This window comes from Xenopus laevis, chromosome 7L (assembly GCF_017654675.1).
Source record: "Xenopus laevis strain J_2021 chromosome 7L, Xenopus_laevis_v10.1, whole genome shotgun sequence".
NCBI lineage: Eukaryota > Metazoa > Chordata > Amphibia > Anura > Pipidae > Xenopus > Xenopus laevis.
Window position 1 is genome coordinate 59,994,324 of NC_054383.1, and position 72,089 is coordinate 60,066,412.

Consider the following 72,089-nt stretch of genomic DNA (forward strand, 5'->3'; position numbering starts at 1 on the left):
AAAAGCAAAAATTTCCCTTTATAAGTTAAGAGCTTCAGGTAAATTTGGAGGTTTAAGCCTTCCTGATTTCAGAACTTTTAATTTATCAGCTCTCACTAGATATCTTATTGAGTGGATCTCTCAAGGCAATAAATTCACAAATCCTGACATTGAGATCTTTCAAGAACCTTTCTATGATATTTTTTTTTATATTTAAAATTTTTATTTTCAAAGATCAGCATATAGCAAGAATAGATACATAGCAAAACTCAGAATCTGCAGGCTGCAGCAGTATAGTGTCACATTGGTACATAAAATGTATTCCTGAGTCAAGACGTAGCCTCAGTAGCAGGCAAAGAAATTATATAAAAAAGAAAAGAGAGTAAAAGTAAAAGAAATGATCAAAAGGAAACCGTTAAACTAAATAAACATTTGCCTTTAACACTTGTGAGTACTGTCATCATTTCTGCTTTTACAGGTTCAGCATTGGGTCAAGAAAATTTAGGGTATCCATTGGGTCAGAGTGGGAGAGCATTAAAGAACATTTGGGTTAAAGAAATATTTTGGTATGATAACCAAGGGGACCAGACTTTGTGGAAAGATTTCTGCACACCATTTATGTAGCTAGTTAGTTTCTCAAGAATGAGTACATTGTCTAACCTCCTTTTAACCTCAAGATAACCAAGGGGACCAGACTTTGTGGAAAGATTTCTGCACACCATTTATGTAGCTAGTTAGTTTCTCAAGAATGAGTACATTGTCTAACCTCCTTTTAACCTCAAGACAGTCTAAGATGGGGGCCTTCCAGGCTGCTACTATGACCTGTTTGGAGGCAGAGAAAATATGCATTATTAATTTCCGGGTGAATTTGTTAATTCCTGGGATCCGCTTGTTGATCAATGCTTCCCCTGGATCCTTTTTTAGTGAGAGTCCCGTCACATTTGTAATTAGGGATGGGCGAATTTTTCGCCTTGTTTCGACGAAAAAACGTCGCCCATAGAGTTGTATGGCAGTGTGTGTCAAAAAAAAAGACGCGCGTCAAAACAATTTCGCTGTGCGACAACATTTTTTTGATGCCCATAGACTTTAATGGGCATTTGCAACATTTCACTGGCGGCGAATTTTTGGCAAAGCAAAACAGGTCAAATTCACCCATCCCTAGTTGTAATCAGTGTGTATATTCGAATCCAAAATCAGACTGCCTTGGGGCATTCCCACCATATATGTAAGAACGAACCGTGGTGGCCACAGCTCCGAAAGTATAGGGGGGAGCATGTAAGGTACCATTTTGCCAATTTAGAGGGGACCATGTACCACTGGTGTAGTACTTTCTGAGAGGTTTCCTGGATGGATGGAGCAGTGTACATTGTCTTTAATAATATCAGACCATTGATCTGTCTCCATACAAACATGCAAGTCTTTTTCCCATAGTTGAATAAACCTTAATAGGAGTCAGGTGGATTAAGTGATCATATATTGTTGATATAGCATTCTCCCGAGGGAGTATTTGCAAGCACATCTTTTCAAACATGGTTGGGTTAGGACATTCTTAGGAAGATATATAGCTTCTGATTTGCAAGTATCTATAATATTCGCTCTGTGGGGCATTGTAAGAGTCTTGTAGCTGTTGCCACAACAGCCACAAGCCTGTTTCTTTCTAGTAATTTTGAGAAGTAATGCGAGTTCCTGGGTCTAGTAGTTTGTGAAGTAGCTTTAGTTTGTCTGTCATTAATAACTGTACAAACATCAACATAACACTGTACAAAAGGCACTTTGGTTTGAAGTGCCGACATTAGTAAACAGGGCTTACTGGTTAGCCAGTAAAGGTGACAAGAAGACCTGTTTGTGGGGGGGGGGCACCGACCGGACGGTCCCAACATTGTATAATAGATGAAAGATATTACCCATAATGTAAGTCACTCAATTGTCATGGGTAGGACTGACATTCCACAGAGGGGCAATTGGGTGATCACTGGCGCTTTTAGATGGGGTTGAAGACTTCCGAGAAGTGGGCAGGGGGTCTGCCAATTGCAAGTGGTTGAGAAGCTGCATGCCATCTTGTGGGTTGGTTATGGTATTTTGTAGGGTAAAAGTTAGTTTAAATGGGTATCCCCATCTGATCCGGTGTGTAATCAAGAGGGTTGTAATAGGTTTCATCAATTTCCTTCGCTGGATCGTGGTAGCGGCTAGATCCATGTAGATGGAATATTTGTAGCCTTTGTATTCCTAATTCGTATCAGCTCTGGAGGCCATCATGACTGCCTCTTTGGAAGTGAAATAATGCATCCTGGCGATGATATCCTTTGGTGGGGCTCCTTGTTGCCTGGGTCCTAGGGCTCTATGAACCCTATCCAGGAAGAGGTGGTTCGTAGAAGTATCTGGGAGAAGCTCCATTAGAAGCTGTAGGATTTTAAGGTGCAGGTCCTGAACGGTGTCTGGGAGGCCCCTGATCCTAATATTATTCCTCCGTGACCTATTTTCAGAGTCCTCCATTTGATCTTGAAGATCTAGCAGTTGTTGTTGGAGTTTAGCGATTTGTAGGTCATGGGTGTTGACTTTGTTAGGACCTCGTCAACCTTGTCTTCCACTTGGCTCGCTGCCTCGGTGTCTGCGTGAGCGGTTCTTTGCTCTTGGTTTACCTCCTCTTGTCATAATCAGGAGAGCTAAATTGTGTATTTCAGTCAAAAGTTCTGCGGGCAAATGCTCAACTTTTAGCTATAAGGGACCACCGGTAACAGAGCACTGGGAATCTGCGTCTCCTCAGGTCAACATCATGGCCACGCCCCCTTTCTATGATATTTTATCTGTTTTACATAACAAATTGGGAAATGTTCCTTGTGATTTTAAGAGGAATTCTGTATATTGTGATTCTATTTTTGTGTGGAAACATTTATTTTCTCAACATAGTTATACAGAAACCCCTTTCATGCCAGCTAAACTCTTTCTCAAACCCTCAGATTATCAAAAGTCTGACTCCGTTTTATTTTCTATTAAGAGAAACTTATTATTCTTAGTAAAAGACATATTTGATCCACTTACAAAAACCTTAATGTCTTAGTCAAAGCTCAAGAAAGATTATAAGCTTCATGATGCTGATAGATATTATTATTTAACTTGTCAATTAGGTCTTTCTCTGCTACATAATAACAAAAATCTGCTTTTAGCTGATCACAAACTAACAGACGAATTGGCAGAATTGTTGGAACTCCCTTGTTCAATTTCTATTAGCTCTCTATCTAAAATATTTTGGAATATTTATGGTACAGGCTCACACCCATATTCAAAATCTTCCATTAAATGGTCTGAGTTTTTGCAAACTCAAGTATCTCCCTTAGCCTTGGGGGCTGATTCACTAAGGGTCGAATATCGAGGGTTAATTAACCCTCGATATTCGACTGGGAATTGAAATCCTTCGACTTCGAATATCGAAGTCAAAGGATTTAGTGCAAATAGTGCGATCGTACGATCAAAGGATTATTCCTTCGATCGAACGATTAAATCCTTCGAATCGAACGATTCGAAGGATTTAAATCCAATGATCGAAGGAATATCCTTCGATCAAAAAAACTTAGGAAAGCCTATGGGGACCTTCCCCATAGGCTAACATTGACTTCGGTAGCTTTTAGCTGCCGAAGTAGGGGGTCGAAGTTTTTTTTTAAAGAGACAGTACTTCGACTATCGAATGGTCGAATAGTCGAACGATTTTTACTTCGAATCCTTCGATTCAAAGTCGTAGTCATAGTCGAAGGTCGAAGTAGCCCATTCGATGGTCGAAGTAGCCCAAAAAATACTTCGAAATTCGAAGTTTTTTTACTTCGAATCCTTCACTCGAATTTAGTGAATTGGCCCCTTGGTGAAATCTATCTATAATTATAATAAATTAATTCTAGCACAGAGTTGGAGGATACAGCTTTTTAAGCGTATCCATTTAGGTTATGGGAAGATGTTTTCTAAAAGTATCTCTAATTCTCCTATATCATATTGCCCTAAATGTGATGAGACTAATGTATCACTTTTTCATTATTTATGGTCCTGTCCAAAGACTAAATTATTTTGGAGGCAAGTCGCTAGTTTTTTGAATTCTAGATTGAAGATAAAAATTAAATTGTCTCCGGGTTTTGCTTTACTGCATTTAGATAATATGATTTCTTCAACTTCTAAGTCAAAGTTTAACTCCCATGAAAGTGAATTACTGACTACTTATTTTCTAGCTGCTTCCAGGAAAGCTTTACTTAACTTCTGGCTACAAAAGGAACCCCCTTCACTATCGGACACCATTTCTTATATGAATCAGCTTGGCTGGCAAGAAGCCTTAATAATTAAATCTCAAGGAAGTAATCCTAAAGATTTTTTTAGGCTGATTTGGTCTCTTTACTTTGAAATATGCAACTCTAATACTGGTGACCAGTCTTGCAGATTTTTGAATATTTTTACTCCTAAGTATGTTAGTACGTTTGTTGTCCATGTATACGGTAAATAAGGTCTCAGCTGTGTTAATACTTCTTATGGCAATGAGATATTCAGTGCTATAGATTTGTTGTGATTGGTTTTTAGATTACTTAGTCTCCCAAAGTCCTCTAGTGCTTTGTTAAGACGGGGTACAGATTCAATTGGATTGGTAATGGGGAATAATATATCGTCAGCATATGCTAAGATTTTGTGTTGTCTGTGTATGTTCGGTTTTGCCTGATTGTGTTTAAGAGAGGTTCAAGTGTTAGTGTTATGTTACACACAACTTGTCTTTTATTATTGTTTTCGTTGTGTAATGCATCTTGTTATATTTGTGCTTCTCCTCCCCATGTAGTCCAGGAAGATGCTGTGACCCTTAACCCCCATCCCCTCTTCAACTGTTCCCAGTTACAGTTAGCAGCCATCTTAGGTGCTCTTTCACTGACTATCCAACCCTGGTTAAGAAAATATTTTCTGACATGCTGGTCTGGGAGATTTCCATCTGTTTTGGAATAAATTACAACAAATCTGTCTACTTGTGTCAGTCCGGTTGAGTTCAGCTGTCTGTGGAGATCTGCTAATAACTGTAAGGAATCCTTACCCTGGTGGTCTAGTGGTGGTGCGGCGGGGCCGCCCGCCGCACCACTGGCGGGGACGCCCACCGCACCATCCTTCTACTTCACTGCCAGCTTCCTAATGCGCGCCATGCGCGCGCTTCCGGTTTATATAGGCGCATGCACGCTGGCGTGATTACGTCAGCGCGCAATGGCGCGAAATTCAAATGGATTTAAAGAGCCATTTTCTTCTATGTCATTGCCCGTGATAGGATTTGTTCCTGGTGCTATTAGCTATTGCTATTCTGTTTGAATCTGTTTTGACCCCTGCCTGGCTGTTGACTACTCTGATCTCTGGAACCTGACCCTTGCCTGAAACTGACCTTGATTCTGCTTAACCCTTCTGTTCAACATTCTGGTTTGACCTCTGCCTGTTATTCGACTCCGATTCTGCCTCGTCCCATCTGATTGATTACCCGGTTTTGACCCTTGCCTGCCTGACGACTGTAGCTATCTGCCTGCCTCGACCCGGCCAGTCTGTCTTACGTTGTTGTACCACGACCTTCGGCCTAACTGACTTTTACACTGTCGTGCCCCTATACTTGCCAGAACTCCTCGCCTTGCTCCTCTCAATAAGTCCAGGTGGCATCTGAGTACGCTGAGGGCTCCTCTTGAAGCCAAAGGCGGTCACACTACTGGCAAAGCCGAGCCGAGACAGGGAGCTTGGCACTAGTTCTGGTTTAGGGTGCCGACCGTGACAATAACAGTGAGTTGTGTCCTGTAAAGGTCCTGGCCCAGATCTAAGGGAACTATTACTAAGGACAGTGGGTTGAAACAGAACAGTTAGGATAAAGACAGAGACAGAGGGGGACAGCAGGCAATCCTGCCTTGTGCCATTTTTAATGTGTATTGGAAGTGAGAGTGTAAGGGGATAAAGGGTCAATGCTCCGCATTCACCATGGAAACCAGTCTTTACTCCAAGGATGGGAATCCACACCGATGGTTAATAAAACAAAGAATATTTATTGGAACACATCAACAATATCCGTTAACTTTTGTACAGTCCAAGCACATTCCAAGGTGTCAATCACTCCCTTTCTTGCAGAGCAATAACTTCTTTGTATAGTGAACCCCTCACACAGAGTCACTGGGTCACTTACCACCTCTCTGCTTCAGTCGGGCTGACACCACTCCAGTGCACCACTGACCTTTCAGGGTAGGACTTTTCTTCCACCTTCTGGTCCTACCAGTCCTGCATACGTCCTATGCCCCTCTGGCCCACTGCAGATAGGATTTTCTTTCGCCCCTCCTTCAGGATGTTCGTGTTCCCCCTTACACTCCGGCCCTCACTGGCAAAGCCTTGGCTCGTAAGCCACTAACTCTTCGTTGGGGTCTTGGCTACCCATTCTAGTGTTCAACTAACTATCTATAGTACCTAGTACTTGTACTTGTAGCCTTACCACTATCTACTTTTCAGATGCATCCATTAACCACCCATGAATGTGTTTTCCCTTTATATACTTTCCTTAATTAACCATCCCTTTAAAAATCTACTGTACATGTGCTGTTCTTACTTCAGTGCATGTGCCTTTCTCCAGTGTTCAACTAACTATCTATAGTACCTAGTACTTGTACTTGTAGCCTTACCACTATCTACTTTTCAGATGCATCCATTAACCACCCATGAATGTGTTTTCCCTTTATATACTTTCCTTAATTAACCATCCCTTTAAAAATCTACTGTACATGTGCTGTTCTTACTTCAGTGCATGTGCCTTTCTCCAGGTCACCACATGAAACCTTCAAGATTCACTTGCTTGACACCACTGCCACCTTGTGGTGATTTTTACACATTACAGTCTCAACCATTTAACACTTTCAACCATTTCAACATTTTTACAGCATTCAACATACACTTAACACATACAATATACACATTTTCATACACATAAACCCAATCAGCTTCTTACAAGAGGGTGCCATTTATTCTGGCTATAGGGTTGGTATATAGTGATTGTATCCAAGTTAAGATATTCGGTCCTAACCCATAATACTTTAAGCATTCCATCATATAGAACCAATTGACTCTATCAAATGCCTTTTCGGTATCTGTAGAGAGGAGTAGCATTTTAATTTGTCTCTGTTTGGCTATATAAAGGTTTAATAGTCGCATAGTATTGTCGCGTGCTTCCCTGCCTGGTACAAACCCTACGTGTTCTGGATCTACAAGGTAAGGGATAAAATTCTCTATTATCTTGGCAAGAAACTTAAGCGTCTCTGATGTATTGTGGAGTATGCTAAATCCTGGTAGAGCTCCAATTTGTCTTCTTCTAGTAGCACCTCTCCGACTTCTCTTGCACAACAAAGGATTTTTTGCTTTGTTGTGAAGTGGTGTAGGTAGCACAAGACATCCCTCGGTTTCCCTTCATGGGCCCGTGCAACTCTGTGTAGCCTATCAATGGGGATATCTGTGTCCTGGTCCTGTTCTAATTGCTCGTTGAACAGTTGCATTAGCGTTGGGCACAGCTCAGCATCTCCCAGGTCCTCTGGTATCTTCCGTATGCGGATATTGCACCTTCTGTTCCGGTTTTCAGCGTCTTCCACCATGCGTCTCAACGACACTATCTGTACCAAGTGCAGGTCTATGCAGCGTGTGTTGGCCTGTGTCTTGGTAGTTAAAGTGGCTTGTGTCCAAGCACATAGCTAAAGTTTGAAGGTCCTTTTTAAGTTCCGCTGTCTTGTGTCTTTGTGCTTCCTTTATATCCAACAGCAATTGTAAAAGGTATCATTTTTGCGGTAAGGCTGGGATCAGTGTCTGTATATCCGTTGAGGGAATTGTAGGTGCTCGGTTTGGGGTAGAGTTGTCTGGGGAGTCACTCTGTTGGTGTGCTTCCTCGTCCTCCGCCATCATGGGACTTTGTTGCACAGAGAGAGATGCTTGGCTGCCCTCAAAGAAAGTTGATATTTCTTTGGTTTTTCTGGTTGTTGCAAGTCTCTGGGTGCTGGCTGGGGTAATTCCTTTAGTCAGTTTCCCCGTTTTAAGGCAGAGGACCCTGTGTTTTAAAGAGCGGAAGCCTCTGTAAAGTACACGTGTCTAGCTTGGCATACAAACCACGCCCCCCGATAATTGTAATTTTATGCCCTGCATCACCAACGCTACACAGCTTTTAATCTGTAAATATGCAAAGACGTGGCTATTGGGGGCCCTATTTTGACTGTAGTTCTGGGAATTTGTACATTGTGCTCATATTGGGGTTAAGAAGTTATCCAATAATCTATTTGTCCTTTAGAGTACCACAATTTAAAGGAGAACTAAACCCTAAAAATTAATATGACAACAAATACCATATTTTATAAACTGAGTTTATTGCACCAGCCTAAAGTTTCAGCTTCTCAATAGCAGCAATGATCCAGGACTTCAAACTTGTCACAGGGGGTCACCATCTTAGAAAGTGCCTGTGACACTCACATGCTCAGTGGGCTCTAAGCAGCTGTTGAGAAGCTAAGCTTAGGGGTCATCACAAATTATCAAGCAGAAAATGAAGTTGGCCTGTAATACAAGCTGATGCTACAGGGCTGATTATTGAATTCTGATGCTAATTGCACTGGTTTCTGTGCTACTATGTAGTTACATAGTTACATAGTTAAATTGGGTTGAAAAAAGAGTCCATCAAGTGCAACCCCTCCAAATGAAAACCCAGCATACATATACACACCCCTCCCTACTTTTAATTAAATTCTATATACCATACTATACTAACTATACAGTTTAGTATCACAATAGCCTTTGATATTATGTCTGTCCAAAAAATCATCCAAGCCATTCTTAAAGGCATTAACCGAATCAGCCTTCACAACATCACCCGGCAGTGCATTCCACAACCTCACTGTCCTGACTGTGAAGAATCACCTCAAATGAAAAGTTCTTTTCTTCTAGGCTAAAGGGGTGGCCTCTGGTATGGTGATCCACTTTATGGGTAAAAATGTCCCCTGCTATTTGTCTATAATGTCCTCTAATGTACTTGTAAAGTGTAATCATGTCCCCTCGCAAGCGCCTTTTTTCCAGAGAAAACAACCCCAACCTTGACTGTCTACCTCATAATTTAAGCCTTCCATCCCTCTAACCAATTTAGTTGCACGTCTCTGCATGCTCTCCAGCTCATTTATATCCCTCTTAAGGACTGGAGTCCAAAGCTGCACTGCATACTCCAGATGTGGCCTTACCAGGGACCTATAAAGAGGCATGATTATGTTTTCATCCCTTGAGTTAATGCCCTTTTTTATGCAAGACAGAACTTTATTTGCTTTAGTAGCCACAGAAAGACACTGCCCAGAATTAGACAACGTGTTAGCTACAAAGACCCCTAGATCCTTCTCATTTAAGGAAACTCCCAACACACTGCCATTTAGTGTATAACTTGCATTTATATTATTTTTGCCAAAGTGCATAACCTTGCATTTATCAACATTGAACCTCATTTTCCAGTTTGCTGCCCAGTTTTCCAATTTAGACAAATCACTCTGCAAAGTGATTTGCATTCTGCATGGAACCTATAGTTCTGTACAATTTAGTATCATCTGCAAAAATAGAAACAGTACTTTCAATGCCCACCTCCATGTCATTAATAAACAAGTTGAAAAGCAAGGGACCTAGTACAGAGCCCTACGGTACTCCACTAACAACAATGGTCCAATTAGAAAATGTTCCATTTGCCACCACTCTTTGTAGTCTATCTTTTAGCCAGTTCCCTATCCAGGTACAAATACTATGTCCCAGGCCAACATTCCTTAATTTAACGAGTAATCTTTTGTGTGGCACTGTATCAAATGCTTTAGCAAAGTCTAAGTAAATCACATCCACTGCCATCCCAGAATCGAGGTCTCTACTTACTGTCACGGCCGGCACTCAATACCAGAACAGGTGCTAAGTACCCTGGTCTCGGCTCGGCTTCACCAGTAGTGTGATCACTGTTGGGCTTCGGGAGGAGCCCTCAGCTTACTTGGGTGCCACCTGGACTTAACGAGGGGTACAAAGCGAGATGTTCTGGCTAGCAGAGGGGCACGGCAGGTAGAGAGTCTTTTGGGCCGAAGGTCACGGTACAAATGGAGCAGGCAAGAGAATCGTCAGACAAGTAGAGTCGAGGCAGGCGGATATCGGAATCGTCAGGCAGGCAAGGGTCAAACCGGGTTGTCAATCAAGGGGTTAAGCAGGAAGAGTTGTCGTAGGCAGGCAAGGGTCAGGATACAGATTTCAGAATAGTCAGGATACAGGCAAGGTCAAACACGGATAATCAGACAGACAAGATTCAGATCAGATGCACAAGGCTCAGGAAACCACTAGAAACAAGTTCTATCGCCACTTCCGCTAGAGGTTAGAGATAAAATGCTTGGCCCCACTATACATACACTTACCCTCTGGCGGAAGACATTGAAAAAATGGAAGTGGGATAGCCACCCAGCACACCTGACTCCTCTGGTCAGGAACCCAGACTTTCCCCCAGGTTTTTCAGAGAATTTTATGGCCTTGGCGACAGATGGGAACTTATTTCATCTGGGTAGACTGTTCCATCCCCTTTCGGGGAAACTTAAACAGTTCCAGGAGTTGAGAGAGGAGGTGAACTTGGGCAATCTTACTAAAATGCAGTATCTCCAATTAAGGCACTTTGCACTCTCCCACTGCCCGCGGGGTCAAGCCCCAGAAGTCACCGCGGTAGTGAGAATCTGCAAGGCAGGGTTCTCCCAGAGGAAGCTGATATCCCAGTGGTATGGTCTCCTCAATGACAGGGATCTCGTTTCCGCTCCCCATGTGTATATGAAAAAATGGGAAGAGGCCTTGGGTCAACCCATAAACTTGGATACTTGGTATAATATATGGGAAAATGCTACAAAAACACCTATATGTGTCACCCTGAAGGAAAACATCTACAAAATATTAATGGGATGGTATCATACTCCTTCTTTATTGCATAAATGGTTCCCACAGTCTGTTTCATCTCAATGTTGGAGGGGATGTGGTCAGGAAGGCACATTACTACATATATTCTGGACTTGTCCAGTTATCAAGCCATTTTGGGAGGGAGTGACACAATGTTTGCTTAAAGTGTTATTGATTGATATTCCACTAGACCCTTTGATATTGATACTGGGGAAGAGAATTCCTACTATAAATACTCCAACCCAAAAGCTAGCCAACTCCATCTTAACAGCGGCCAGATGTACTATAGCGGGGAAATGGAAAAATACCCTCCCTCCGACGGAGGCGGACCTCCTGGAGAGAGTTCGGTATATTAGGAGGATGGAACAGCTGACTGCACTTCGAAATGATACTATTGATAACTTTAACAAAATTTGGTGTAGCTGGGACACCGCCCAACTGGGGGGACCACTGCGGGTGACTTAGTCCGGAGTGCCGGGCGGCTACTATATCTTGTATCCAGACCATTGGACTGATCTCCTATGGTAGGAGAATTGGTGGGGCTGGAACGTATTGGGGTCAGGGTACCTAAGAACTAAGAACTCCCTGTGCCCGAGGGGGATACGAGGAGATATAGTCACTGATTGGAATTTCTGCGATTTGCCTCTTTCATAAAGCAATAGAGTTCTCCCTAGGTTTACCTTTATTACTGAACACTTTGTGCCCCACTGTTAACTTTTATGTATGTTTCATTGAAATGTCACTTGGATGCATCCTCGGGTTTGCTGGGTGTTCACTATACTACTCTGATGTACCTGTATATGTTTACCTCTTGCCCACTGGACAACTTTTGTTTTTGTACTATCTTTATTTTTGCAATGTTTTGTATGGAAATATATTTTCTTGAAAAATCTTAATAAAAAGAAAGTTATAAAAAGAAACAAGTTCTATCACGGGCACTGGCTGGGAGTATGAATGGGCCTTAAATACTTTCAAATTTTGCGCCAAAACGTGCGCCAATGCGCGCTGGCGTAATCACGCCAGCGCGCCTGTACCTTTAAGAGGCGCGCAGGCGCGACACGCTCACCCTAGGAGACCAAGATGGCGCCGGCGCTGGAGACAGGGGAAGGAGCGCGGCGGCGTGGCGGCCGTCCACGCCGCCGCACCACTAGACCACCAGGTAATTTTATTACACTTACCTTCTCATAAAAAGAAATTAAGTTAGTCTGGTAAGATCTATCACGCATAAACCATGCTGGCAAAAACTCATAGTATTATGATTTGCTGTAAAGTCCAGTATCTTATCCTTTATTAACCCTTCGAAAAGCTTTTCTACCACTGACGTCAGACTAACTAGCCTATAGTTTTGAGGCTGAGAACGGGATCCTTTTTTGAATAGAGGCACCACATTAGCAATTCGCCAGTCTCTCGGCACTATGCCAGATCTCAATGAATCCTGAAAAATTAAGTAAAGGGGTTTGGCAATCACAGAGCTAAGCTCGCTAATTACCCTGGGTGAATACCATCTGGCCCCGGACCTTTGTTAATCTTAACATGTTCTAGTCTCTTTTGAATTTCTTCATGTGTGCACCATGCATCATTAGTTGTATTAATAGATTTGGTACTATTAAGAAGGAAACTTTCAATTACTGGTTCCTCATTTGTGTAGACAAATGAAAAATATGAGATCAACCAGCTGACCCCCCTCTGATAGTAAGGGTCCCACCCCTTCCTGCTTCATTTTTTTACTATTAACATATTTAAAAAATAATTTTGGATTTTTTTTACTGCTTGCTGCAATATCCTTTTCTATATCAAATTTAGCTTGCCTTATGTAGATTCTTTGCATGATTTATTGGCCTCCTTGTACCTTATAAATGATTCGACTGTCCCAGCTAACTTGAAAGCCTTAAAAGCATGTCTTTTCTTACCCACCTCAACACCAATGCTTCTATTGAACCAAAAAGGTTTTGCTTTGCAACGACCTTCCTTGCTTACAAGTGGAATATACTAACAAGTATATTTATGAAGCAGCATTTTAAAGACTTCCCATTTTTGTTCCGTGTTTAACCCTGTGAAAAGCATTTCCCACTTAATATGTTGCAGAGATGACCTTATACTGTCAAAGTTTGCACGTCTGAAATTTAGTGTTTTAGTTACTCCCTTATAGAATTGCTTCTGCAACAGAATTGCCAGCATACAGCAGAGGTTACTACTTTTACTTTTGAAATTTGCATTCCTTAGCGGAGAATTATATCTTAAAAGGAATCTGTCGTCATTTTAAACTTTTTTTTTTTTGCATTTTTATAAAAAACTGTCTGGCAAATAAAATGTTAATCCACAAATCCATGCATAAGTTATTTTAGTTTGTATTTTGTCATGGGGGCTTCCATTTCTGCTCATTACACATTCATCCTGTGCTGCTCTAACAGCAGGCACAGCATTACCTGTGTGCTTGGAGGCAGCCACTCTGTAACGAAAAGCCAGGTTTCACTACGACATGAGAATCTAGCTGTACACTCCCCCTCCCCTCTCTGCCCATGCGTGTGATGTTTGGAGGAGAGAGGTCACATGGTTTGCAGGGAAGCAATTACTTTCATTTTCCTACGTTCTGCCTGCTCTACAGCGTGCACTAGCAGCCCCTCCTCCCACAGACACTGTCAAAGCTCCTGCTGTTCTGTAAGTTTGTTCTCTGCATTCCTTTGGAGGGGGAGCTTTCTCTCCTTGCTGCCTTCCTAGTTTGTTTTACTGGTTACTAGATGTGGTAAAGGAGCTGTGGGTTCCCTCTGCTATCCACCTCACACAGACCTTGCTCCTTTCCTGCCTGCAATACTTCTTTTTTCATTAACTACTTACTGCCTCCTTTCTCCTGAGCTATTTTAACCCTTCCTAGACTTCCTCCTAAGTTTTCCTGGTTTTCAAGTATGTCCTCCTTATTTTATCCTTTTTTTCTATTCCCTGTCATCAGTCCTGGGAGTGTACCCCTGTGTTTCTGCCATTCATTTTTGTGTAAACAAATATAATAAACTATCTATATAAAATATTTTTTCCAGTGCCCAAAATGAATTGTGTGTGTATATATATATATATATATATATATATATATATATATCTATATATCTATATATCTATATATCTATATATATATATATATATATATATATATATATATATATATCTATATATATATATATTTATTTTTGAAACGTAAGTGGGGGCAGTGATCACAGGACTATCTTATTTCAGTCCTTCTGAAGTGGTGTCAGTGGGAGCTTATCTTGATACCTGCCTATTGTTCAATTGACAGGCTCAGCAGACAAGGCTCTATTTACATTACAGCAGCTTGTAGGAGGGAGGGGTAATGACATCACTCCAACTTGCAGTGCAGCAGTAAAGTGTGACTGAAGTTTATCAGAGCACAAGTCACATGACCTGAGGGCAGCTGGGAAATGTCAAAATGTCTAGCCCCATAGCAAACTTTAAAATTAGATATAAAAAAATCCATTTCTTGTTTTGAAAAATGGATTTCAATGCAGGATTCTGCTGTAGTAGCACTATTAACTATTGAGGCACAATTAACCCGCTACTGAGGGGTCTATCCAGAAGCAAGCACAGAACTCTATCTATGTATACTTAACGCACTGATCACACAGAACTTTTGTGAGTAGCTCTGTATACCGATTAAATCTGTCCTGCAAAATTAACAATAATACACCATTGGGATTGCTCTGTTTCTTGTAGGAAAAGGAAGGAAACCCTGTCTTACAAGCGCACCTACACCGCCTCTATTTTTAAACTTATACAAGGACCAGTGGATCCAGTAATTAGAGGTGCTGCTGAATCCATTAATTAAAAAGCAAAGCCCGTCTTCTCCATCCTTCTTTTATTTCTGTACAAAATACAGAAAATACAATACAGGAAATACAATCCCATTCTTAGGGCTGACCCAAATAGAATGTCACAGGGTGACAGTTTGTAAGGGCCTCTTGGATTGGTGCATATTGAGAACAAAGCAATGGAAGGCAGTTAACCCAAGATTTTAATGTTTCTTCAGAATCTATTAAATTTTATTCTATATAACACCATTTAGGCTTTCAATCTTCCCAAAACTCTAAAGGTTATTTTTTATTTAAGACATTATCTGCCCTGTAAAATGTGTACCCCTGTTACTTTCAATGTAGGTTGGTAAAGAATACCTACAGATAACTTTATTTAAAGTTTCTTAGCAGTTGCTTTTGTTGTAGCCTTAGCAACTGGCCATGCCTCAGGCCATCCTGAGAACATGTCAATACATACTGGTACATATTCATATGTACCTACTTTAGGCAGTCAGCTGTAGTCTATTTATAATCGCTGGAAGGGTAATTCTGATTTAGCAAAGTGCTGTCTTGGAGATTTGACTACCTGACCAGGATTATGACGTAAACAGGTAACACAAGAAAAACATATTTTGCAACAAATGCTGGAAACACAGGTGCTATTCAACTTTTCTGAACTGAAGCAGCCATTGCATTCTTACCTGAGTGTGCAAGTCCATGAGTTAGGTGTGCCATCATAGCATACACTGCTTTTGATAGACAGTATAATAGACCATTTCTCCATAGACCCTTGGAGGCTCCCAGCTCTGACCACTTTCCTTTTTCCATCTCAGGAATCATCTTAGTCCTGTATTATAGCCAGGATATCCATGTCCAACAGCCCTTTGTGGTCTTTCTGGATGCAACTTACTGTCATTATAGGCAAGAGGGCAGCTGACTTGGCTCTCTCGTCAGCTTTTGCATTGCCTTGTAGCTTCTGGAGTTTGAAGCTTTGTGTGCGCTTGTACTTTAAGAATGGCTACCTCAGTTGGAAGCTGTAATGCTAACAATAGCTGTTTTACTAAATTTGTATTTCTATTCATATTTGGTTTACCTGATGATGCCATAAAATTTCTGGCTTTCCAAATCAGAAGATAGTCTAGACAAATACCAATACAGTACCTGCTATCAGAAAAGATGTTTGCCCTTTGACCTTCCGCTAGTGTGCATGCTGTGATGAGTGCTTGTAGCTCAGCTACTTGAGCTGCCATGTGTGGAGGTAGACTCTGCTGAACTAAAACATCAGACAAATGTTACAACAGCATATGATATTTAGCATCCTCAGTACAGTAGCGAGAACCATCGAAAAACAATTCACAATCAGGATTTAACAAAGGTTTATCTTTTACATAATCAAACCCATGTACCTCACTTTGTCAGGGTGTGTGAAGCATTTGATGTATCCCAATGTCTTTACAGATTTGTTGCATTACCTGTCCAGTGAAGTGTGTACCTTGGTCGGAGGATAATACCTCAGGCATATCTGCAAACAATCTCTGCACTCAGCTTTTTAGCTGTAGCCGAAGCTTTTGCAATGGGTCAGGCTTCCGGCCACCCAGAGAATGGGTCAACACAACCGAGTACATATTCATAAGTACAACACTTAGGTAGCTGTATGTAATCTATCTGCAATATCTGAAATGGGTACATTGATTGTACATATTTGGCTGCGATAGATGAGAACCCGGGGCAAACCACACTCTTGATACTGCATCACACTTCCCCCCTTTTGAAATGTGGGTGAGACCATGTGAGGCAGCAACCATATATGGTAACAGAGCACGGGGTGTGGCAGGGTAATCGCCTAAGCACAAAAAAGAAACATCACCTTCTGGAGTTTTGCAACCTGCTTTGGTAGTCAGATTAGGCACTACCGGATGGGATGCAATAACAACTTTGTTAAATGCTGTGAGATCCTGAACAAAATGCCACTCATTCTTGCCGGGCTTTTTAATTGGCAAGATGGGCTGATCTTGTGAATTAACACTCCCCTGTCAAGTAACCCTTGAATGACTGTGCGAATCCCCTCTACTTGCACCCTGGACAGTGGGTGCTGTAAGATTTTGGGCAGGGGGTGCCCTTGGGTCTACTTGTTTGGACACAGGTGGGATGAATGACATCAACTAGATATCCATCGGTGATAAAGCCCATACATCACCTAGGACACATTGTAATTCAGGAGGTAGATTCCTCCTTAGACATTTCTCTTAGTGACAAAAGATTTGCTGTATCTGGGGCATTAGTCATCTCAGACACTTACTGAGGTGGGACAGAAACAAACACTCCATCCGGAATGCAGTATATAGTGTACCCTAGTTTGCAAAGGATATCCCTACCTATGAAACTGTCAGGGATGGGTGCACTGATAAAAAAGGCAGCATGTGTAGATACGGGACCCCTACTTGGGCTGGGTCAGCATGGTTAGGGTCCCAATTCATTTTAGCTAGTAGATGATGGTAATCCGCTGGACCACACACATGTATGATTACAACTAACATATCATTCCATTTAGGGTTATGGGCACTATGGATAAACAAGAGTTCCTGTCCAAATTTGTGTGGATTAGTACGGGGCTGTGGAATGTCTTGAAAAATCTTTTTAAGATTTGGTGCTGTCCGTGGAATGAGCTTTCTGTCTGCATTAATGAGACGTGCTGCAGGGATGCCCGCCTCCCCCCCTTTTCTCTATGGGCGGGGTAGAGCTTGGCTGCGGGGCTGAGAATTGCCTGTATCAGCACTGCTGTTTTCAGCACTGAAAGATGAATTGTCTCTTCTCACTATTCTCTATTTTCTAACTTAACCCTTCTACTAGCAGCTTTTCTTGTTCCTCTCTTTGCTTTCTAGCTTCCTCTGATTCTACGGCACTTTCCAGACCTTCTTCTATGTCACTTACCTAACCTTCTTCTATGTCACTTTCCTGAATTTCTTCTATGTCACTTACCTGACCTTCTTCTGTGTCACTTACCTGACCTTCTTCTACTGCACTTTCTGATTCTTGCTCTCCCCTGCTCTGATTACGGGAAACATTCCTAGCATAGGGAGTTGATGGCTCTATGTATGCCATATGAGTTACAACCACTCAACTCTTGTGTGGCTAGAGCTTCTAATACATCACTTTAACTTTCCCATTTGATTTGATTATTCTTTGTTCAGACCAAAATTCTTTGTGTAAGCATGAGGCAACTTTGAACCATGCTTCAGCGGTCTCTACAAGACCCTTATCATTATGATGTACAGAGACAGAGTTGTATCCGCGTCCTATCGATGTCCGGATACCACACGCATTAATCATCTAATTCTACTTCACTCGGAAAGAGAATATCACAAAACCCAAGCTGGGTAATAGATAGCTCTATACAGGTTCAATAAAGAGCTGCAGGCAAGAAAATACCTGTTTTTGCTGGCTGCCAGGAGTCAATTTAGACAACTGGTATGAACAATAATAGCAGGTTTGACACGAGTAGTCCCGGAGGTGATCAGTCTCCGTCCCGTCCTCTATTGGTCGACCTGTGTCCTTTGTATCGGCTGATGAGCAGTCAGAACCTGCAGCCTCACTTTGGGCACCACAATTGATAAGGACACAAACAGTCCTGAGGATATCTATTCCCGTCCTAATTAGATTATGGGTGTACACCAGAAGAACCACACTGACACAAGACGTTCAGTATAGGAAAAGCTTCTCCCCATCCTGCTATTTTATCTACCTATGGGTCTACATAAAATCCCCCTGTGGGGCTACTTCTATACACATATTGTTTACACATTTCACCAGGATTGGGTGGTGGCAAATCTTTAGAACCTTTGCTTCCCATAGTGGAAGTATAGTGTAAATATGTTACAATAAATCAGGCGTATGGACAAGGCTGTTTTGGGATGAGATCCTGACAAAACCTGACACCTTAGTTCAGCAGTAATCCTTAATCTTGCAAAATATTTAGGATGCAATTAATGACAAAAACACTTACCGGTATAACAAGACAATTATGACATGCACAACATGTAAAGAACAGTACGGAAGTGCTGCAACCTTACAGGGTCACCCGTCTCAAGTAGCAAAACCTCAGTTTACTACAAACTCTTGAGCTTTACCAAAAACTGTGAGTCCACCACGACTCCTTGGAATTTAACCTAAAATTCCTATTAGGTCCCTCGTCAGGGATCCTCTTTATCTAATAGCCACCAGAGCTATTAGTACCCCAACACTAAACTTAGAGATACAGCATTAAGCATATACGGATGGCAAGGAAAAGATCGTCAATGAGACAGATTTTTACCTACCCTCCGTGCTGCTTGCTGTAATCCCACTTCTGACACCATATTGTTGGGGTAACCGGTTTCTGACGGCCGGGGTCACCTTCACAGTGCGTCCGTACGTCCTCGGATCCGGGAGCTTGTACAGAGAGACACTAGCAGGCAGTGAGACTCATAACAAGTTCAGTTTATTGGTAGTATTACAATAGCTTATATGGAACTCCAAGACAAGGAATATTCCAAAATTTTGACGTGTTGCATGCGTGTAATATAACCTTGGATATGCAGCTGCAAAAAACATGTTTATGCTATTGCTAAGTACTGCACGTACTCATGTTGTGAAGCAAGAATATAGCGTAACAGAAAGACAAGATGTCTGGGTCAGCAAAAACTAAGAACAGTTGCAGGCCATAACACAGGATAGAACAAGAGACAAGAAAAGTAACCCTTCACAGGGGCCAGTCTAAAACTGAACTAAGATCTCTTAGAACCTGGGGGTGTATGCCATCTGGCCCTGGTGCCTTGTTTACATTAATTTTTTTAAAGCTTTATGAATCATTTCCTGAGTCAATCACTGACTAGATTGAGCTGAGCCATCAGTGAAGCTATGAAGTGAGCCTGGGAACTCTGACTCTTCTATTGTATACACTGAAGAAAAGATGTGATTTAGCACATTTGCCCTTTCTGTATCTGTTACAACCATGCTGGTAACCTTATTTAGAGGAGCAACACTCTCAACCGGCATATTTTTACTCTTAATATACTTAAACTTTTTGGGGTTAGCCTCAGCCACAATGCCCTCCTCATTTCCTAACTTCGACTTCCAAATTGCTGTTTTACAACATTAATTATAGTGTTTATATTCATTAAATGCAGCTTCTGTCCCATCAGACTTGTAGTTCTTAAATGTATTTCTCTTTTTTCTATTAACTTCTTTACTTCTATATTAAGCCACATAGGGTGATTCTTAATACTTCTACATTTACTCCTTAAAAGAATAAATTGAGAACAGTAACGATTTAATATAATTTTAAATGACAACCATTTCTGTTCTGTGTTTTTAGCTGAAAACATAATGCCCCAATCTATGCTCTGAAGGGCAGCCCTCAAGGCACTAAATAATTTGAAATTCGTAGTTTTTGTTGCCCTAGTGTATATTTGTTTTTTGCACCAGACATTAAATGATACCACATTATGGTCACTATTACCCAGGGGATCCAGAATAGAATTTTTTCTGGTTGGCTCCTCAACAACTTTATAACCTTGTTCCCATTAACTGACCTGGCAGTGCTGTTTCTCCAGTCAATATCTGGGTAAGTAAAATCCTCCATTATCATTACTATTCCCAAACTAGCAGCTTTTTCTATTTGCATCAGGAGCTTAGCCTCCTCCTAACTTACATTAGGTCTATAGCATACTCCTACAATTAATTTGCTGGACTCATTACAATCAGTGAAGAGCTCCACCCATAAGACTTCCGCCTCCTCATTTTCTAACATTACCTCTATCTTTAGATTAACTTGTAAATCCTGCCTAACAAACAGACATATAGCCATATGGCCATTTCTATGGCCATTCTGGAATGGCCATAGAAAATCTATGGGATGATTTGAAGCAGGCTGCCCATGCTCGGCAGCCATAAAATTTAACTGAACTGGAGAGATTTTGTATGGATGAATGGTCAAATATACTGCCATCCAGAATCCAGACACTCATCAAAGGCGATAGGAGGCATCTAGAGCAGATGTGTCAAACTCAAATACACATTGGGTCAAAATTTTAAAAATGCTCCAAGTCGAGGTCCTGACAGATTCAGTGTTTATTGGAAACAAATTGAAATGACTTTATTGTATATATTGAACCTGGAACTAACACAGCACAGAAGTTACTTCCTATAAAACAACATAAATCTTTATGCAGTGTTTACATAGGGTAATTTAAACTTTAACTTTAAATTTTAAAGAGAAAACATTTCCTGGAGGTAAAGTTCTATTCTATCTTTAGAAATTCAATTAAAAAAGTCAAAGGTTTTTTTGGGTTGAAGAGGTCCGTATTCGGCCGTATTCGAATCGTACGATCGAAGGAATAACGCATGCGATCGAATTTCCCCCAAAACATCTTTGATTTCTCAAAGTCCACCAATTGACTCCAAATGGGTTGTAGGAGGTCCCCCATAGGCTAAAACAGCACTTCGGCAGGTTTTAGATGCGAATGCTCGAAGTCAAACTTTTAAATATACAGTACATGATAAATTTAAATATTCGAATTTCAAAGTTTTTTTCAAATTCGAATAGAATTTGGACTATTCCCTAGTTGAAGTACACAAAAAATAGCTCGAAATTCAAAGTTTTTAACTTCGAAAATTCACCTGCCTCTTGGTGTCTCATAAGCAAAAAATATATAAAAACAATATAGGAAAAAAATCAGTCTCTCAGCTGCAGTCAAAATCTCCAAAAATTATGTATGGATCAGCGCCTATGGCAACTGAGAAAAAAACAAAAAACAAAAATAGTGCAGTATATTTAAATATTGTGGCAGCACCTGGTGCCAGGATTTATTTCTAGGTGTAGCTCCCCTTTAATCTTCCTTTACATCCAAACTTTTTCCACCACCATATGGCTACATTGCCTACTCACAAGTAGAAATACAAATCCAGGATAGTGTAATGCCGTTTATTTAAAAACAAATGGCTTCTTCAGAGGCATCTCTGCCTCTGATGCCTCTGAGGAAGCCGTTTGGCAAAACGCGTTAGGCAGGAAGTGATGTCATGCTATGATCACACAGGAAAGGCCACGAGGGTAATATACATGCTGATAGGGCCCCCTTAAGGAGAAGAAAAGCCTGTGAAACTTGAATGCTACATGTGTGATTTACTTTGAACAAATGTGAGTGTTAAATTTGTTTTTAAAAATCTTTTTTAAATAAACGGTATTACACTAACCTCGATTTGTATTTTTCATAGTGGGACACGTGAGCTGACCCAGAAGGGAACGGAGATCTGCTAATACTACGGGCATTATTTTGCATCGTCTTGTTAGTAGGCAATTTAGCCATATGGTGGTGATCACCATTAAGAGTGGCAGATTAAAGGGGAACTACACCTAGAAATAGATCCCGGCACCGTGTGCTGCCGCAATATTTAATATTAATATTTATACTGCACAATTTTTGGTTTTTGGTTTTTTCTCTATTGCAATAGGCTCTGATCCATACATAATTTTTGGAGACTTGGTGTCTCATCTTGGATACTAGTTCATCTATGTCTGGGGTCAGGCTCTGAGCTGAAGAAATCCTCAGGATTGAGTGGGTGCTCCATCTGTGGTCAGGCCCACAAGTTTATCCCAAGGCAGCCCTATTTCATTTACACATTTGGATACATCCTGAAATATATCCCCTGTATATTTCCGGTAGTTGTGCCATGCATTGAGTGTAATCCCAAAAGTTCCTCTGTTTCACACATTTGAATCCATCCACGGATAAAGATTGACAGCTGGGCAGTATCAGAAGTATCATTGCTCTCATCCGCAGCAAGGGACTATGTGATGAAATCTTTTCCCCTTTCCATCAGCTGTTGTTGTAGATTGGTGGCAAGCTGATTTTCTGCTCGGGCTCACATTTAATAATGCTTGCCATAATGTCATAATGTTTTTGACAAATTCTTCCTCTTTAAAGGGCCGGCTGATTTTGTATCCTCTGCTGCCACAATAAAATTGGCCTTTACAGAATCTTCACTTTGTAATTTGATTTTTCTATACCTGGCCTGCTGTGACACCAGACTTCTTTTCAACTCTTCTACCTTCTGGAGCCTTTGTTTAATGTCCACATCCTTGAAACTGTCACAGTGTTTCATTTCGTAGTGTATTCTTATGTTACTTTTTTGTATTCTTTCATTACTGCCTCACTGTCTCTGCACAGAGGACAAACAGCTTTGCCCTTCATATCCGTGAACATGTACTCTACCTCCAACCTTCTTTGAAAACACCTGTTTTCAAAGTCAACCTTGATATTATGTGTATCAGCAGCTTATCTCCACAGATAAGCTGCTGATACACAAGCCGCTTGTGAAAAGCGTAACTTGTGCGCCTTTGATTGATGTTGCGTTGCACTAGCAGTGCATTGTGGGACTTGCAGTTCTAATAGTGTGGACTCCCTGTTCCGATTGTCACAAGCGTCTTATGTATCTGCAGCTTACACTGTGAGGCAATCAGCAGTTTACAGTATGAGGCAATATACCAGTGGGCCAGATCTAATAATAATTATAAATTATCAGCCCCTTCATGGGCTGGTCCTGGCCCGTGGGCCTTGAGTTTGACACGTGATCTAGAGGCTGTTACATTTGCAAAAGTAGGCTCAACTAAGTATTGATATAATATCTCTGTTGGGGTACCCAAATGTATGCACCTGTATAATTTTGTTATGATGCATATTGCATATTTTCTGTTAATCCAATAAACTGCTGTCACTGCTGAAATACTACTGTTTCCATAAGGCATGTTATATATTAAAAGGAAGTTGCTACTTCATCAGCCAATGATGAACAAAACTGCAAAGAATTAAGAGGGTTTTTTTCATATGACTGTATATTAACTATAGAGTTTAGTATCACAATGGCCTTTTGATATTACGTCTGTCCAAGAAATCAAGCCACTCTTAAAAGCATTAACAGAATCATAACTTGCATTTATCAACATTGAACCTCATTTTCCAGTTTGATGCCCAGTTTTCCAACTTAGTCAAATCCCTTTACAAAGTTGCAATATCCTTCATGGAACCTATAGTTTTGCAAAATTTGGTATCATCAGCAAAAATAGAAACGGTACTTTCAATGTCCAACTCCAGGTCATTAATAAACGAGTTGAAAAGCAAAGGACCTAGTACAGAGCCCTGTGGTACTCCACTAACAACACTGGTCCAATTAGAAAATGTTCCAGATTAGTTAATTTGAGATTCTTGTGTGGTATAGACCTCCTCTCAGACAAAAAAAGTATTGTTGTTGACCAACTTCCTTTATGCAAGGGGATCCAGAAAGTTTTAGTTGAACCTGCCTTTAATAGGATTTCATACATTACTGACTTCTGTCTTCGATCTTCTTCTGATAATTCTAACCCTCTACAAATCTTAGCAAGTAAGTGGCCATCCTTACTAAATGTTAACATTACTTCCCATCATTTATTGTCCTCTATTAAGAATTTTAATAAATGCATTAAATGTGAAGGTTCAGCACTTTAGATTGATCCATCTAAGTTATAAATTATTTTATTTGATGGATTCTGTTGGTATTACACTTTCTTATTGTCCTGAATGCAAGTCAAAAAGTGTTTCTCTTTTTCACTATGCGTGGGAGTGCCCTTTCATTTCCATTTTATGGAGTAAGCTTGAAAAATTCCTTAATGAAAATTTAAACATTGGTCTTAAGCTATCCCCTGAATTTGCACTGCTTGATTATCAAGTAACTTCTGCCATTCATATTCCAAAGATAAAATATTGGAATAAATACAAATATTTTATACAACTGGCTATTGCATGTCACTGTCGGCAGCCAAAATCCAGAACCGATTCCAAGCACCCTGGTCTCGGGTCGTGCTTCTGCCTGTAGCAGCCGCCTTTGGCTTTGGGAGGAGCCCTCAGCTACTCGGATGCCACCAGGTCTTAAAAAGAGAGGTGCAAGGCGAGGTGTTCTGGACAAGCAGAGGGGCACAACCGGAAAGCAAAAGTCTTTGGGCAGAAGGTCGCTGTACAAGGTGTAGTTAGAACAGGCGGGGTCGAGGCAGGCAGAGTATAAGTGTAGTCAGGCAGGCAAAGGTCAAACCGGGTTATCAATCAGAAGGAATTAGCAGAAGATGTAGTTGGTATTCAGGCAAGGGTCAGGATCCAGAGGTCAGAATAGTCAAAAGCCAGGCAGGGGTCACAACAGGAATCAAACAGGATCAAAACAAAATAGCACAAAGCTCAAATAGCACCCAGAAGAAACTCCTATCATGGGCAGTGTGTCAAAAGAAAATGTACCTTTACCTTTTAAATTTCGTGCCATTATGCGCTGATGTAATCACGCCAGCACGCATGCGCCTATAAATACAAGAGATGCGCGCCTGGGCCCCAACTTGAGAGAGGGTACCTTAAACTTGATGTTTTTTGTGGATAACCAAACAGAGTGTCCTACCTGATATTTGGGTGCCTCTCTACGAGACCTATCGGCTGCCTTTTTCTGAGCGGCCATAGCTGCAGAAAGAGAGTCCTGCACCCCAGACCATATTTTTGCAAACTGTTTGACAGAACAATTGACAGAGGGTACAGGAGACAATGAACCAGAAAAAGAAGAAGCTTTGGGATGTAAACCATTAACAATAAAGAATGGAGATTCACCAGTGGAAGCATGAGTTGCATTATTGTAAGCAAATTCTGCCCAGGGTAATAGTTCAGCCCATGAGGACAGGTTGTCAGACACATAACACCTTAGAAATTGTTCAAGGGATTGATTAACCCTTTCAGTTTGACCATTTGTTTGAGGATGATATGCAGTAGCAAATGATAATTCGATTCCAAACAAAGAGCAGAATGCTCGCCAAAAATTTGAAACAAACTGTACCCCTCTATCCAAGACAATATTAAACGGAAACCTATGTAACTTAAATATATTAGAAATGAATAACTCAGCCAGGGTTTTGGCAGAAGGGAGGCGTCGGTGGGAAATGAAGTGGCTCATTTTGCTAAACCTATCCACCACCACCCAAACCACAGTCTTCCCCTGAGAAGGAAGAAGATGATCAATAAAATCCATCGAAAGATGGGACCATGGTTTGTCGGGAATTGGTAGTGGCCTTAACAGTCCCTGAGACAAATTCCTAGAGGATTTTGACCTCTGACAAACAGGGCAAGAATTAACAAAATTTTTAGTACCTTGCTTAAAAGAAGGCTGAAAAACTTTACGAGACAAAAGGGACACTGTTTTAGAGATGCCAAGATGTCCTGCCATTTTGGAATTGTGGGCTTCACCCAAAACCTGTTCCCAAAGATCCTCAGGTACAAATAACCTCCCAGGGGGGAGTCTCTAAAGGGGCAGAAGACTGAGCTGAGGATAATAGTGTGGCAAGCTCTGATACCAGAGCTGCCACAATTAATTCAATAGGAATGATGGGAATGCACTCACTAGACTCAGATGAATTGGATTCGCCTTAGTGTTCTTGGAACCAGGCCTGTAGGTAAGGGAAAAGTTAAACCTGGTAAAAAACAAAGCCACATGGCCTGCCTAGGATTCAACCGCTTCGCAGACTCGATATATAGCAGGTTTTTGTGGTCAGTAAAGACCGTTATCAAATGTTTAGCCCCCTCCAACAGTTGTCACCATTCCTCAAAGGCCCATTTGACAGCCAACAACTCTCTATTACCAATGTCATAATTAGCTCCGCAGGCGAAAAATTTTTTAAGAAGAAAGCACAAGGGTGTACCTTGATGGTTGTTGGATGCCTTTGAGAAAGGACTGCCCCTGCCCCAATCTCTGAGGCGTCAACCTCAACAATGAAAGGGAGAGTGCTGTCAGGGTGACGAAGAATGGGGGCAGATACGAATTCTTTTTTGAGAAACTCAAAAGCTTGAATGGCCTCAGGGGACCACATGCTCGGATCTGCACCTTTTTTGGTTAAATCAGTGATAGGGGTCACAAACAAGGAAAATATTTTAATAAACTGACGGTAATAATTAGCGAACCCCAAGAACCTCTGGGTTGCCCGCAAGGACAGAGGTTGGGCCCACTCCAGAACAGCTTTAACCTTCCCAGGATCCATTTCTAGACCCTTACTGGAAATGTTGAGCCCCAAAAACTGAACCGAAGAAACCTCAAAGGTGCACTTTTCGAGTTTTGCACAGAGGTTATTACTCCTTAACCTTAGCAATACTTCCCAAACATGCTTATGGTGATCAGACAAGTTACAGGAAAAACTTAGAATGTCGTCTAGATAGACCACTATGAATAACCCCAGCAGGTCCCAGAAGATATCATTAACAAATTCCTGGAACACTGCAGGCGCGTTACAAAGACCAAATGGCATTACAATGTATTCGTACTGGCCGTCCCTGGTGTTAAAGGCCGTTTTCCACTCATCCCCTTCCCTGATACAGATGAGGTTATAAGCACCCCTAAGATCAAGCTTAGAATAAATCTTGGCATTTTTAACCTGATCAAACAATTTAGAAATCAGAGGAAGGGGGTAACGATTTTTTATGGTGATCTTATTAAGACCCCTATAATCTATACAAGGGCGAAGACCACCATCTTTTTTTTTAATATATATCTGCCTGCCAGTTGATCCAGAGGAAGGCAAAAAAAAACATCTGAAGCCTCACCAATTTGCCTCAGAGGTGAAAAAAATTCCTTCCTGACTCCAATATGGTAATCCAATCCCTTCTTAAAGCTATCTAATGTATCAGCCTGCACAACTAATTTGGGGAGAGAATTCCACATCTTCACAGCTCTCACTGTAAAAAACCCCTTTCGAATATTTAGGCGGAACCTCTTTTCTTCTAATCGGAATGGGTGACCTCGTGTCAGCTGGACAGACCTACTGGTAAATAAAGCATTAGAGAGATTATTATATGATCCCCTTACATATTTATACATAGTTATCATATCACACCTTAAGCGCCCCTTCTCCTGCCAATTTGGCCAGTCTTTCCTCATAGCTAAGATTTTCCATACCTTTCACCAGCTTGGTTGCCCTACTCTGTACCCTCTCTAATACAATAATGTCCTGTTTGAGTGATGGAGACCAAAACTGAACGGCATAGTCTAGATGGGGCCTTACAAGTGCTCTATACAGTGGAAGAATGACCCCCTCCTCCCGTGACTCTATGCCCCTTTTAATGCAGCTCAAGACCTCATTTGCCCTTGATGATGCCGACTGGCATTGCTTGCTACAGCCAAGTTTATCATCTAGAAGGACTCCAAGGTCCTTTTCCATAATGGATTTGCCTAGTGCAGTCCCATTAAGGGTATAAGTGGCTGTAATTTTTACATCCCAGGTGCATGACTTTACATTTATCAACATTGAATCTCATTTGCCACTTAGCTGCCCAGATTGCCAGTTTGTCAAGATCATTTTGCAAGGATGCCACATCCTGGATGGAATTAATTGGGCTGGATAGTTTTGTGTCATCTGCAAACACTGATACATTACTTACAACACCCTCCCCATAGTCAATAATGAACAAGTTAAATAAAAGTGGCTTGCGGTGAATGGAGTAGGACGTGTACCTGTGTAGCTGCGGGCTCCTGGTCTTAATATATCGAGCTCACAGTCAGAGTTCTGCTCGAAATTGCTGAGAAATTACCGCCTCTGCGACAGCAGTGAATAGCGGTTATGGGGAAACCCAAAAAGAAACACTCTCCCCTCAAGCTTACAACTTTTTATGGCAAGCGCGGATCGGATACACAGCAGGCGCAAAATGGCGGCGGTGCTGTCCCTTCGCGTTCTCCGCGCAACGCCTAAGCCGAATCCTTGACATCGGAGGATGAAAGCAGAGAGGAGAGCGAAGCGACTATGCCAATGCTTACCGAACGGAGAATGAAAGAGTTGCTGAACTCTTTGAAGACGGATATTCAAGCGGACTTTAAAGCGATAGCAAAGGAGATCCGTGCAGACATAAAAGAATTGGGTGAGCGTACTGCACACTTGGAAAATAAAATGGCAGAGATGGTTGTAGCTCACAACAATTTAGTGGATGAAAACGATATAATCAAAGGTGAAGTACTGCAAATAAAGAATAAGTTAATGGATCTTGAAGACAGAGATCGGAGAAATAATATCCGTATCCGGGGTATTTCTGAAACTGTAACACCAGATCAATTAAGGTCATATTTCATAGAGTTGTTACAAACAATCTTACCGGATACACCTAAAGAGCACTTATTAATAGATCGCATCCACAGAACTGTGAAAGCTAAAACGGCTCCTGCTGCTTCTCCCAGAGATGTACTGATTAGATTACATTTCTTTTATGTGAAGGAGAAATTTATGGCCTTAAGCAGAGAGAAGGAAGCCTTGCCAGAAAAATACCAAGTGTTGCAGTTTTTCACAGATCTATCACCAGCAACCCTAATAAAACGGAAAGGCCTGGCTCCAATTACTCAAGTGTTAAGGCAACAAGCGATCCCCTTTAAGTGGGGTTTTCCAGTTAAACTACTATGTTCTAGAAATGGAACGACCTATGCTATTAACACGATTGAGGAAGGATCTACCATACTGAAATCGTGGGGTATTAACCTACCAGATCTCCCTTCGACAACAGAAAAGAAAATTTCTAATCAAGTGGCTGATGACTGGAAAAAGATGCCCAGGAGAACTACAAGGAAGCCAACAACGTAACTATAGTAGAAATAACATGGGTTGAAATTGTTCTACTGTTGATGTACAAGCGTTAACTTACTTGACTTTATGACTGTGGCAAATATATCTTATTATAAAATGGCAGGAGTATGCAGGCACAACGTCTACTCCTTAACTACTTTGAGAACTCCCTGGTAACCCTGGAATATTTTGCCGGGGCTTTTTTTTTAACTAATCCAAAGCGGTGGAATTAAATTTCATATATAATACTGAGTGTAATTGTATACGCGTACTAAGTTTATCGCTGCTAAGGTTTGGTGGTTTCTAACAACAATCTACCACCAGTGTTTGTTAGATATTTAAATGTCTGTGTATATATTTTTTTTTTTTTTTTTTTTTTTTGCCTGCTCTGGGGAATTTATTATTAATTTTAATGCATAAAATTACAACTATAAGTATATCATACTTTGGGACGTCTACTCTGGGGATTCCACTGAAAATCCAAGTTATTCTTATTATTATCTATGTCTTTAAAATGTTTATCATTAAATGCCCACGGCCTTAACTCACCAACTAAACGCTCCTTAGCACTTAGAGAGGCCGCTAAGAATTCCAGTGATATTATATGGTTACAAGAAACTCATTTCTTAAGATCGGCCCAACCAGTAATGGGCAATAAACTATATCCAATTTGTTATACAGCATCAGCAAATACTAAAACTAAAGGCGTAGCCATATTATTGCATAGGAAAATTTCATTTGAGTTGGATAAATATATGGTGGACCCCTCGGGTAGATGCCTCATAGTCATTGGTACTATATATGGGAAATGGTATACTCTAGTTAATATATATGCACCAAATGAGGGTCAGATAAAATTTATCAAACAGGTCTTTCAGTATGTATCACAGTGTAAAAAAGGTACAGTGATAATTGGGGGCGACTTTAACTGTACAGTAGATAATGAATTGGATAGGAAGACGATTAAACGGAAATCCCCTAAATGTTCCTCCATTTCCCCCTTGTTACAAACATATCACCTATATGATACATGGCGCACATTTAACCCAACACAACGAGACTACACATTTTATTCCCACCCCCACCTGTCTTATTCTCGTATAGATTTGTTTGTAATTTCTCATGCAGATTTACCAAAACTACAACAAGCTACAATAGGTACAATAACTTGGACTGATCACTCACCAATTACCTTAACGCTAGCATTAGATTTTGATGCCAACACCAGACCCCCTTGGAGATTAAACGATCAACTTATTATAAACAGTGAAACATCTCTGGAAATCAAAGATTCGATAATAGAATATTTTAAGTTAAACCCAATACAAGATACAGGGATTGTTAACACCTGGTGCGCTCATAAAGCAGTGATACGTGGAGTCTTAATTAAAACAGCTGCCTATATGAAGAAGGTCAGGAATCAAAATATAAACCAATTACAGGGAGAATTAACAAAACTTATTGATAAGCATAAAATATACCCCAAAAAAAAAATCTATTCTCAAATACTTCAACTTAAAGATAAAATTAATACTCTTACAAACACAAAAATGGAATATGCGTTACATAAATTAAAAGCTAATGCATATTATAAGGGTAACAGAGCATCGGACCTCTTACTCCAACAACTGAAAAAACAACAGATTAAATCTAATGTAGCCTATATACAAACGGATACAAATACTAAAATTATTAATCCAATTCAAATCGCTAATGCTTTTGCACAGTTTTATAGTAATTTATATAATTTACATCTAGATTCCACTGTGAAACAACCCACAGTGGAATTAATAGATGCTTTTCTGAATTCCGTTAAAATCCCTATGATCAAGGATATAGATATAAACATATTAAATCTGCCAATTACATCCAGGGAAGTAGAAAAGGTAATAAAATCATTTCCAAATAAAAAGGCGCCGGGTCCAGATGGCTTCTCACATCAATATTTTAAAATATATCAAGATATACTTATAGAACCGCTTACAAAACTGTATAATGAAATAGCAACTATAGGTAAGATTCCAACAGAAATGCTCTCGTCCATAATTACAACGATCCCCAAACAAGGGAAAAACCCGGCTTTATGTCAAAATTACAGGCCGATTGCACTTTTAAATGCAGATTTAAAAATCTATTCCAAAATATTAGCTTTCAGACTACAAGAAATTTTACCGCAATTAATACACAATGATCAGGTGGGCTTTCTTAAACGGAGACAGACCTATGATGGCACCCGCAGGTGTATAAATATTATCCACCACTTAGGAATACAAAAAATCCCCACCTTAATTTTATCTCTTGACGCAGAAAAGGCCTTCGATCGCATACATTGGGGGTATATTGAAAAAGTTTTATGGAAATTTAATTTCCCCCCCCATTTTATTACAGCTGTCATGGCCTTATACTCTTATCCATCAGCTCAAGTGAATGTGGGAGGACATCTATCTCACAGTTTCCATATAACCAACGGTACCCGTCAGGGATGCCCGCTCTCCCCTATTATCTTTACATTGGCCATGGAACCCTTAGCCCAGGCAATTAGAGATTGTTCCATCTTAGAGGGGGTGACCATAGACAACGTGATTCATAAAATTGGGCTGTACGCGGATGATATAATATTGTTTCTAACTAATCCTCAACAAGCAATACCAAGTCTGCTACAAATTTTGGAAAGATTTAGTAATATATCATTATATAAATTAAATAAATCTAAAACTCAAGCGTTGGGCATTAATATCCCTGAACATATTATGAAAGAGTTAAGGCACAACTATCCGTTTGAGTGGAAACAGAAAGAGATTACATATTTGGGTATGCATCTATCAAGCAATACGGAAAATTTACTACAAGATAACTTTTTGCCATTATTAGAACAAATGAGAGACGAGATAGCCTCATGGAAAACGGAGTTCATATCTTGGATAGGTAGAATACAGGCCTTGAAAATGATATGCTTACCTAAGGTGTTATACCTGTTGCGAGTGGTACCAATAGCCCTGCCCCGATTGTATCTTCAGAATCTACAAAGAATTTTTACAACATTTATCTGGAACTCAAAAAAACCTCGTTTATCACAACAAATTTTACAACAAGAATTAAAGAAAGGGGGTCTAGCGTCTCCGGACATTGCCTCATACCATAAAGCTATATTGTTGGATCAGATAGCCGAGCTGAATTTACCTAAAGGAATTAAACATTGGGTTGATATAGAAAATTCGTTTTTACATCCTTGGTCTCCAAATCAAATTTTTACATCAGCAAACCCAGGCAGAGTTTGTAATTTACAAACTATCCCACCCCATTTAGGGTGGATAATTAAAAATTGGCGAACAATGCGTAATTGTAAACACATTTCACCATTTCCATCTCCATTCTTACTTTTAAGCACCATCTGTATGGATATACCCTCCCTACAAATTAATACATGGCTCCAAAACGGGGCTCTATATTTTCGACAATTAATGGAGGGTCATGGGCTTAAATCATTTGTCTCCATACAAAAAGAATTCCATTTGCCTTACTCTGAATTCTATAAGTATTTACAGATTCGTCACTATTCATATAAGTGGTTGGACCAAATTAATCGGTTACCCACTCTTTGGGAAGAATTCTTTCAAAACCCAGTTTCTAAGAAACAGGGTACTTCAGCACTGTATAAACACATAGTATTAACAAATGAACCACAAAAATTCCACTTCATTCAACAGTGGGAAACAGATTTACAACAATCCTTTTCACCACAACAATGGAATGAAGCATTTAAATCGCCATCGCTTCACTCTAAATGTGTTAACCATCTTGAGAATGCTAGGAAAATAATCTATCAGTGGTACTTAACTCCATATAAGTTACATAAAATATATGGGTCACCTAATAAATGTTGGAGAAATTGTGGTGGTTCAGGCAACTTTTTGCATATTTGGTGGACCTGCCCGATTATACAAAAGCTTTGGAAATCGGTAGAGACCGTAATTCAAAAAATTATTAAAATGAATATTTTGTTAACTCCACCTTTAGCACTTCTCGGCATTATGGAAACAAATTTGAGGGTCCAGTGTAATCAAGCCCAAATATATTTGATATATCATTGCTTATTCGCAGCCAGAATAGCAATTGCAAGGAAATGGAAATCCCAAGATACGCCTCCAATACAAGCAATTATTAATGAATTGTATCAAACAGCAACATATGAATCTACTTTTGCTCGCTCCCAAGGAATAAATTCTAAAATAGCAAGTTATTGGAAACATATGTATGTATGTGATGACTTAGATACTTAAGAACCTAAGATGTATGCATCAAATGTATGTTTAAACAAATATGCTAAGTCCCAGAGTCAGGTGGGGGTCCTTCTTTTTTTTTTTTTTTTTTTTTTGGGGTGTTATTGTCTTTATAATTTTCTGTTTGTTACTTGTAAATTGAATGTTAAAAAAACTTAATAAAAAAGTAAAAATAAAAAAAAAAATAAAAGTGGACCTAATACCGAGCCCTGGGGGACCCCACTAAGAACCTTACTCCAAGTAGAGAATGTACCATTAACAATCACCCTCTGTACCTGTAGCCAGTTTTCTATACTTGTGCAAACCAATTCATTAAGCACAACAGACCTTAGTTTAGAAAGCAGTCATTTGTGGCACAGTATCAAACACTTTGGCAATATCCAAATAGATCACATCTACTGCCCCCCCACACTGTCCAGCATCTTACTTACCTCATCATAAAAAGCAATCAAATTTGTCTGACATGACCTATCCTTCATAAAGCCATGCTAATTGCTGTTCATAATGCCCTTGACTAGGACAAAATTTTGAAGGTTATCACTTAACAAGCCTTCAAATAATTTGCCCACCACAGATGTCCAATTTACTGGCCTATAATTGCCAGGCTGAGATCGTAATCCCTTTTTAAATATTGGAATAACATCATCTTTTCTCCAATCCATAGGCACCATACCAGATGAAAGTGAATCTGAGAAAATCAGAAATAGGGGCTGGTCTAAAACTGAACTAAGCTATTTTAGAACCTGGGGGTGTATGCCATCAGGCCCTGGAGCCTTGTTTACATTAATTTTTATTAAAGCTTTATGGATCATATCCTGAGTCAGCCACTGACTAGATTGAGCTGAGCCATTAGTGCAGCTATAAAGTGAGCCTGTGAACTCAGACTCCTCTATTGTATATACTGAAGAAAATAACTGATTTAATACATTTGCCTTTTCTGTATCTGTTACAACCATACTGGTAACATTATTTAATGGAGCAACACTCTCAACCTGCATCTTTTTAATATTAATATATTTAAAAAAACTTTTAGGGTTAGTTTTCACCTCCATCGCAATTAACTCTTCATTTCATTTCTTCCAGATAGCTGATTTACAACATTTATTACAGTGTTTATATTCATTAAATGCAGCTTCTGTCCCAACAGATTTGTAGTTTTTAAATGCCGTTCTCTTCTTTCCTATTAACTTCTCTACCTCTGTATTAAGCCACATAGGATGATTCTTAGAGCTTCTACATTTACTCCTTAAGGGAATAAATTGAGAACAGTAGTGATTTCATATAATTTTAAATGACAACCATTTCTGTTCTGTGTTTTTAGCTGAAAAATGAATGCCCCAATCAATACTCTGTAGGGCAGCCCTCAAGGCACTAAAATTAGCTTTTGCAAAATTCATGGTTTTTATTGCCCCCGTATACATTTGTTTTTTGCACCAGACATTAAATGATAAAACATTATGGCCACTATTACCCAGGGGTTCAATGACTTGCACATTTGCTATAAGTTCTGGGTCATTTGAGATCACTAAATCCAGAATAGCATTTTTTCTAGTAGGCTCCTCAACAACCTGTGCCATAAAATTGTCATGCAACAAGTTTATAATTTTTTTCCCATTAACTGATCTGGCAGTACTGTTGTTCCAGTCAATATCTGGGTAATTAAAATCCCCCATTATCATTACTTTACCCAAACTAGCAGCCTTTTCTATTTGCATCAGGAGCTTAGCCTCCTCCTCCTCACTTACATTAGGGGGTCTATAGTATACACCTACAATGAATTTGCTGGACTCTTTACAATTGGTGAAGAACTCCACTCACAAGACTTCTGCCCCCTCATTTTCTAACATAACCTCCTCCTTTATGTAAGCTTTTAAATCCTGCCTAACAAACAGACAAACCCCTCCTCCTTTTCTATTGCCTCTGTCCCTCTGAAACAAAGTATAGCCACTGATATTTACTGCCCAGTCATGCGACTCATTCAGCCATGTTTCGGCCACACCAATCACATCATATTTTCCCTCCAGCACCAGCACCTCCAGCTCTCCCATTTTACCAGTCAGACTCCTTGCATTTGCAAACATACATTTAATACTGGTACCATATTGAACATATGACATGTGGTCCTCCCGATCCTTAACAGTATCCTCAGCCAGATCTCCTCCTCCTTTCCCTTTCTTTGCCCACTATCTCATCTAACCTGTCTTCCACTGAATCTTTTACTGAACCCTCCCCCCATGCCTAGTTTAAATCGCCTCCAACCCTCTTCTCTCCCAAAACAGCTGCACCATCATCATTGAGGTGCATCTGTTATCGTAGAATTAAATGATCTTTTGTCTTAATGGACAATCGATCCAGAAACCTTGATGTATCGTGTGGTGATGTTGTGCAATCCCCCGGAAATAATGTCACAGCAGTCGTTCTTAGCTGGGGTCCAGTATTCTGCCTCCTTCTACAATGGGCAGTGGTTTATTATACACCAAGACAAAAGGTAGTCTTACAATATATCCAATCAATGAGCATGTTATGCTATGAATCAATTGGTGGAACCAGCACACAGACACATGTCCATAGAAGAGGGGGGGGGGAAGGTAGACTTCCCTAGGCAAACAAAAGACACCAGGACAAAAGGCACTTCCCCCGGTAATATACATATACACACACACAGTGACCTTAGCATGGCTTGTACTGATCTTGTAAAAGTACACCTTTGTTCAGTGTTCCGTATTCCTCAATCCCAACCGGCGCCACACCCGGCATGCTGCAGTCATGCCTGATGAACACAAATTGGATGGGAATCGGAATGATCGGGCGACTGTGCAAATGTCGGTCGTTAAGACGCTTATCCCACATCGGTGGCGGCCATATGGCGAAATATGAAAAATTTCCACGTCAGTCACTCCTTTTTCGCCATATGTCGTCACAGCAATGGCTTCCTAATGCTACAATCACTCCAACCAAAGCTTCTAAAGGGTACAGAAAGAAAAGGGAACATGCTACACTACAAATGCACTAACAAGAAGAACCGGCCTAATATTCTTGATCTTTATATCTTGATCATGAGGTCCAGACTGGCCTTCAGGGAGGTGATGTCATCATACAAGGTTTCTGGTTATGTCTTCTTTGAGAAGAACAGCCCAAAAAAAGTCTCCAAGAAGGGAAGAAGTCGGTTCTTTTAGGGACAGTCCATAGTTTGTTAAAAAAAAGGTGGTGGTTCTTCCTGTGCTGATCTTCCTGAGGTAAAGGGTTCCGGATGCTTCAGGCGATGGCTCTTTATGGAATCATCACATGGTCCTCTGCACGGCTCTTTGCAACTTGGTTCACCAAACAACAGGTCATTCTCGCCGTCACATAGAGGAGGAAAAGAAAGCAGAGCAGCATCAGGACATACACTCCAACTTCTTTAAGCCATGATCCAATAGAAAACAACATATCACCGAAGCCCCCTAAACCTTTAAAGGGGTTCCAACCCTCCTCTGCAATAGCACGTGCTTGTCCCTGTAACGCTTTCACCTTGTCAAGATGGGCCTGAACCTTGTCCCCAGTATCTTCCACCCAGGTACAGCAATCCTCCCCAATGAACTCACAGAAACCCCCCTTTGATGCTAAAAGATAGTCGAGAGCCATTTTCTCCTGAAGCATAAGGGTCTTCAGCTGTCGTTGTTCAGAAGAAATTTCTCTCATGGCTTCGACTGTCTCATTAAACATCTCGTCCATTATGATGGAAAAATTATTTAGCCGCTTCATAAGTTCTATACCCCATCCGGTCCATGCCGGAAACCATGCCCATGCACGGTCCCCTGCGGAGAATAGCTCTCTCCTGGTCCTTCTTCCCACACTTACCCTCCTCTGCACCATCAGGTCCTTGTGACCATCGGCAATGTAGGAGGCAGGGACTAACCTGACTAAGGAGCATGACCCTCTAGTATTCGGGGGAACGACTCTATAGGCAGCCTGGCCGCACAAAAAGTAAAAGGGCCCAGTTAATGAGACACAAAGGTCATTGGGGTTACGGTTACGGGCATTGCGCAACAACTGGATGGATAATGGGATTGCTGCACCCTCCTGAATGTCACACCCTCCCCCCCAGCAGACATAATCATGTCTGGTGGTTAGGTTGTTATTGTCAGGGATTCTATGGTCGATCTGGATGGTTATCCCAGATGGGCATTCGGTCCTCCCCAGGGACTTGGCTCCAAAACCAGAGCTGATATTAAAACAAATCCCGGACTGGCCTAATTGACCGGATACCCACACGGGTCTGCTAAGTCTAGTACAAGCCTCGGGGCTGACATCAAGACCATAGGTGACATTACCATCTAAGAATGTCTGATTAAATTCTATGGACAGATGGCGTTCCACTGATCTACCTGAAGGACTAAATTTTCTCATGCCCACCCTGATGTCATAAAGGGCATGTACTGCCGCCATCGCCGGGATGCTCTGGCTCGGAGGGGGTTTGGAGCACACCCAGCAGTTGGACCTATTTGCTGTCTTTGTTAATTGTAAATGCATCTTGAACAGTAAATTCTGATGTGACTCCTCATAACAGTATCCAAAATACATTAAACAACAAGTGTATATAGAAACAATGCACCTGATCATTGCACTTGATAGTCCAGCAGCTTCTTGCAGTGGCTGGCGTGGATCCGCCCGTCACGTTCCTCGACCTTATGGGAGGTGGATGTTGTACTGCTTCTGTCTCGGGTTCCATGAGTTCAAGACAGTTGTGATTGTCTGTTGGTTTTGTCATGGTTGGGTTAGAGTCAGTCACAATCCCTTCGTCCCCCCCTCTTCTTCCGAGTCAGAATGGGTCGGGAGAAGAGATGCGGGATTGAGGATTGTACATCGTCTCAGTGTGAGGTTAATAGGGGTAAGGAGAGTCACTTCAGATTTGGTCAGACATGCTGCTGAAAGATGTTTGGTCTGGACCTGGTTGAGAATCTCTTGGACAGAGTGTGGGATGAGAAAGGTTAGAGGGGAATCTAAAACTATGTCACCAACTTTCTGTAATAACACAGAAAGTATAGAGAGGACCCATTCTGAATGAAATATTAGGGATCCAGTCTCTGCTGTAATTGATCAGACCTAGAAGGGCTCTCAACTGTCGGGCATTACGAGGTCGGGTGAAGTCTTTGAAAGTCTGTATCTGTTGTGTTGTCAGGTGTTGGGTCCCTTTTGAGATACAGAGGCCTAGAAAAATAACCTTCTCCTTACAAAACTGCAATTTTTCCTTGCTAGCCTTATTCCCAGTGGATGCCAGATGGTTCAGTAGCGAGATAGCGTGTCTATAGCATGAATCCTTGTCTGGGCAACAAACTAATAGATCGTCCACATATTGTAACAGTGCGACCTCCGGATCCTCTGGCACCCACTGGTCTAATACCACCTTTAGCTTGCAACTATATTCCGATGGGCTAGTCATGGACCCCTGTGGTAACCGGGTCCATGTCAGCTGTCTACCCTGGAACGAAAAAGCAAAGATGTATTGACACTGTGGATCTAGTGGAACAGAAAAGAAGGCATTAGACAAGTTGATAACACTAAAGTACGAAGCTTTAGGAGGAATGGACACAAGTAATGTGTGAGGCACTAACGAGGCATCACTGACTATGATTTTGTTATCATGGACCAGTTGGTAAGTGACTTCCTGACCCTTGGCTGATTTTTTTGCCACTGGAAATAAAGGTGTATTACAGGGTGATTGTGTTGGGGTTAAGACCCCGATTTGGAGATATCTATCAATCTGGATCTTGAGACTGTCCATCTGCGCTATACTCAGAGGATACTGTGGCAATTTTGGTAGCACGCAACCGGGGGCAATCCGTATAGTGGCTGGAGGTACTGGCAGCAAGCCGACATCATATTTGTCAACCGCCCAAACCTTAGGGTCTATCTCAGCTAGTACATCCAGGGACAAATGTGTACCAGGTTCTCCAGTATACGGGACTGCCACCAATGCACACAGCAACTCGTCTGTGAGTGCACTAGTTACCACAACACCCTCTGGGGTATAAGTGATGTTGGCCTGAATCTCCGACAGAATGTCTGCTCCCAATAGGTTGATAGGGACATCATCTGAAACTAATAGAGATATGACTGCTTCGGTGTGTTGACCTAACCTGCAGTACAATGGTTTTGTCTCCCTAAGAGTCACTGGATGACCTGTAAGCCCAATGGTGGGGGTTGTGTTGCCAGAGAGTGGAATCCTGCCTTTTAGATCTTGTATTTTTAGAACAGTCCTGGCTGTGCCGGTGTAGATGAGGCAGGACAGAGGATATGGCAATTCCTCAAGAAATAGATTGAAATGGGCCGACACCGGTTTGCCTTTCCCCTAGTGGGCGAAGCTATGGGACTGTGTAGCAGCTCCGAAGGTTTTAACTGTTTCAGGGTCTGGTATGAAATGGTAGGTTCCCGGGGGGCCCTCCGTACTACGGTAAGATTTCCCCGGGTTTGGGTTATGTGCATGAGGCCGGTCAGGAACAACTTTATAAGGACTAGGAGAATTTTGTTCTTTCTTGTCCTCATTTTCTGGACAGTGGCGCACTAAATGTCCGTTTTGATAGCAATTAAAACAAGTTATATTAGTACGTTTGGTGAGTTTCTTTTTCCTAGTATAGGGAAGGTGGTCCTGGGCTATTAGCTTAAGAGCTGCCATGATTTTGGCCGACTTGGCCTCTTTCCTGGCATGCAGGTCCAGTTCTATGGCCTGGATTGTTGCCATAAGGGAGTGGAAACTCATAGAATGGGCCTCTGGTCGTGCAACCATTAGCCTATCTCTTAGCTTAGGCACCAATCCAGCCATAAATTTAGCCTTTAACATTAGATGGATGGGCGATACTGACTGGGTGTTCTCTGGGGCATCTGGACCTGGCTCAAACCCTGCATCTGTTACCCCTTGTTTTAACCTCTGCCAATAGACCGAGGCGTCCTCATCTGGGCCCTGGATCGCTGTCATAAACTGGAATGGGGACACAACACTATACATAGTGGGCATTTTGTCTGTCAGTTGCTTACAGAATTCCTTGCTCCCCCCGTAGCGCCTGTAATCCCCCTCAGGGCCCTGTTGGAAGTCATCCCTTTCCAAGGCCTCTATGCATTCTAATTTGGATTTGTCTATTATAGAGATACCTCTGGCTTCACATAATGTGACCAAATCGGATTTTCCAAGGCGGCAGTAATCCGTTTTGTCAGAGGCATCTTTTGCGGATTCCGGATGTGGGGATGGTGATGGAGACAGATGAGCTGAGGCTGTTGAGATGACCTGTGTTGCTAGCAAATTTAAACCTGTTTGCAGCTCTGTCTCGTCCTTATCATTATTGCTTTCTGCAGTTCTGGCTGGACGGAAGTACATGATTATGTTTGACCTTACTGTCTGAGACTTTTGAATGCCCTGCTGCCAAGGCTTGGTAGATTCCTGTAACCACAAATTGGCCTTCTCTAAAGACCCATGTGTTTGGAGTCTGGAGTGAAACTCACGGAAGAACTTTTCCCAGATCCAGACCTCAAACGTCCCCTCCTTAGGGATGGACCATTCTAAACCTGAAGACCATTTGTGCCAATCTTTGAGGGGCTTAACAGTCCCTCCTCCATATGTGGATTTCATGTGCTGCTGAGCCGTCCTAAACTCAGAAGTGGTACCCTTCTGTTCCCTAGATTTCCCTACACCAATACTCGAGTCTCGAGCTTTTTCCAAGTAGATGCGTCCACCTACAGTGTCTACGTCCACCGCGCAGACCGCCGTCGATCCTTACCTGTTCGTCCTGTGAGTAGCTCTAGGGATTCAAATACGAACCACGGACATTATCCACCGTAGCCCACTCAGAGAGAAGGATCAGCGGCCGAGGGATCCAGACAGGTACGAACCACGGACACCTTCCTTATCCCTCATGCTAAATTGGCTCAAAACAGCGCCCTGACTGCAGGATAAGAGTTCCCAATGCCTGGAGTGTTGACAGCAAGTGAGAGGAAGCGACAGGAAGTGAGAACAAGGGAGATATAGTTGAACCTTCCTAGGGATTCCGGTACGAACCACGGACACCTGGTCACCCCAGTCAGGCCAATAGGTTTTGAGAGAAAGTGGCTAGAAAAACAGATAGAAACAGAGAAACCCCTCCCCAGTTCACCTCCCCAAGTTCCGTCCCCCAAGCTTCCGGTACGAACCGCGGACACCTGGTCACTCAGTGATGAAAAGTCAAGAAAGCGAACAAGAAAGGGAACAGTCCTCAATAATTTCCCCACAAACTCCACCCCCGGGCTTTGGTACGAACCACGGACACCTTCCACCCTTAAGATGGACCTCAAGGGGAAGAGAACAAAGCTCACGCGACAATTGATGAACCCGAGTAGGCTTGGCCAACTTTTTCTCCTCACAAAAAGCTAACCAGTTCACTGTTTTTTCGCCCTATACAGTCTGACTTCGCAGCACAGTCCTTATGGACGTAATTAACAGGAATTTCCTTCCTAACAGCAACTTTCATAAGCAGACAGCAGCTATCTTACACTACCAGACTTCCAATGACGGAAAAGATGTCTTCCAACCAAACCTACAGAGAATGTGTTGGTTTGAGAATAGATTAAAACAGAAAAGAGGGCTAGCCAAAAGCAAGGTAAAGAGTTAGTGTGGTAGTTATAGACAGAGAGAGAGAGTGGGTAAGCAAAACTGTTTTAAAAGAGAGAAATGGAGATAAAGAGAGGAAAATAAAGAGAGAAAGAGCAGGAAACCAAGGAGTATAAAAAGAGAAACAGCTAGTTAGCATTATGTTGTAAATCATGCAACACTCTTCCTTCACTCACACAAAGGACAATTACAACACCATGTGATGGTTTCTTCCTTAGGAAAACCCCCTATCCTGGAGGAAGTAGCAGCCAATAGACTGCAGGGAACAGCAGAGAGGTATAACAAAAAATGTAAAAAATGTTCCAAAAAGTTCAAAGAGAACTTTGCTGTTATGAAATGTAAAGATGAAAATCTATATACAATAGAACAACTGTTAGGGTTATATGCAGGGGATGTGCCTCCCACCAATAGCCCAATATACCTTTTCGAAAAACTAAGACAACATGGCCGCTGGCACATGTGCTTAAAGACAAAATGGCCACTGGCACATGTGCTTAAAGACAAAATGGTGCAGGCTCCCCCTGTTCAGTGCTCAGCAAGGGTTAGAAACTTGGTTTGTAATTCAGATTGGACGGATTGTTACCCAACCTCCAATATTGAAACTTGTAATAATAAAAGCAATACAATCCTCCCAAACTAAAGATTTTCTCAAGGATGAAACCTATAGAGTCGCAATTTTAAAACAAACACCACTTAGTAGACAGAAAACAAACACAAATGAAAAAAACAATGATTCTAAATCCCCTCTAGATACTGTTGGCCATATCTGCTTGCTACAAGATTATCCTTCAACCACCCGGCATACACAGAAACTCCCTCCACTGGTCTGAATCACTCACAGATCCTCCAGCAGGAGCAATAACAGTCCCTTATGGTTAAAAAAATAAATAAATGAATAAAACCCCACAGCAGTTATGCAGATATGCCCCAACCAGTACCTGGGCAGTTAATACTGAAAAACACCACACATACACCCAAAAGGTTCTTTTGGTAGATTTTTACCTGATTCCAGCAGCCTAGAGACCACAAACCAATTTGCAGACAGCAAAAACTTTCTCAAATATGAGAGTATCAAAACAAAAAGGTCTTACCTCAATGCTGGCCTTTTTTTGCTGCCCGAAACAAGATATGGCTCCTTTTAATTCTGCTGAAATTAAGGGAAAAATTTAACCTCCTGCCATAGACTCGCCATCTGTTATCGTAGAATTAAATGATCTTTTGTCTTAATGGACAATCGATCCGGAAACCTTGATGTATCGTGTGGTGATGTTGCGCAATCCCCCGGAAATAACGTCACAGCAATCGTTCTTAGCTGGGGTCCAGTATTCTGCCTCCTTCTACAATGGCCAGTGGTTTATTATACACCAAGACAAAAGGTGGTCTTACAATATATCCAATCAATGAGCATGTTATGCTATGAATCAATTGGTGGAACCAGCACACAGACACATGTCCATAGAAGAAGGGGGGGGGAAAGGTAGACTTCCCTAGGCAAACAAAAGACACCAGGACAAAAGGCACTTCCCCCGGTAATATACATATACACAGACACAGTGATCTTAGCATGGCTTGTACTGATCTTGTAAAAGTACACCTTTGTTCAGTGGTCCGTATTCCTCAATCCCAACCTGCGCCACACCCGGCATGCTGCAGTCATGCCTGATGAACACAAATCGGATGGGAATTGGAATGATCGGGCGACTGTGCAAATGTCGGTCGTTAAGACGCTTATCCCACATCGGTGGCGGCCATATGGCGAACTATGAAAAATTTCCACGTCACAGCCCATCCCTAGCAAAGAGCCTGTAGCCGACTGAGAAATCAGCCCAGTTCTCCAAAAACCCAAAACCCTCCTCCCTACCCCAATCTCTTAGTCACGCATTAATCTCCCTACGCTCCCGATGTCTCCTTAGCGTTGCTCGTGGCTCAGGTAATATCTCTGAGAATATTACCTTGGAAGTCCTCGTCCTCAACTTTACACCTACTTTTTTAAAATCAAAATCATAAAGTCAGTCTGCTCCATACACGCCAGTTCAGAGTTTTCCTCCCCAGCATCTTCATCCAAAATGGCGAATTTGCCTCCACTGCCCCTTCTCCTCCCCCCACTCCTAAAGTTTTTTTATTGACCGCCAACAGGGCCGCCATTAGAAATCACGGAGCCCCGTACAACAAAATTTTTGGGGCCCCCTGGGCCCCGCCCACACTAACAACCAAGCTCCACCCCATATCCCGGCCATTCCACATCGCAGTTAAAAGACCACACAGACATCAGCGCTAAAAAAGTAATCCCCCCCCACACACAAGTTGTAAAAAGCTATTGATGGTCAGGGCCCCCTTATAAAAAATTGGGGCCCCCCAAAAAAAAATTAAAAATGTAAAAAAAAACAAAAAAAAAAACATTGGTGGCAGGGGCCCCCTTATAAGTTAAAAAAAACTTGGGGCCCCAACAAAAAAAAATGTTAAAAAAAACTAAAAAAAACAGACATTGGTGGCAGGGGCCCCCTTATAAGTTAAAAACAAATTGGGGCCCCCAAAAAAAAATTTAAAAAAAAAACATTGGCGGCAGGGGCCCCTTATAAGTTAAAAACAAATTGGGATCCCAAAAAAAAAATGTAAAAAAACATTTTTTTTGAAAAAAAAAACTGGTGGCAGGGGCCCCCCTTAATTTTTTTTTTGGGGTGTGACTAAGAGATTGGGGTAGGGAGGAGGGTTTTGGGTTTTTGGAGAACTTATTTTTGAAAAAAACATTTTTTTTGAAAAAAAAAACTGGTGGCAGGGGCCCCCCTTATAAGTTAAAAACAAATTGGGACCCCAAAAAAAATTTGAAAAAAAAATAATTCTTTTTTGAAAAAAAAAAAAAAATTTTTGGAAAAAAAAATTATTTTTTTGGGACCCCAAAAAAAAAATTTTTTTTTTCAAAAAAAAATTTTTTTTTTGAAAATTTTTTTTTTTTTCAAAAAAAATTTTTTTTTTTTCAAATTTGTTTTTTGGGGTCCCAATTTGTTTTTAACTTATAAGGGGTCCCCTGCCACCAGTTTTTTTTTTCAAAAAAAATGTTTTTTTCAAAAAAAATATTAATATTAAAAATATTAAGATTATAGCTTAATGCGTCAGCAGCTCTCAGTGCTGCACTCTGCCTACAGCTTTCCTCCTGCTTTGTCTGCCTCACTTCCGCCTTCACGCTGCCTGCTCTCTCGCGCCTCCTATTAAGGTCGTGCCTTTCCTACCTCTCCGTTCTCCATTTGTCTCCCACCCTCTGATGCTTGCTCCCTCAGTGTCTCTGTTCCTCTTCCCCCTTATAAGTTAAAAACAAATTGGGGCCCCCAAAAAAAAATTTGAAAAAAAAAAACATTGGCGGCAGGGGCCCCTTATAAGTTAAAAACAAATTGGGATCCCAAAAAAAATGTAAAAAAACATTTTTTTTTAAAAAAAAAACTGGTGGCAGGGGCCCCCCTTATAAGTTAAAAACAAATTGGGACCCCAAAAAAAAATTGAAAAAAAAATGTTTTTTGAAAAAAAAATTTTTTTTTTTAAAAAAAGTTTTTTGAAAAAAAATTTTTTTTTTTTGAAAAAAAATTTTTTTTTTTGAAAAAAAATATTTTTTTTGAAAAAAAAATTTTTTTTTTCAATTTTTTTTTTTTGGGGTGTGACTAAGAGATTGGGGTAGGGAGGAGGGTTTTGGGTTTTTGGAGAACTTTGAAAAAAAAATATTTTTTTTTGAAAAAAACATTTTTTTTGAAAAAATAAACTGGTGGCAGGGGCCCCCTTTATAAGTTAAAAACAAATTGGGACCCCAAAAAAAAAAATTTTTTTTGAAAATTTTTTTTTTTTTTTTCAAAAAAAATTTTTTTTTTTGAAAAAAATTTTTTTGGGGGTCCCAATTTGTTTTTAACTTATAAGGGGGGCCCCTGCCACCAGTTTTTTTTTTAAAAAAAAAATGTTTTTTTCAAAAAAAATATTAATATTAAAAATATTAAGATTATAGCTTAATGCGTCAGCAGCTCTCAGTGCTGCACTCTCCCTACAGCTTTCCTCCTGCTTTGTCTGCCTCACTTCCGCCTTCACGCTGCCTGCTCTCTCGCGCCTCCTATTAAGGTTGTGCTGCCTTTCCTACCTCACCGTTCTCCATTTGTCTCCCACCCTCTGATGCTTGCTCCCTCAGTGTCTCTCTTCCTCTTCTGTTCCCCCTCCATTACTGATCTTGCATCGTCTGCCTCGGGCTTCCTCTTCCGCTCCTCCTCCCTCTGCCCCTCCCACACCCTGTCACCGTTTGCTCCTGTTTCTTCAGCGCTCCAATCCAGGTAACTTCAATATTGCTCCGTCTGCCTCTCTCTACTGCTCCCCCTCCCACACCCTGTTACTCTTTGTCTCGATCTGTTTGCTGCTCCCACCCCCCAGCTTCAAACTTTAGTCTCGCTGTGTCTGTCCCTCCCACTCACGTCCCTCTTGTGCCATCAATCTCCTCTCTGTTTATCTCACTCAGTTCATCTCTGGAGTTGCCCACCCCCCTGCATTTTACACCCTTCGTGCCTTTCCCCTTCTGCCACTTTTTAGCTTAAAGCCAAATGACTGCAACCATGTGGTCAGAATGCCACAGAACTTAGTTTAAAGGAGAAGAATCACACAGGGAGACAATAAAAAAAGTAAAAACATTATCCACTATATATACCCCATTCGTTAACCATTGCTATCTATTAACAAAACTGTTTTTTCATAAGGAGCCATTAGTGTTAAGACATTCAGCAGTGAAAGTAAATTATTCAGGATCAGCTAGTAACTTCCCAGCTTATTTTCTAACTATGCGCCATAAGAGAAAAGGGGATTTGTAAACTCACTGATAAATTCCTTTCTCAAAGTACAGAATAGGCAGCACAGGTACCAAAGGGATAATGTCCACTTCCATTTAGGAGGCAGGATGACAGGAAAAAACTGCTAGGCTGCTCGTCCTCTTCCCGACATTAGCCCATCGCACGTCAGTTGTTTTTATTAAGCATAGAATGAATATTAGTCTGAGTGCAGAAGGTGGGACATCCTGTGCTGCCTATTCGGGACAAGAAAGGGATTTGTCGGTGAGTGTACAAATCCCCTTTTCTCTATGGTCCCTAGGCAGCACAGGTACCAAAGGGTTACGTCGCCAAAGCAGAAGGGTGGGAGAGAGAGTAGCAATGGAGTTAGAGAGGAAGAGTGCCTGAAGCTTAACTAGATAACAGAGATAGAGCCATACCTTATGTAGGATGAGACTCTTTTAAACTGGCACTTGTAGAACTTTGGGCTGAAACACACCAGCGAGGAGGCAAAAACATTAATGTTGTAAAATTTTGTAAATGTGTGAACAGAGGACCACGTGGCAGCGTGGCAAATCTGATCTGCCAAGGCCTGGTTTGCTTGGCCCCATGAGGTGCTAAGTGCTCAAGTGAAACTACTTTCGGTAGAAAGTCTAGTTGAGTGAGGAGCACTACTTTATCCTCATGGATAATGCAGAGGGCCAGTTTGGCAGGAGAGATCGGCTAGTTCTGAAACCCGCCTTGCGGACACAGTGGCTACTAGGAAGGCTACCTTTAATGAGAACATTTTTAAGCTCATGGAATGCATGGGTTCAAATGGTGGTTTCTGTAGAGCTTGGAGAACTAGCATAAGGTGCCTTGGGGGAGTTGGGGAACGCCAACTGGGGCACATATGTTGTGGAGCTTGTAAGAAAGTTTGGATGTCCCTTAGGGTTGTTGGAGTTGGATTGAGTTTGGGGAAACTTGGACCTTGAGTGATCTTGTGACAAGACCTTTGCCAAACCATCTTGTAGGAATTCCAATAGATACAAGGTAGTAATGGAGGTATGGTCTAGCTGTTTGCGGTTGCACCATCTGAGGAAGACCTTCTATATCCTGTGGTATGACCAACTGGTGGGCTTGTTTCTAGCTTGTAGTAGAGTATGTACTACCGTTGTGAGAAACCCTTGTTTGTCCAGACTGAGGTTTCAAAAGCCATGCTGTCAGGGATAGAATGCAGAGGTTGTGGTGTAGATATGGGCCTTGGTTAAGAAGGTCCGGCCACAATGGTAGTCTCCAGGGGTTGGTCACCAACATGTTCTGTAAGTCTGAGAACCATGCCCTCCTGGGTCAGTATGGGGCAATTACAATGGCTGTGGTCTAACTTGAGCTTTTGCAGAACTTTGTGGATTATGGGTAGCAGTGGGAATACATAGACCAGGTTGAAGTTCCAATTGCTGGTCAATGCGTCCATTGCCATGGTCACGGTACCTTGTTCAGTAAACCGGGAGTTGGTGATTGATAAAATTACTTTGAAGTATATTAATAGTAACAAGATGCGGGTTGAAAGTGTTGCTCCTTTAAATAATGGTACCAGTATGGTTGTAACAGATACAGACAAGAGGAGTCTGAGATCCCAGGCTCACTTCATAGCTGCACTGATGGCTCAGCTCAATCTAGTCTGTGGCTGACTCGAATATGATTTATAAAGCCTTAATAAAAATGAATGTAAACAAGGCTCCAGGGCCAGATGGCATACACCCCAGGGTTCTAAGAGAGCTTAGTTCAGTTTTAGACCGGCCCCGCTTCCATCTGGTATGGTACCTATGGATTGGTTAAAAGCTGATGTCATCCCAATATTTAAAAAGGGATTATGATCTCAGCCTGGAAATTATAAAACAGTTTGACACCTGTGGTGGGCAAATTATTTGGAGGTTTACTAAGGGATCACATTCAAAAATTTGTCCTAGTGAATGCCATTATGAGCAACAATCAGCATAGCTTTATGAAGGATAGGTCATGTCAAACTAAGGTCTGTTGGGCTTAATGAAGTCATTTGTACATGGATTGGAAACCGACTACAGGATCGGGTACAGAGGCTGGTTGTTAATGGTACATTCTCGATTGGAGTAAGGTTCTTAGTGGGGTCCCTCAGGGCTCGGTATTGGGTCCACTTTTATTTAACCTTTTCATTAATTACTTAGGGGAGGGTATTTGAAGTAATATATCACTGTTTGCAGATGACACAAAACTATCCAGCCCAATTAATTCCATCCAGGATGCAGCATCCTTGCAACAGGATCTTGACAAACTGGCAATCTGGGCAGCTAAGTGAAAATAAGATTCAATGTTGATCAATGTAAAGGCATGTACCTGGGATGTAAAAATATCCAAGCCACGTATACCCTTAATGGGACTGCACTAGGCAAATCCTTTATGTAAGGACCTTGGAGTCCTTGTAGATGATAAACTTGGCTGTAGCAAGCAATGCGAGTCAGCAGCATCAAGGGAAAATAAAGTTTGGAGCTGTATTAAAAGGGGCATTGATTCACAGCAGGAAGGGCCATTTTTCCACTGTATAGAGCACTAGTAAGGCCCCATCTAGAATAAGTAAATATTCGGAAGGGATTTTTTTTACAGTGAGAGCTGTGAAGATGTGGAATTGTCATACAAGCTGATACATTAGATAGCTTTAAAAAGGGGTTGGATTGCTTTTTAGCAAGCGAGGGAGGGAATACATGGTTATGGAAGATAGCTCATAGTACAAGTTGATCCAGGGACTAGTCCGATTGCCATCTTTGAGTCAGGAAGGAATTTTTCCCTAGACGAACTCCATGTCAGTACGTTACGGGATAGCCCCTCCTCCCCAAGCCTTTAAAAGGCCAACCACACCCACTTACCGGCGTCTTTTGTTCCTTCTCTTATGCTCTTGGCTTTGTTCTCTGAACAAATGCCTCAATCATTAGAAGCAAATTTTTGTTTTTCTCTTTTTAAGCCTAGGAAAGCATTAGGCCTGCCCAAAAGGCGTCCTAGGGACAGGGGTTTTGGTCCATGGGACCTTTTTTCCCCCCCAGCACACTACCTCAGACCTGGAGTCTTCTGAACTTCAGCTCCTCAGGTAAGTCACTGAGGTGCAATGTTTGCTACTCCTTGTCTGCCTGTATTTCAGTTGCCTTCCTGTATTGCTATCAAGAGCATTGGGTGGCAGGTGCTTGTCCCCCCATCCGTGCCCCCTCCCGACCTGCCCAGGCGGTGTCCGGCGGCAGTGGTGTATGTGGCCCCTACACCCCATTTTTACAGATGGGCGAGGGAGGTGGCAGTTAGTTTAGGCTAATTAGTTAGGGGCCTGAACCTTACTGCCCCCTGTTACCTTTGTTTTATTTTTGTTTTTATGGGGGCAGGTCATGGCCAACTGCCTTCCTCAACAGACTTTCCTAAGGTGGAGGTAGTTAAAATAATAAAAAAAAAAACAAAGTTTCGCCATAAGCTTCATATTATAGCAAACTTGGGCCTGTGCAGGAGGCACCAACACTAATTATCCAATTTGCCTCAGTATAACCTACACAGTTGGTTGCTTTGGGTTCCCTGCCTATGCAGACACCAGCTCATTATAATCAACCCCCTAATGAGTACAGACACCAGCTGAGTATAATCAGGTCCAGCTATAGCAAGTGGAGATGGCCCCGCCCACTCTCTAACTCAGCAGACGAGGAAGCTGCAGCCTCAGGTAAGTCCTGTTGTTGTCCGTAAACTTGTGAGGCCTTTTTTCCTGTTAACAATAGAGTGTCCTGGAATTTGTGGCATTAAGGGGTCTGCTTCCAGCTTTGCATAATGAGCAGCAGGTAAGGAGTGTGTCCATATGCTGTTCTGCAGTGTACTAAAGTCTAACTAACTGCTTGCATGCTTTATAATCATATGCTTATCTGCACTGTGCCTGGTTATGCTTGTTGCCTGCCTGAAACCAGTAGCCTGCCTGAAACCAGTAGCCTGCCTGAAACCAGTAGCCCTCATACAAATAGATAATTGGGCTAACATTCTCTTATGCTGACAAGTATTGTATACTGACAGGCTGGGTGCTGAATTCAGGCCATTTACAAATAGGACACCAGTAGCCCTACTGAATATGGATCACTGGGCTTTGCGCTATTTTTGTTCTGCATTCTATGTTTTGGCTATTGCTCACATAGAACAGGTAGCCATAATGAAGGTCGAGCAAGGGTCTGGCTGAATGCTAGGGCCTGATATAAGCTTGCTCTATGCAGCAGCTAATCTAAACTATGGACCTCATGTTTCCGTGATTGTACCTGTGCTCCTATTTTGTTCTACAGCTTAAGCTCTGGCTATTGCTCACATGGAACTCGTGGCCCTACGGGATGTAGAGCACAGGTCTGGCTGGCTGCTAGGCCCTGATACATGCTTGCTCGAAGCAGCAGCTAACCTAAACTATGTATTTCATGTTGCTGTGATTGTACCTGTGCTCCTATTTTGTTCTACAGCTTATGCTCTGGCTATTGCTCACAAGGAACACATAGCCCTGTGAGGTGTAGAGCACAGATCTGTCTGGCTGCTAGGCCCTGATACACACTTGCTATAAGCAGCTGCTAACCTAACTATGTATTACATGTTTTCTGCATTATAAGATTTGGCTATTGCTCTCTTGGAACAAGTAGCCCTAATGGATGTAGAGCACAGGCCTTTCGAGTTGCTAGGCCCTGATATATGCTTGCCCTAAGCAGCAGCTAATATAAACTATGTATTTCATGTTACTGTGATTGTATCTGTGCTTATATTTTCTTCTGCAGTATATACCCTGGCTATGGCTCACCTGGAATAGGTAGCCCTAAGGTATGTAAAGCACAGGCCTGGGAACGGCTAGGACCAGATATACGCTTGCCCTAAGCAGTAGCTAATATTTTATGTATTACATGTTGCTGTGATCATATCTGTATGCTCCTATTCTCTGCAGTATGATATGCTCTAATTATTGCTCACCTTGAACCAGTAGCTCTGATAGATGTAGATCACTGGGCTGGGTGGCTATTAAGGTCTGATATAGGTTTGCTCTGACTGCAGCTAACCTAAACTATGTATTACATGGGGTTGTAATTTTTTCTGGGGTACATTCAGGTTTAATCCAGATGAGTACTGATAGGAATACCTACATATGAATGTCTTTTCATGCCATGGCATTGCTCCTGGGATAAGATATGGCTTAATAAATTAAGCAGGGAATGTAATTTTATACTGCACTAGGCAATATTTTTCCCGATGGCAGGTAAGCTTAATTTTTGTCATGATAAACACTACAGGAGTTCTTAAGCCTGAACGTCATAAGGATTGCTGGGTTAACAATAACCACAGGTATGTACTACTTTTGGGACCATTGAATGTAAATTTTTCCAGATTCAGCAGCCTTGTATCACTGATCACTGCCTGAACGAATGGAGGGCCAAATAATTGCTTTGCCCAGTCAATTGTGCGGTTTATTACTACCCACTCAGCTCTAGCTCTGGGGTCGGGTACGGTGCTCTACCAGAACCAGGAGCTTAGGACTCTGACCGAGGTACATATTATTATCACACATTTTAATATATGCTCACACCATGGCCCACATCCTGCAGGGGGAGTCTACTGTCTTCAGAACAAATGCTCAATTAATGGATAAGCTCCATAATACAACTGGTCTACCAAGCAACATATACGTTTGCATCTATAAGAGGGCCATAGGCAGGTGCATATATTTTAATACTAAGGCATGTATATGAATGTGTATATATGTTTGCACAGATATCTATATATGATTTGTGTCCTTGGGATGGGTTCTTTTGTGGAACCAGAAACGTTGGCTCAATAAACCTATATTTTTATGCAACGTTTAGTATTTATGAAGTTTCCTGGAACAATCAGTACTTGAACTCTTCATCCATAAATTTCACTATAGCAGCCATGACATCTGGCTAGTTTCTAGGGGTGCAACCTGTGGAAATTCCATATTCATAGGTTTAAGGAAGAACAAGGTATACAGTTCTCTATGCTTGGCTGAAGGATCCCTAGATGTATCTCTACCGTTTTCTAGGGTGACTCCTTGGTGCCTCCTACAAATTAGAGAGGGGAGCCACTACCCAGTGTTATTCCTATACTATTTCTACTGATATTCTTTGTTTTGAAAATATTTTATTTGATTTTCATGATAAACAAATAATAACAGTATGACAGCAAATTTTATTCAGATGAAAGACAAGTTATAATCGATACAATGGCATAAAATTATTAAAAACTAAATACCATTTAATGAGACTGACAACTAACTAAAATTAACTAAGCCAGTGGATGTAAACATATTGAAAGAAATAAAGAAAAATGTCCATTCATTGACTGGAATGTCTGAAAGCACATCTTATAAATTGAGAAACCGTCCTATTTGATCACATATATTAGAATAACAAGCTTCAAAAAAGGGAGACCAAATCAGTTTAAAAGAGTCAATGGAATTATTTCCTTTGGTTTTGGTTAATAAGGCTTCTTGCCAACTAAGCTGGTTCATAAAAGAAATAACGTCTGTTAACGAAGGGGGTTCTTTTAGTAACCAAGAATTAAATAAAGCTTTCTTGGAAGCTGCTAGAAAAAAAACTGTCAATTTATTTTCAGGGGAAATAAAATTTTTGTTGGGAACTGAAGGAAACACTACATTATCTAGATGCAAAAAAGCAAAGCACGGAGAAAATGTAATCCTTATCTTCAATTGATAATTCAAAAACCCAAAAATTTCCCTCCAATATATATCAATCTTTGGGCAAGACCATAAATAATGAAAAAGTGACACATTAGTCTCATCACATTTAGGACAGTATGGAATAGGGCCATTAGAGGAAGTTTTTGAAAATCATTTTCCATAGCCTAGATGGATAAGCTTAAAATGTTGTATCCTCCAAGTTTCTGCTAAAATGAATTTATTGTAATCCCTAATAGATTTTACCACGTCTGAGGGAGTTATTTGACAATGTAAAAACTCAGACCATTTAGTGGATGGTTTCAATAACGGGTGAGAATCTGAACTATAAACATTCCAAAATTGTTTAGAAAGAGAGCTAATAGAGACCAGACCAGGGAATTCCAAAAACTCTGCCAAATCGTCTGCAAGCTTTTGCTCAGCTAAAACCAGGTTTTTATTATTATGTAGCAGAGAAAGACCACATTGACATGCTAAATAATAGTATCTGTCAGAATCCTGAAGCTTGTATTGTTCTTTGAGTTTTGACCAAGTCATTAAGGCTTTCTTAAGTGGATCAAATATATCTTTTACCAAAACCAGTGACTTTCTCTTAATTGAAAATATAAAAGTATCAGATTTGTGATAATCTGAAGGTTTAAGTAAGAGTTTGGCTGGCATGTAAGGGGTTTCTGTATAGCTATAACCATGACAAGAGAATAAATGTTTCCACGCATATATAGTGTCACGATAGATAGGATTCCCTCTTAAAGTCGTAAGGGACATTACTCCATTTGTTAGCAAAACAGATAGTATATCAAAAAAGGGTTCTTGAAAGATCTCAATGTCGGGGTTTATAAATTTGTTGCCTCGAGAGATCCACTCAATAAGATATCTGGTGAGGGCTGATAGATTAAATGCTCTGAAATCAGGAAGGTTTAATCCTCCAAGTTTAACTGGAGCTCTCAATTTATAGAGGGCAATTTTTGCCTTTTTACCATTCCAAATAAATTTAGTTAAGGCAGAGTCAAGTTTCTTGATATCGCAATGCTTTATAAGCAAAGGGAGATTAATCAATGGATATATTATCTTGGGAAATATTAAGGATTTAAAAAAGAGCGATCGTCCCTTAATATTAAGGGGAGAATTGGCCCATTTTTCACACATGGAAAAAACCTTTTGACAGGCTGGGGTAATATTCAAAGAATATAAATTATTGAGATCTGAAGGAATTATTAATCCTAAATATTTAATTTGATTCTTTGGGTTTTTAAATTGGAATTTCTTAAGTAGTGAATTGGAAAACAAACCATATATATTCATTATTTCCGATTTCTCAGCGTTAATTTTGTAACCAGAAAAAGATTGAAAGTCTTGAAATAAATCAAAAACAACCTTTAGTGAAGGATTTTTTAAAATTAATAATAAATCATCTGCAAAGGCTAATACCTTAAGATGTCTATTATTAATAGTAATTCCTTTAATTAACTTGGATTGTTCAAGGAAACGAATTAAAGGTTCTAATATAAATATTAAATAAAAGTGGCGACAAAGGACAGCCCTGTCTCGTCCCTTTAAATATTTCAAAAGGTGACGACCTAGCTCCCCCCAAAGATACTTGAGTTCTGGGATTTTTGCAAAGATATTTGATGTATTGGAAGAAGGGGCCCGTGATACCGAATTTTTTAAGGCAAAAAAATAGATGTTCCCAGGTAATATTATCAAACGCTTTTTCAGCATCAATACCAAGAATAGAGCTAGGAATTTTGTGTTTTTTGGCGTAATATAAAATATGAATCAGAGCTCAAATATTTTTAACTCCTGATCTATTCTTAATAAAACCATTTTGGGCCTCAGAGATTATAGAGGAAAGAATTAAAGAAAGCCTATCAGCAAGGACCTTAGATAGTATCTTGATATCTTGGTTTAATAGGGAAATAGGTCTATAGGAGGAAGGAAGGGATTGATCTTTGTCTTTTTTCGGGATAACTCTAAGATTTGAAATTTCACTAGAAGGTAGACTTTTTCCAAAAAATAGTACCTCATTAAATATGTTTGTCAGAAAAGGTGATATTTTATCCTTCATAATTTTGTAAAAAGAGGGAGTAAGGCCATCAGGGCCACCTGCCTTTGCTGTTTTCAGATTCTTAATAATAGTGGACACTTCCTCTGAGGTAATTGGACTATTTAGCTTTTGTAACTGAATTTTTTAAATCTGTGGGATTTTACAATTTTCAAAGAAATTCCTAATTTTTTCAGAATCTATACTTGTATTAGAGTATAAATTCTTATAATAATCCTTAAAAATGTCTACAATTTTATTGGGATCATTTGTTAGCAGGTTATGAATATCTTTAATCTTAAATTTAGCCTGTCTATTTTCAGCCTTAGTAATATTAAAGAGTAGGTTATTTGCTTTATTACTCAGGTTATTGAGCCTAGCCTGCGAAAAAGATGTAAAAAATTTTTGTCTCACTTTGATCAAGATTTTCAGTTCATCCAAAATATTCTTATATTTTTGAGCATTTTCAAACGAAGGATGTTGTTTAAATCTAATATAAGAGACACTTTGTCTTTTACTCAATTCAAGAAAATTTTTGTGAACTTTTTTTAAAGAAATGAGATTTAAAAGAGGATATTTCCCCTCTAGCCACTGCCTTCCAAGTTTCCCAAAATAAGGAAGGGTCTTTCAAGTGTATTTTATTTTCCTTGAAAAACAAATCCCATCTACTATGTAGCATCTTTATGAAGTCTGGATTATCCTTAAGCAAATCTGGAAAAGACCAAGAGACAAAATTTCTGGGAGCAGGTGAAGTGGAAACCACCAATGAAATTAGGGCATGGTCTGAGATATTAATATTCCCTATATTTGTTTCACTAGTTCTATTAATCAGGTTATTGGAAATTAGAAAATAATCTATTCTTGTACCTACATGATGAGCAGATGAGAAAAAGGTGAAATCTTTTTCAGCAGGGTGAAAAAGTCTCCAAACATCATTAAGGTTAGTATCTCTGCAAAAATGATGTAGGAGCATAGACTTCTTACAAGGATTATTCAATTTCCAATCAGATCTGTCTAAAGAACTAAGAAATGACTCATTCAAATCCCCTGCTAGAATTAAATTGTTAGCAGGAAGCAGAGAAATTTGTTTTGTGAGCCAAATAAAATAATCAGACTTATTACTATTTGGAGCATATACAGAACATAAATGCCATACAACATCATTAATGAGTACTTCAGTGTAAATAAATCTGCCAAGCTCATCCTCAACCGACTTTGTAATGGCAACATTCAATTTACGATGGAATAAAATAGCCACTCCACAATTTAATTAATAGCAGGGGAAAAGGCAAGTTCGCCAACCCAATCTTTTTTCAACCAGGCATTCTCTGGACCATTAAGATGGGTTTCTCGTAAGAATGCTATGTCCCATTTGGTGTTTTTTAAATTTCTATAGTATAGTCTTTCTCTTAGAAAAGTGATTCAACCCATTAACATTCCAGGAAACAAAGGACAAAGAATGTGATCTAGATGAAGACATCAACCTGAAAGATGAGCTTGAGCTGATTTAAGTAAAATAATACATATATAGTTACATCCACTGGTATAAACAAAACAGAGCAAACAATACTGATCAGTAATAACATGTAAAATTTAAAAGATAGTGACTTATAGAACTGAATAACAAATTTGGTATACTAAGTAATAGGACACTTCCTTTTTTCCCTAAGGATGGAAAACTAACAACTCTCTCTCTATGAGACGAGTTAAACAGAGAATATAACACCCACTACAGGGTCATATTGAAGAAAAAGTTTATTCCCTTTTAGAGTCAAGTATCAGGGATCATATCTTCTTCACTGGAATGTGGAAGACTGCCTGTTCTAGGAGGAAGTGGAGATCTTGACCTAGACTTAGATTTTGTCTGAACTTGAGAAGAGTTTGAGTCCTTAGAAAATCTAGACTGTCGAGGGGTATCGTATCTCTTCCATCTTTGATCCTTTGGGGGAGAGCCACATTTTGAGTTAGATGGTGTTACCAAAGCAAGATTTCCACTATTCTTCTTTTCCATATGTGAAACAAAAGTGTGCGCCTCTCTAGGATCACTAAAAACCCTGGCTCCAGAAGGCAGAAAAATCTTAAGTTTAGCAGGATACATCAAGGCAAAATTGATATGAAGATTAGCCAGTGATTGGCAAGTTTTGGAAAATTCCTTTCGTTTTTGAGACAGAAGCAATCAGTAGTCTTGAAATATCAAAATTTTATTTCCTTCAACATCAAGTGTATTCAATTTTTTGTAGGCTTGAAATAATCTATTTTTATCTTGAGTAGTCCAGGTATTTGACAATTACTGCTCTTGGTCTCATGGGTTGGAGATCTTTAGGTGGACCAATCCTATGAAGTCTCTCTATTTTGAAACATTGACAATCCTGAGGAAGACCCAGTTTGATGGGAATTGTTTTGGAAATTAACATGCTTAAGGAATCATTCTGGAAAGATTCAGGTATGTTTATGAATCTGAGATTGTTTCTCCGAGATCTATTTTCCAGGTCATCCACTTTCAACTTAAGCTCTTGATTTTGTTTCTCTAAAGAGTCCAACCTGGATGAAGAATCAATCATATCATCTTGGAGTTGAGAAACCACATCCTCGATCTCGCCAAATCTTTTGTCATGTGTAGAGAGCTTTTCTGAGATGCTAGTAATTTTGATCTGCAGTTTGTCAATGGCCTTACTAATTGTTGACTCTATTACTGGATTAATGAGTCTGGCTACTTCTGCAGCAATAAGAGAGTAGTCGTCAGATAAAGATGTTCTTGTAGGAGCAGAGTTGCGAGATAAGAAAATACTACCGTATTTGTATCCCTATCCTGTATCTTTACATTTTTCTAGCCTTCTCATATGTTTTGCCATTAGCTTTAGAAGACATTGTGAAGGAAGGAGAATACGTTTTCATATATTAGAAAACCTGAGCAACAATCCCAATATTAATAAATCTTTTATTACAAGTCAATTTTTCCTTCTTGTTTTATTCTTTGTCTCTGTTTTCCTTTCACAAAGAAGTAACCATTGATTTGTTTCTATGGTTACAATCCTCCTCAAGCATTTGCAACATTGTATACAATAAAGGTGTAACAAAAGTATCAGTAAGGACAGCAATCACTAACAATGTTTAGTCTTAGTCTGCAGAGAGATAACTGCTTTTTTGTGACAAATTCCTGTCACTAAAATTGAAACAATGTGACACAAAATAGAACTCAGCAAGCAGCTCTGACTAAGTTAGCTGATAACTCAGTGTCCCAGCAGGAAATCAGAGGCCACCATTTGTTACAAATATGTTGCTTAGAACTTGCCACAACTGACTCAAAATGTAGTATATAACCAGTTTGCAGCAGAGCCCCCGGTTAAGAGGACCGCAAGTTCACAGATGAATCTCGAAAACAGCGTGGGCTTGACAAATGCAATGGCAGAATCTGAGGTAACTAAAGAGCTCAGCACATCAGGAACACCTCAGCAGTCATACTAAGCTAAACCACCAAAAACCTGCTTCCTCTCTGCTCCTCTGGCTCTCCTCACTCCGGGAACCAACACAAACAAATTTCAAATGAAGAGAACAACTTCTATGTGCTGACTCTCGACCCTGGTAAGCAGGAGCTCTACCTCTACCGAACAGGAAGTCCCCTCTACTGATATTCATAATGTCAGGATAGATGGGACATTTTATCTGCCAATACAGGGTGTCTATAGAGACAGGGTACACATACATATCAGGCCACTGGGAATTTGCATAAGGTCTATATTTCAAACCAAGGGTTTTCAGGCTATAGGAGTCCTCAAAGTGTCTGTTAGTCAATAGAGATGACCTCTGTTCAAGTCTGGCCCAGGATAGGGATATTCTGCTTATACTACCAGAAAAGCAAAGCAGCTTTGTGACTTAAGGCCAAGTTTTCTGCTCTGTGTCCAGAAGGCACTTATTTTGGGCCCATATTTTTTCTTCAATTTCTCAATCCCCTAGTTAGTGTTTTTTTAGAATACAGGGCTGGCTGTTCTTCCACACCAGATAGGTAACTGATTGGACAGCAGATGGGAGGCATCCTAGGAGTGTTAATTTTTTTTCCCTCTCTATGTCTGTGCCCTCTTGGAACACCAGCAGTTTTGGATCTTTCCTCCTCACAGTTACATACTGCAGTTGCTACCTGTCCTATTGCTTCGGGCGAGAATGTATTTGGCTCTCCTGAGTAGAATCATAGTCTTCCCTTAAGTGGGACGGTCGCAGTCATTACAGTAGAGTGTAATCTCTTACAACTTCCAGTTTTATTAATTTCATTGAGAATGAATTAAGGATATTTTATGTATCTGTCCTACAGGTTTGTCTAGCTTCAAATGGAAGGTTTGGAAGTGTTTTTTGTCTGTTTTGACCATGTCTGTGACATTGTTCCCTATACTAGGGGGATTTACATTTACACCTGCTGAAAATTGTGTCTGAAACATTTGCACAGAGCTCAATGTCCAGGTAACTTCCAGATACGACACTCCTATTATCCTGGTTTGTTCTCGGATTCACATTCCTGTACCACTCCTGATACATATGACCCAGCATGACTCTAGTGGATCAGAAGCCCTTCTGACACTTACTGGAACATCCATAGGGTCCCTCCAGTTCTAAGGTCAGCCTCAACGATTAAATATGTAGTATAGTTGATTCCACATATAAATGGGTCCCTTACGGGTAGAAAGAACACAGGTTAGCATTTATCCAGGGCATATAATCTTCCTCCATAAATCTTGGGATTAGTCCTTTAGTTGCACAGGGGTTATTGGGATCTGTAACCTTAAGGGTATTCAGTTATACCTCTCAGAGTACTAGGTTGGGTCAACCAACAGGGGCTCTATTTCTTAGGTACTGTAGTTGCTCAGCTCTTCACAGTTAATTGAGTCTGCCTCATCACAGGACCTTACACAGTGTAAGGAATTCTAATCCCAATTATTTTCTCAGGTGCCCTTGTCTCAGATCTTTAGGATCTGTTTTCTGTTAGAACAGTCCTGACTAACATGCAGTCTGATATGAAGATATTTATGGTACTGGCCTTGGGTACCTCAGGGTACATTGTATAACCTACATTTATGGTTATATTCTAAACAGATCATTCCTATATTGGAATATATATGTTTTGGGTTCTTACTCCTACCAAGTGTTTCTTACAGGTACCTTGCAATTTGCACTGAAATTAGGCATACATGTGATGAATGCTTTTTGGTGAGTAGCAGAGTAAGTATTTCAGCTTGCTGAATTCGCCTTCCACGGGACTGTCTTCCTCTCTCTCTCTCTCTCTTCTGGAGGGTGAAGTGGTGGTTAGTGAGCTAACTTGTTCCTCACTCTCAGTGGGCTAACATCTCTCTCTCTCGCGCTCTCTCTCTCTCTATACAGTATAGGCTATACTATAGCGCTATTCTTAGCCTGGTGAACTTATTCTGGGGTTTTCACCTGGACTCTCTATATTAAAGTAAAGAGTTTGCAGGATGGTGGACTATCTAGTCAGCGATACTCCTTTCCTTATTACAGATTCTTCTTAAAGTATATTCCCTCCCATGGGATAATGTTAACTTGCTACGTCCCGTAATGTACTGACATGGAGTTTGTCTAGGGAAAAAGGAAGATTATTTCATACTTACCGAGTTCTTCCTTTCCTAGACAAACTCCATGTCAGTACACCCGCCCTTTTTTTTCCGGTAATTTATGAGCTTGTTACAAAGATGCCGGTAGGTGGGTGTGGTTGGCCTTTTAAAGGCTTGGGGAGGTTCCTTCTAATGGGAGCAGGGAGGAGGGGCAATCCCGTAACGTACTGACATGGAGTTCGTCTAGGAAAGGAAGATCTCGGTAAGTATGAAATAATCCTCCTTTTTTTCCCCTCTGAGGCAAATTGGAGAGGCTTCAGATGGGTTTTTTGCCTTCCTCTTGTTCAACTAGCAGTTGGGCAGGTTCAACCTAACTTACTATGTTACAATGCTCTTTTTGGAGGCAGTGTCTGAGCTCTATGGTTAAGGTTTGTGATACACATGCCATTGCTATAACTGGTTTTGATGGCCGAAGTGGAGGATGTAAAGATGTCCTTTAGCAGCCTTTCGATCAATGTGATCCTTGAAGGAAGTGCCATCTTCAAGGGTAATAGTTGTCAGTTTGGCAAGTATGGCCAATAGGGCATCCACCTTGGGCCCTTGATCCCATTTGGTTCAATTCTTTCTTAATAAAGTCCTACACTGTCTCGTGCACTGGAAAATGTGGTTTTGTGACTGAGCCAAAGAGTTTGTTAAGAGTTTTAGTTTCCTCCTGTAAGCCAAGATTGAGGAACAAATCAGCCGTTTCAGATTGTGACCTTTTTGGTAGCTCAGAGGCAGTCTCTATTTGATCAGTCAGTCATTGGCGTCTATGGAGGGATCCTCATCTGAAACCTCTGGATACATTTGAGATGTGCTAGAGTTGTTTCTATGTGTTTGTATGAGTTGTTTGACCGCTTGTTAGTAGTCTTTTTTGGGTGGTTGGTGTGTCTGAAATGTTTCTCCCAGTTGATTAGGGCCAAGCAAGGCAGCTGTATAATAATAGTGATAGGTAATTAGTGAGGGGAATAGGCAGAGGTAAAATAATAAGTCAGGATGGCAAGTGGTTACCTTGTTAGGCAGTAGAGGATCAGGATGGCTAGCAGATCAACTCGCTGGTGTCGGTGAGAGAAGGAGCTGAACTGGATGCCTCCTGTTTAGTTGTGCTGAAATGCATTCATTGCAGCTCTGCAAGGCGCGAACAGAGCAGCGAGTCTGTGGCGTCACCGTACTGCGTGCTCGCACTTCCTCCTGAAACTGTCCCCACTTCCTCTTAAAATCTGCCAGTATCGAGCCTGAGTTTTGGCGCAAACTCTGTACCATTGGGGGCAGTGCGAAAGCATGACTTCCTCGTGTGTCCCCTCTATCCGGAGTGCCTGGGTTTATGGCAGCACAGAAGCATACCTTGTTCCCTGGTTGCTCTCTGTGCAGCACTAAGCTGCAATAAAGATTTGTGCCATTTGTGTCCCCTTTCTGTTAGCGCTAACTGCATGACTTTGTGTATATACATTTACTTGATTTGACAGAATTTCCAGTTGTGATTTGCAGTTTGTGGTGTGGTGTTCAACTTAATCCAAGTGCTCAGTGTGGTGTTTAATTTCTGTGAGCATTTATTTTATAGTGGTGTGTATCAAGTTACATTTTTGCTCAAATTGATCCCTGGACCTCTCCCATTGACTTAAAAAGCAATTCAGCAGGTTTTTGGTGGCAAATAGTCGAATTCTTAAAGGATAGTAGATTTTGAGAGTTTTTACCATAAAAAATGCATGCGCGCTACGTAGAGTGCGGACGTGTTTGCTGTGAGATCTGACCGAGGGGGGTACCATCCTCACTAATAAGCTAACAGACGGGCACTGAATTTTGCTACAATACCACTGGACAGTTGGTAAGCAGCTGAGGATGCCATCAAAATTTAAAAAAAAGATCAGCAGAGTCTATCAAGCTATTTGCAGCGCTCTCAATCATGGCGGAGCGAGGCCCATTCTCAAGATGGCGCAGTAGCTTTCTCACCTACGCAGTCTGAAGTTTCCAGTGACTGGGCCGCGGCAGTGACTTTGCAAGAATTGCAGACCCAATTGGACCAGCTTTACACTACGATCTCCAGTGTAATTTCGGATTCGATTAGTAAAGCGGTTATTACATTACAAGCAGATATTACGGAGCTGGGACAAAGAACGTCGCATTTGGAAAACAAAATGACCGAGTCGGTACACAGACATAACACTCTGGTCGACGAATCTGAGCGTTTAGCAAACGATTTCGCCATGGCACAACATCATATTGAGGATATCGAAAACAGGGATCGCAGACAGAGTCTATGAATCCGAGGTATCCCAAATAGTGTCACTGCAGCGGAGTTGCCTGCTTACTTATTGGAGTTGTTCCAGTCGGTTGTACCTACTATCCCTGAGGGGGAGTAGAGGCTTGACCGGGCGCACAGGGCCTTGGGCCGCAACAGAGAGTTCCCGGACCGCCCTAAAGACGTGGTACTTCGCTTGCACCATTATAATAGCAAGGAAGCCATTGTACAGGCTACTCGAAATATGGCTTTGGTCTCATTTAAGGAGCATGAGTTACAGATATTCTCTGACCTTGCGCCCTCAAGTCTCGCCAAACGATGGGCTTTAAAGGGTCTTACAACTCAACTGAGAGAGAAAGGAATTCGCTATAAGTGGGGATTTACATTTAAGCTGATTGTCACTCATCTGGACAAAACCTCTCTCTTACACGACCCGGAAGATTTGATCCCGTTTGCAAAGAAACCAGGCCTTGATGTCGATTTCGACCGTCACTCTTCTTCTCGAGAGGTAATGGCTCCAACTTCAAGTAAAGTAGAACCGGAATGGCAGAGTCAGAAAAAGGTCTGCAAATCCGTACCTCCCTGATTTTTCTGCTGCACGCTACCAGTTGTCACAAAAGTTATGTGAGTTTCAGTCAGTGTTTTTTTTTATTGTGCTATATTTTCATCTCAGTGTTGAGGGGTTGCCCCCTGGAAGGAGCACCACGATTGTGGACACCCATAGAAACCGTGAAGTACTTCACTCCTTCAAGTTGTCCGGTGCACGCTCCAGTAGTGGCCACAATCCACCAAATACAACCAGTTTTCGGAAATGGACAGCACCGTTTTGTGAATAAAAAAGCCTTTATTGTAACTTGGCTACGACCAAAGACACAGTTACGTTTCAAGCCACATCCTGGCTCTTTATCAAACTAACCGATACATTGTTACAACTTCCTTTTTAAGGCACTCGATAAAGCACCCTCTAGTGTTCATTAACTGGTATGGTTACAATACATTTAAAACAAATAGCAAACAATTTAGCAAATTTGAACAGTGTAACAATCTAAATATAGACATTATTACATATTGCCACTGGCACTTATCTGATCCTGTCTTCAATACTGTTCGCATAATTGTGTATAATTTATTCTGTAAAAGATAAATATTAAAAACATGATTAAAACCAACATTATTAGAAAATTGGCTGTAGATCGTATTCTTTATTAAGGCCATTAGGGGCTAAAGTTTCTAAACGCCGGATCCAGTATGCTTCTCTCTTTAAAAGTTTTTTTACCCTATCACCTCCTCGTCTAGGGCGGGGTATCATTTCTATCACCTGGAACCGTAGTTCTTGTACCCCATGACCCATCTCTACAAAATGTCCCGCTACAGCTTGCTCTATTTTTTTCGTTTTAATAGCCGATTTATGTTCCCGTATCCTCTCACGCACTTGTCAGGTAGTTTGCCCTATGTAAAGGAATCCACATGGGATAGAAATGATACCCCGCCCTAGACGAGGAGGTGATAGGGTAAAATAACTGATGCAGTGGGGGGACAGAATGAATTCCTAAATTCCAAAGACTGTTTCCAGGAATTTCGTGTCCTTGAACGCTTACAGCGCAAATATATTGCATATGACCTGCATTTGAGAACGTTGGCTGAGTACGTTAAACTTCAGCGCATACCACGAGGTTTGCGGGCTCATTTGAGTCCAACTCTATTTTCTGATAATGACCAATATTGCACAAAGTGGGAAGCCATTGTAAATGATGTTGTTAACAATGGAACAGCTGCAATCGGCGCTACCCGAAGTGAAGGGAGAAGCTGACCGGGCGGAAGAGAATATCCGGAACTCTTTCGCCACACCTGCTGTGTCCGGGGGGATGGCAAAGTTGACGGACCATCTTGCTAAGTTTCAGGTGGAAGTAGAGGCGCGCAAACGGAACAAGTTCCAACGGGACGCCGAACATTATAAGGCAGGCAACGTATACCAGTGGAAGTTAAGGGGATACGGAGGGTCCCCAAGGAGTCGCAAGCCGCCATACCAACCGAGACCAAGAGGAACTACAGAGAGACGCGATGGAGCAGGGCCGTCCGGTTCAGTCCCAGGTTCCCCAGCGTCTACATCCTCGATATCTTTTTTAGATGGATCTCAGGCCACAGCCACGTCAGAGGAAGAAAGCGTGGAGGGCGCAAGCACAAAAAAACAACCACGAGCATACAATCAGCGTCGGCCAAAACGGTGGTGAACATTTCATCAGTCACTTTGACACAACCTCAATTACAGGTACTTGAAAAGGGGCTTTCTTTTGGACTTTCTTCAAACCCAGACTTTTTTGATTTGGACCTTGAGTTATATAGATTTTTTCAGGCAATTAAACTTAAGTCACACTTTGCAGGGGTGGAAGGTGTAAATCTCCCTTTAGTGCCGAATACCTTTAGGGGGAAAGAATTAAATTTAAAGCGACCTAGTCGGTATATGCCTGATAATAATAATGTATTTATTGACACCTACATTAAGAATGTGACCAAGGATATTTCTAATTTGGAAGATACAGTCAGGAAGGGTGATAGACGTTTTACCCCATATAATTTAACTAAGGAACAACACTCTATACTTAATGATTTGATGTTTAATCAAACCCTTGTCATAAAATCCGCAGATAAGGGGGGTGCACTGGTGGTGATGGACAAAGTTAAGTATGTAGAAGAAATTGCACGCCAATTAGCTGATGCCAACACATATGTACACGTTACCACCAGTCCTCTTCCCAGAATACAAAGAATGATAACAGAATTAGTGGTGAGGGCCTCAAAATCTGAAATTATTGATAATTCCTTGGTTGCATTCTTACAGAGTGAAAATCCGGTACATCCAATTTTTTACGTTTTACCAAAAATTCACAAAAATCTGGAAAATCCACCAGGATGACCAATTGTGTCCTGTGTGGATTCAGTGTTCACGCCCCTTTCAGTATGTTGATAAAATCATTAACCCTTACGTTATGCAACATCAATCATACATAAAAGATACGGGGGATTGTGTGTCCAAATTGAAAGACATAGATTTGTTGCCAGATGATATCTTGTTGGTCACTCTAGATGTGGAAAGCCTCTACACCTCCATCCCACATGATGGGGGTGTGGAGGCGGTCCACTTGGAGTTGGAGAATGATGATTCCTTGGATGGGTCCCAAAAAGAGTTTGTGATAAACTGTTTGGAAATAGTGTTGAGGAATAATTATTTTCTTTTTCAAGACAAATTCTATATGCAAATTAGGGGCACTGCCATGGGGTCCAACGTGGCCCCAGCATATGCAAATATATACATGAATAGGTTTGAGGAAAAATACATTTATACCAATACTGAATATCTTGACCATTGTCTTCAATGGTTTCATACATCGATGATGTCTTCATGGTATGGTTGGGGCCACTTTGGACCCTGGACGCATTTGTTAAACACATTAATTCAGTGTCTGACTATATTAAGTTCACGTTGCATATACATACATCTGAAATTTCTTTCTTAGATACTCGAGTATATAGGTCTGGTGGAAAGTTACTCACAGACCTCTATACCAAACCAACAGACAGAAACACCCTTTTACACTTTGATTCAGCTCATCCTGTTCAGGTAAAAAAGGCTTTGCCAAAGTCCCAATTCACTCGTATTAAACGTATAGTTAGTGAACCGAACATTCTGCGAGAAAGACTCAATGAAATGCAGGACAAATTTAGGACTAGAGGATATCCTAATGAATTACTCGCACAACAACGATTAGAGGTGGAACAGTTAGACAGGGACAAAGTGTTATCGAGTGGTCCCCCCAAACAACTAGAACGTATTCCTTTCATCTCTACTTCAATAAGTCCCCAAATTGCAAATATATTGAGAAAACATTGGAGCCTCCTAAGGGATGGTATTCCCAATGTGGAAGCCTTTAAACTACCTCCAGTAATGTCCTACAAGAAGGGACGCGCTATTGGCTCAAAGTTAGTTAAATCTGACCTTGGAGGGGTGGATGATAGACAGACGACCCTACAACCACGAAAAAATGGAACGTTTCCATGTTTAAATTGTAATTGCTGTACAAATTGTTTAAAGGATCCAAATGTCTATCATCCTCGTAAAGGAACCCCAATCAAGATCAAAGGCTATCATACCTGTTTAACCACATTCGCAGTTTATGCTATAAAATGCCCATGTGGATTCCTTTACATAGGGCAAACTACCCGACAAGTGCGTGAGAGGATACGGGAACATAAATCGGCTATTAAAACGAAAAAAATAGAGCAAGCTGTAGCGGGACATTTTGTAGAGATGGGTCATGGGGTACAACAACTACGGTTCCAGGTGATAGAAATGATACCCCGCCCTAGACGAGGAGGTAATAGGGTAAAAAAACTTTTAAAGAGAGAAGCATACTGGATCCGGCGTTTAGAAACTTTAGCCCCTAATGGCCTTAATAAAGAATACGATCTACAGCCAATTTTCTAATAATGTTGGTTTTAATCATGTTTTTAATATTTATCTTTTACAGAATAAATTATACACAATTATGCGAACAGTATTGAAGACAGGATCAGATAAGTGCCAGTGGCAATATGTAATAATGTCTATATTTAGATTGTTACACTGTTCAAATTTGCTAAATCGTTTGATATTTGTTTTAAATGTATTGTAACCATACCAGTTAATGAACACTAGAGGGTGCTTTATCGAGTGCCTTAAAAAGGAAGTTGTAACAATGTATCGGTTAGTTTGATAAAGAGCCAGGATGTGGCTTGAAATGTAACTGTGTCTTTGGTCGTAGCCAAGTTACAATAAAGGCTTTTTTATTAACAAAACGGTGCTGTCCATTTCTGAAAACTCACCCATAGAAACCCCCATAACCGACAGTTGTCGGCACCCAGAATGGCTCTGGGTTGGACTGAGCAATATAAAATCCCACTGCCAATTACTATCAACATGGTCTCAACATACTACCATTGAAGGCAAATTATGGGCCTTGCTAGTTTTGTTTTTCTTTTTTTCCTTTTTGTCTCTCTCTTTTTGTGGCTGTTCCTTTCTTTCTTTTTCTACCTTGGGTCCCTCATTTGTGTATGGATGTATTGAGTTTTGATGGTGAGATGAGTCCCCTGCAGCCGAGTATTTTAGCCGGAGCGCTTCATTTTGTAAATTGATAATGGCTTCTATCACCATAGTTTCACACAATGTTAAAGGCTTTAATTCACCGGCCAAACGTAAAGCGGCATTTCTATATTATAGGAAGGTACGAGCTGATGTTGTCATGCTGCAGGAGACTCATTTTGCCACAGGACGAACACCTAACTTTTTTGATAAGAATTATGCACAAGCAATATACACCACTTTTGAATCTAAAACTAGAGGTGTCGGTATATTTATTAGGAAGGGCTTCCCTTTAACTATAGAACATGTTATCAAGGATCAGGAGAGTCGCTATATTATATTAGTTGCTAAGTTTAATGGGAAAAAGATATCCATGGCTAATATTTATGCACCCACCGAGTCCCATAATCCTTTACTGGTAGAGTTTCTGGGATTTTTGGAGAGGCATGCTGAAGGGCAAATACTATTAGCGGGTGACTTTAATACAGTAATGCAAGCTTCCAAAGATAGGTCTAGTTTAACCCGTTACTCTCGAGAAATATCTAAGCAAGCACAACGCCTCCTAGAAAAGCACTTATTACTAGATTTGTGGCGATATCTGAATCCAATTTTATCCCAATATACATACTATTCAGCAACCCATGATTAGTTTTCCCGAATCGACTATATTTTTGCGCACTCTGATTTTGCCCCATGTTTTCAGGAAGGGGATATAAAGCCGGTGGGTTGGTCTGACCATAACGTATGTCCATTGACAATTCAATTGGCTCCTCCCGTATCTTACTCTAAAGTTTGGGCATTTAATGAATCTTTACTGTTAAATTCTCAAATTACTTCAGAATTATATCACCATATCGAGGAATATTTTTTGCATAATTGCACTGCGGATGTTTCCCCTCTCGTGATCTGGGCAGCGTTCAAACCGTTTTTACGGGGCCATTTAATTTGGTTGGGATCTCAAGTTAAAAAGCGTAGATTGGCCCAATGTCAACAGTTAACAGCCCAGTTATCTCAGTGTTATAAAAACCCAACTTGGAAAAGGACTCCCACTTCTCTTCAGGATATACAGAAACTAAAACTTGAACTTGCAGATTTACAGCTTACAGAGGCAGAACAATGTTTAAAGTGGACAAGGCATAAATTTTATGCCTTCTCTAACAAAGCTTCTACTCAGTTTGCTAGGCGGCTTAGAATAGAAGAACAGGGGCCTCCAATATCCAGTATATTTGATGGAACCGGTAACCCAGTTATCGATCCCACCAATATCTCAAATGTTTTTCAACAATATTATGTTGAGTTGTATTATCAGGTAGTTGCCTTGGATATAGCACAGTGTCAGACAGACTTAGCTCCTCTAAAATTGCCAACTCTAGATCCATCTCAACGTGAAAGGTTGAATGCTCCCATATCGGAGGAAGAATTAGAAATGGCAATTAGTAGATTAAAGAACAATAAAGCTCCAGGCCCAGATGGGTATTCTTCTAAATTTTATAAATATTTCTCGAAATTGCTTATCCCCCATCTACTTGCTGCATTGAATAGTATACTTCAAGGCACCTCCCTCCCTCAGGAGCTCTTAGAGGCGATCATATCCCCTATTCCTAAACCTCATACTGATCATCACCATTATGCTAATTATAGGCCTATTTCTATGATTAATATTGATTTAAAGTTATTTACCTCGATATTGGCATCCAGATTGGCTATATATTTGCCACAGTTGATACATCCTTATCAGACTGGTTTTATTCCCATGCGAAATACAGCAGATAATATTCGGAGAATTCTTAATGTTATACAATGAGTGAACCAAACTGGGGAACAAGTGTTAATAGTTAGTTTAGATATACAAAAGGTATTTGATTCATTGCTATTGTCCTATATGACTACAGTTCTACAAAAATTTGCACTTCTGACTGCGATACGAGGCCTATATTACAACCCTATTGCAGGCACTAAGGTTAGAGGTCACTTATCCAACAGGTTTAAAATTAGCAATGGAACCCGGCAAGGGTGCCCATTGTCACCATTGTTGTTCACACTATCAGTGGAGCCATTGGCCCAAATGATTTGGGATGACCAAACGATTATAGGTTATACATGGAAGGGGGTTAAGGATTATAAAATAAGTCTTTACGCAGACGATATATTATTGACTTTAACTAAGCCATTGACTAGTTTACCCACTTTATTTGCATTACTTACACGGTTCTCTAGTTATTCAGGTTTGAAGGTAAACCCACATAAGTCGGAAATGATGGGTGTCAATATAACTGGGTCTATGCTCTAATTGATACGACTCAATTTTCACTTGTTACCCAGGACGGTAGCACTCAAGCATTTAGGCATTCAGATTTCTCCGAAATATTCCCAATTGTATCAGGTAAATTATTGTCCTCTTATGAAACGTTTATTGAAATTGTTAGAATGCTGGAAACGTTATGCCATCTCATGGCTGGGTCGTATATGCGCTATTAAAATGTCTTGATCCCCACGTGTTCTGAAGTCAACAACTATTTCCTTTGTTTTGTTTGTATTCATAGACAGATTGTTGTGTTGCACCCATATGCTGACTCGTTTTTCTTGCTGATGAGACCTACTACGGTTATTTCATCAGCGAACTTGATCAGCCACAACGAAGAGTTGGCGTACAGAGATGAGGTTCAGCAGCTGGCGGTCTGGTGCAGTGAGAACAACCTGTCACTGAATGTGGATAAAACAAAAGAGATGATTGTCGACTTCAGGAGAACTCGCCCTGCTCACACACCACTCAACATCAACGGCTCCACAGTAGAGACCGTAAAGAACACCAAATTCCAGGGAGTCCACATCTCTGATGACCTCATCTGGACCACCAACACCGCCTCCATCACCAAAAAGGCTCAGCAGCGTCTTCACTTCCTAAGATGACTGAAACAGGCCAGCCTTCCACCTCCCACCCTCACAGTGTTCTACAGGGAGAGTGTCCTGACGAGTTGCATCTCCATCTGGTACAGTAGTGCCAGTTCTGCTGACCGGAAAAGTCTACAGCGTACAGTCAGAGCAGCTCGCATCATTGGAGTGGCTCTTCAATCACTGCAGGACATCTTCCACAAGCGCTGTGCAAGAAAGGTCTCCTGCATTGCACTGGACTCCACACACCCCTCACACGGACATGTTCATGCTGCTCCCATCCGGCAGACGCTTTTGCAGCATTAAAGCCCGAACAATCAGGTTGTGCGAAAGCTTTTTTCCACAAGCTATCAGACTCCTTAAATCACTGCCTGCCCTCCCACTACATTCCAGACACACCTGAACTGTGAACTTAACTTTGTGAACTGTTAATTTATTTGCACAATTCTAAAGGTTTACACATACATATATCCA

The 72,089-nt window shown here is 40.9% G+C and overlaps 1 protein-coding gene across 1 annotated transcript; it reads right to left on the reverse strand.

Moving 5' to 3' along the window:
- Window positions 1-36,665: 36,665 nt before the first annotated feature.
- LOC121395451 (syncytin-2-like) lies at window positions 36,666-38,225 on the reverse strand. Its single transcript, XM_041569005.1, has 2 exons — window positions 37,767-38,225; window positions 36,666-37,655 (listed from the first exon to the last, which is right to left on the reverse strand). Exons 1-2 carry the CDS (start codon window positions 38,223-38,225, stop codon window positions 36,894-36,896), a joined length of 1,221 nt encoding a protein of 406 aa, XP_041424939.1. The 3' UTR covers window positions 36,666-36,893.
- Window positions 38,226-72,089: the final 33,864 nt, after the last annotated feature.

Coding starts and splice junctions, on each gene's coding strand:
- LOC121395451 (XM_041569005.1), bottom strand. CDS start 38,225: ATGATCAGGTGCATTGTTTCTATATACACTTGTTGTTTAATGTATTTT. Junction 37,656..37,766: donor CATCTGGGATAACCATCCAG/ATCGACCATAGA, acceptor TTATCCATCCAG/TTGTTGCGCAATGCCCGTAA.